The sequence below is a fragment of the Ruditapes philippinarum genome, unplaced genomic scaffold (assembly GCF_026571515.1).
Source record: "Ruditapes philippinarum isolate M1 unplaced genomic scaffold, ASM2657151v2 ctg6622_1_1_1_1, whole genome shotgun sequence".
Lineage (NCBI taxonomy): Eukaryota > Metazoa > Mollusca > Bivalvia > Venerida > Veneridae > Ruditapes > Ruditapes philippinarum.
In genome coordinates, this window is record NW_026860237.1 from 7,816 (window position 1) to 79,904 (window position 72,089).

The 72,089-nt window shown below is 30.8% G+C and overlaps 4 protein-coding genes and 1 long non-coding RNA gene across 9 annotated transcripts in view; 1 reads left to right on the forward strand and 4 right to left on the reverse strand.

The window, feature by feature from the left end:
- Window positions 1-24,767: 24,767 nt before the first annotated feature.
- LOC132759336 (universal stress protein in QAH/OAS sulfhydrylase 3'region-like) lies at window positions 24,768-32,735 on the forward strand. The gene is made up of 4 exons (XM_060751091.1): window positions 24,768-25,276; window positions 26,218-26,298; window positions 29,236-29,342; window positions 30,844-32,735. The coding sequence occupies exons 1-4, from the start codon at window positions 25,204-25,206 to the stop codon at window positions 31,066-31,068; spliced, it is 486 nt and encodes a 161-aa protein (XP_060607074.1). The 5' UTR covers window positions 24,768-25,203; the 3' UTR covers window positions 31,069-32,735.
- Window positions 32,736-34,496: 1,761 nt separating this feature from the next.
- Window positions 34,497-37,914, reverse strand: LOC132759329 (universal stress protein in QAH/OAS sulfhydrylase 3'region-like). The gene is made up of 5 exons (XM_060751088.1): window positions 37,426-37,914; window positions 36,274-36,347; window positions 35,937-36,017; window positions 35,136-35,242; window positions 34,497-34,924 (listed from the first exon to the last, which is right to left on the reverse strand). Exons 2-5 carry the CDS (start codon window positions 36,338-36,340, stop codon window positions 34,682-34,684), a joined length of 498 nt encoding a protein of 165 aa, XP_060607071.1. The 5' UTR covers window positions 36,341-36,347; window positions 37,426-37,914; the 3' UTR covers window positions 34,497-34,681.
- A 1,464-nt stretch (window positions 37,915-39,378) lies between these two features.
- On the reverse strand, window positions 39,379-54,511 carry LOC132759327 (uncharacterized). Of its 4 annotated transcripts, XM_060751087.1 has the most exons (5): window positions 44,202-44,383; window positions 43,377-43,467; window positions 41,964-42,044; window positions 41,364-41,470; window positions 39,379-40,836 (listed from the first exon to the last, which is right to left on the reverse strand). In XM_060751087.1, exons 2-5 carry the CDS (start codon window positions 43,441-43,443, stop codon window positions 40,591-40,593), a joined length of 501 nt encoding a protein of 166 aa, XP_060607070.1. In that variant the 5' UTR covers window positions 43,444-43,467; window positions 44,202-44,383; the 3' UTR covers window positions 39,379-40,590. The 4 variants fall into 4 exon arrangements, with proteins under 4 accessions (XP_060607070.1, XP_060607068.1, XP_060607067.1 ...); XM_060751085.1 differs by lacking the exons at window positions 43,377-43,467; window positions 44,202-44,383 and adding an exon at window positions 54,071-54,511; XM_060751084.1 differs by lacking the exon at window positions 44,202-44,383 and having other exon boundaries at window positions 43,377-43,951.
- Window positions 54,512-65,754: 11,243 nt separating this feature from the next.
- Window positions 65,755-68,543, reverse strand: LOC132759330 (uncharacterized). Its single transcript, XM_060751089.1, has 3 exons — window positions 68,374-68,543; window positions 67,862-67,992; window positions 65,755-67,308 (listed from the first exon to the last, which is right to left on the reverse strand). Exons 1-3 carry the CDS (start codon window positions 68,449-68,451, stop codon window positions 67,053-67,055), a joined length of 465 nt encoding a protein of 154 aa, XP_060607072.1. The 5' UTR covers window positions 68,452-68,543; the 3' UTR covers window positions 65,755-67,052.
- A 1,361-nt stretch (window positions 68,544-69,904) lies between these two features.
- The window catches only part of LOC132759331 (uncharacterized), an 8,604-nt gene continuing 6,419 nt past the window's right edge, over window positions 69,905-72,089 (reverse strand). Inside the window, exons 3-4 of one of the 2 annotated variants that reach the window (XR_009629696.1) lie at window positions 71,749-71,929; window positions 69,905-71,420 (exon numbers count right to left, since the gene is read on the reverse strand). This is a non-coding gene — a long non-coding RNA (uncharacterized LOC132759331). The remainder of the gene's footprint in view (window positions 71,421-71,748; window positions 71,930-72,089) is intronic. The other variant, XR_009629695.1, reaches the window with a different exon arrangement.

Genomic DNA, 72,089 nt, shown 5'->3' on the forward strand with positions numbered 1-72,089 from the left:
GTCTGAATGATTCAATTATAGCTATTTTTCCCCATAAAATGTCCCAATAATCCCAATGTCTGCAAAAACTTAGAGCAATAGGTAAGGCATTTCTATCTGTTTGAATATTTCCAATGACGTTAAAATATATCATTTTATCGCGCCTTGTAGTTATTTAACGAAAAACAATATGTAAATGATCTTCCAGTTAATTGTCGGTCATCTAAAAAGAGTTTTAAAAAATCTCCATCTACGTTAAATGTGCAAGTAATTGTATCCGCATTCGTTTACTTCACAATGGCTAATGAAACTAATAAAACTAAACATGTCATATCATATTTTAATCAGCAAATACTCCCTATCTTCAATATTACATAGGAAAACAATTATACGGATTCATTTAAATTGTGAATCTTTAACGCCATCAAATAATATCGCTTCCTCCTGTTCGTGCCACTGATCAACAAATGAAATCAATTGGCGTAACAATATAGTTCAATGTCAGTTCAGTATTAAAAATCATACTATACAATAAAAGTATACAGAATGACTTGACATCTAAGTAAATCTAAGTAAATCTAAATAAATCAATGATTCATACTTCCCGCAATGTCACCCGTGTCAATACATGTCTAAAACAAAGAACAAATGGATTATAATTGTATTTCTGTTGGTTCAAATCTTGTATGTGACGTTGATTTATGCTATGTTAGAAGGCTTTGTAGCTTTTTTAACGGAAAAATATATTTTATCACAAATCATTTAATTGCTCGTGCCTGGGAAAATGTATAGACGGACGTCTTTGGTTGCAGTAAAGCTTTTTTCGGTACATGTAGATTTTTTTTGATGGCAAGAAGAAGGAAATAGTGTCGTCTTGTAGGGAGGTCCACATGTTTAAAATCATTTATAACATTACTGTGTTCTTTCATTTTTTCATAATTAATACTCTTGAGTAATTTAAAAATAACATTGTATTGAATGATGTTGAAGGTTACACCATGATAGCAAAATATCAGAAACAAAATATGTGAGATTAAATATTTGCCAAATTACCTATGTAACTTTTTTATCACGCAGTTTTTGGTATTTTGCAAATCCGATGAGTGATTTCTCATCTACCATCTTTTTAAACACACACAGATATATTATGACAAAATGAACCTAATATCCATGTTTTTATTAGATTTTTTTCCATATTATGTTAAGTTTATTTCTTCTTCTTCATTATGAAGATTTGAATAGAATATGAGTATTAAAGTGCGACCTGTTGGGTGGATGTCATTTTATACATGCATTAATAAATTCACTTATGATGATAATTTTTTTTGGGGGGATAGGTGCATTTCTATATTTATATTCACTAATGCTGTCTCGGTAAGGTCAACATATATTTTTGTTTATACAATGTAGTAACTATGATTAGGCATTCTTTTCTGGCCAAAAAAATTGAAATCTTATTGCCAGGAACATGTTTGTATTTACCGCATTGACTAGACAGAACACATTTGTTCATGATACTTGAAAACAACAGCAAAACATATCACGGAAAGAAAAGCAGGTGCAAATATGTATCACAGTTTTTCTTTCACTATTGTCATTATCTGTTTACTTCTATCGTTTGTTTAACTGCACGCATATTTCTTTCGGTCATTAAAATTCATTGATTGTTGGGCGTAATGTTTTAGTATAGTAAGGAGAAAAGCATGCCTGATGTTGTAAAACTAATCTTATTAATAACAACATTACACGTTATATACATGATATAAGTATTTGAATCTCATGACAAAAATACATTTATGTCAATTGCCATTGACAGTTATTATTTCTCTCCATATCAGGAATGATTTTTCGCCTTGCCGGTTGTGTTACGAGATGCAAGCATGTACAAAACGTTCATTTGATCTTCTCCACACTCTCTTAGACTCATCAGTAAACAAAATAGGGGTTCACTTGCAGGATCTTTGATGCACGGTCACGAGCCCAACGCCAGGCGTGGGTTTTTTTCTTCCGTCATCCGCTTAAAATACAAAGTGTGGCATATATTCAGGTTATTTGAAATATCAAGATTTTGTTGAAAACTATCTCACTTTTATTAACTCTTCTGCAAAATAGATATTTGTTATTTTTTCCATTACAACAATGTCTGATTTTCCTTTTTCCTTTCATTTATCATGGAAACATATTCATTTCAGTCTCGTGTTGATGTTTTTCTGTTGCCCTATCCTGACATTGTGTCTGGCCTTTTAAAAGATAAAGAGGAAAAGATTCATAATCTTTAAGAAAAATACGCTGTGAAGATGAAAGAAAAAGAATAGCATGTAAGTTGATAAAAGACTTAAAAAATGTCTTATCTGCTACACAGACCTCTCTTGGATTGTCTCTTATTTTTTTTTTTGTTATAGAAAACAAAAATCATTAAACGATGGTAATGCATTTCAGTAAGTTTTGATATCGACAATCTTATTTCTTTCTTGTGGTATATGACAAGAAAAGCCAGAATGACATATTTTATTTATGTTAAATGCTTATACATGACATTGACAGAGAATGGTTTTAAATATTGAATTGATGGATACATAGAGAATCGAAGGTGTTTCATTAAACATTTTTCTTTATACTAAGTATATGAGCATATATGGCTTTAAATGAGTTCACATATATAAATTTTGCAATCTCACCATTTAGCAACAATTCTGCTAATTTATTCAATAAAGTAAATGCAAAATCGTAAAGGGTATAATAGTAATAAGTGAACAAAATTTAAAACTAAGCACAGCATCAAGTAGAAAAAAATAAAATGAAGGATTGTTTAAAAATACATTGTCAATTTTAACTTATTTCGCTATCATCGACAATTAACTGAAATAAACAAAAAATAAAATTAAACATTCTTAATCTTTAAAAAGAATCTTCTGTCTGTGGTCTGGAGTACTGATGCTTTTACCAGACAAGAACGTTATTCTTAGGAAATATAAAACATAACAAAGTAAAATCGTTAACAATTGTATAAATAAATGATGAACCATTTCATTTCTGGTATTTTACCATATTAAAACACTACCACCGGCAAAAGGATAACCTCAATGTGCTATTACAAAATCATTGTTATTAATCTAATGAATCCATCACTTTGTATTGAACGTAATCTTGATTATCAAATTACTTCGACATTGCAATTCATTCTGTAGTCCCAAAGCTGTATTACAAAATTGACAATTAGATGATGATCGAAAATGATTCACAAACGCAATAAAATTGTCAACGTCTGAAAATAAGCTGATTTCCTACATTCTATAAATGTGCGGATGCATAGAACTGACGTTTGCAGGTTTCTATTTAAATACGAGGAAGTAAAAATTGCACGACATAAGAATTCGACTAAATAGTTCCCACTCATTTCTACGACATAATATATATATAATAGAAACCTACATCTGTCACTTCTGGTGACGCCGTATATTACTAATGTATGTCTGAATAAATGAACTAATGCATTTATTGCAAACAAATAGTCAAGTAATGTAATTGTAAAAACAATACCATTTTCCTGAGCCAACCGTTTAAACACTATTTGTCTAATTCCAATGCGGATTCGATTTTGAACAAGCTTGACGGGTCTTCTGTGCACAATATAAGGCTCAAAGCCCAAACTCAAGAAACATGTCTCAGATATTTCAGCGTGGCATGGTCGTTCTTTGTTCCAACGATTTGTTCTTTCTGTTTCTGTATATAAAGTGTTTTAAACATATTCCTGAGCCAACCGTTTCAACACCATTTGTCTGATTCCAATGTGGATTCGATTTTGTACAAGTTTGGAGGGTCTTCTTTGCACAATATAAGGCTCAAAGCCCTAACCCAAGAAATATGTCCGGGAGATTTCCGCGTAGCATGGTCCTTGTTTTGGATCGGCTATTTGGTCTTTCTGTATATAAAAAATTTCGAAAATTCACCATATTACAGAGCCAAAAGTTTAAACACCATTTGTATGATTTCAATGCAGATTCGATTTGTACAAGTTTGGAAGAGTTTCTATGCACAATATAAGGCTCAAAGCCCAAACTCAAGAAATATGTTCGAGACATTTCCGCATGGTATGGCCATTCCCTTTGCTTGGACAGGCGATTTTTTCTTTCAATATATCAATGTATAAAATCACCATTCCCTGAGCAAACTGTTTAAATACCTTTTGTCTGATTCCAATGCAATTCAATTTTTACAAGTTTGAATGTTTTTCTGTGCACAATATAAGGCTCAAAGCCCTAACCCAAGAAATATGTCCTAGAGATTTCCGCATGGCATGGTCGTTTTTTGTTCCGGCGATTTGTTCTTTCTGTATATAAAGTGTATAAAAACACCATTTTCCTGAGCCAACCGTTTAAACACCATTTGTCTGATTCCAATGCGGATTCGATTTTGTACAAGTTTGGAGGGTTTTCTGTGCACAATATAAGGCTCAAAGCCCTAACCCAAGAAATATGTCCTAGAGATTTCCGCGTGGCATGGTCGTTTTTTGTTCCGGCGATTTGTTCTTTCTGTATATAAAGTGTATAAAAAACACCATTTTCCTGAGCCAACCGTTTAAACACCATTTGTTTGATTCCAATGCGGATTCAATCTTGTACAAGTTTGGAAAGTCTTCTTTGCACAATATTAGGCTCAGAGCCCTAACCCAAGAAATATGTCCGGGAGATCTTCGCATGGCATGGTGCTTGTTTTGGACCAACGATTTGTTCCTTCTGTATGTAAATTGTAAAAAATTTCGGAAAATACACCATATTCCAGAGCCAACCGTTTCAACACCATTTGTTTGATTTTAATCCGGATTTGAATTTGTACAAGTTTGGATGGGTTTCTTTGCACAATATAAGGCTCAACGCCCAAACTTAAGAAATATGTCTAGGACATTTCCGCATGGCATGGTCATTTTCTTTGTTTGGACCGGCGATTTGTTCTTTCTTTATATCAAATGTATAAACAACACTATAATCCTGAGCCAATAGTTTAAAAGCCATTTGTCTGTTTCCAATGCGAATATGATTTTGAACAAGGTTGAAGCGTCTTCAGAGCTTAATATAAGGCTCAAAGCCCTAACCCAAAAAATGTGTCCTTGAAATTACCCCGTGGCATGGTCGTTTTTGTTCCGGCGATTTTTTCTTTCTGTATATGAAGTGAATGAAAAACAAAATTTTCCTGAGCCAACCGTTTCAACACCATTTGTCTGATTCCAATGCGAATTCAATTTTGTACAAGTTTGGAGGGTCTTCTGTGATAAATATAAGGTTTCTCTCTAAAACCTTAAATCGACTGAAAAAGGAACATGTTTGAGACAACATCCTTCTAAAACTGAGATTTACATTATTTTTTTTTAATTTTTAAAAATGAAAGTCAGTTAATTGTCACAAGAAACACATTTCAAATAAATTATTGATAGTAATTGAGGTCTTGAACAGTTAGTTATTGTATATTGAACGCTACGTACGTTTACATTTTCGGAAAATATACCATTTTCTTTCCAGACCCAACCCTTTAAACACCATTTGTCTGATTCCAATGCAGATTCGTTTTTGTACAATTTGGAGGGGTTTCTATGCACAATATAAGGCTCAAAGCCGAAACTCAAGAAATATGTCCGGGACATTTCCGCATGGTATGGTCATTTTATTTTTAAATATATCAAATGTATAAACAACACCATTTCCTGAGCCAACTGTTTAAACACCATTTGTCTGATTCCAATGCGGATTCAATTTTGTACAAGTTTGAAGGTTTTTCTGTGCACAATATAAGGCTAAAAGCCCTTACCCAGGAAATATGTCCGGGAGATCTTCGCATGGCATGGTCTTTGTTTTGGACCGCCGATTTGTTCTTTCTGTATGTAAATTGTAAAAAATTTCGGAAAATACACCATATTCCAGAGCCAACCGTTTAAACAACATTTGTTTGATTTCAATGCGGATTTGAATTTGTACAAGTTTGGAGGGTTTTTGGAGGGTCAAATCCCAAACACAAGAAATATGTCCGGACATTTCTGCATGCCATGGTCATTTTCTTTGTTTAGACAGGCGATTTGTTCTGTCTGTATATCAAATGTATAAACAACACCATTTTCCTGAGCCAACCGTTTTAACACTATTTGTATGTTTCCAATGCGGATTGGATTTTGTACAAGTTTGAAGGGTCTTCTGTGCACAATGTAAGCTCAAAGCCCTAAACCAAGAAATATGTCCGAGAGATTTCCGTGTGGCATGGTCGTTTTTTTGTTCCCGCGATTTCTTATTTCTGTATATAAAGTGTTTGAAAAGCGCCATTTCGGAAAATACACCATATTCCTGAGCCAACCGTTTCAACACCATTAGTCTGATTAGTCTGATTCCAATGCGGATTCCATTTTGAACAAGCTTGGAGGGTCTTCTGTGCTTATGATAAGGCTCAAAGCCCTAACTTAAGAAATATGTCTTAGAGATTTTCGCGTGGCAGGGTCGTTTTTGTTCCGGCCGCTTGTTCTTTTGTATATAAAGTGTTTAATAAACAAACACCATTTCCCTGAGCCAACTGATTCAACACCATTTGTCTGCTTTCAATTCGGATTCTATTTTGTACAATTTTGGAAGGTCTTCTGTGCTAAATATAAGGCTCAAAGTCCTTACCCAAGAAATATGTCCTAGAGATTTTCGCGTGGCATGGTCTTTTTTTTTTTTGTTCCGGCGATTGGTTCATTCTGTATATAAAGTGTATAAAACAACATTTTCCTGAGCCAACTCTTTAAACTCCATTTGTCTGATACCAATGCGAATTCGATTTTGAACAAGTTTGGAGTGTCTGCTGTGCTCATTGCGCTAAACCAAAGAATATGTCCGAAAAATTTCAGCGTTGCATGGTCGGTTTTGAACCGTCGCATTGCATTTTGTCACTATAAAACATTTAATCGACTGAAAAAGCAACATGTTATAGACAACAATCTTCTAAAACTGAGATTTACATTATTTTGATACTTTATAAAAATGAAATCAGTTTATTAACGCAAAAACACACTTCAGATAAGTTTCTGATAGGAATTGAGTTCGTGCACAGTTAGTTATTGTATAACGAACGCTACGTACATACAAAAAGAATGTACTTATCCACTTGATTATATCAGTTTCGATAACATTCTCCACAGCAATATGAGGCCCAAAGCTCTACCGCTAGAAAGGTTATAACAAGAGATCCTAGTAAATGTGTCGCTCTTTGGATGGGCAATTTGTTCTTTATATATAGACATTGTATAAAGGTTTGGAAAATACACCATTTTCAAGTTCTGTTCGTGCATTTTTGAACACGATGTTGAATTGTCACATGCAGACACACATTGATGTTTTCGCACGAATAACATCCTCAAAACCAAAAATTAATACATGTACATATTAATGAACAAAATTCAAACCTACAAGAGTTTTACTCATTAGAACAATGGTTTGCTATTGACTGTGGTCGTATCTACGCGACCAATTTATTTTTGTTACATCAACAATAACACATGTATTTCCGCTTTATTAGTTACGTTTGATTGGCTTGTGTTTCCGTCGTCTAACACGCAAAAAATTGTGATAACTTTATAGATAAAAAACTATGTCATTGTGTTAATTATTTATACCAGATAACCCCTCTTCCCGGCCCGTTTATTGTCTCTACATTTGAACTTTTATCACAGTGACCGACATGTGTTTTAAAATTACATGAACGTGAGCAACATGTCATACGGCTTTTCTTTCAATTTTATATGATCGACTTTAGTTAAATTAATAAAAAGATATTATTTTCGATAGCGAAAATAATACGTGCAGGCCTTTGACAAAAGATAACGCTCGTAGGTCGTGTACCTAAAAATGAAAGGTCTTTCCCGATCAAAAACAGTCAATGTTGTTGAATATTATTCCAACTATTACCAATTATGATTTCTCTACTTAAATTACAAACGTTCAGATACCTGTGTAAATAATTATGCCGAGCAATGCTTTTACAAACGTGAATTACTGAAGATGTAAATAATGTTATGCACGACGTAATTACCGTATCATATCTGATAAGAATTAACCAAAATAATACTTTCTGGTGTTAATAGTCAATATCAATTCACATTAATGGATGAGTATGTTCGTTTATATTCATTACATCTAGGAGCTTCCGTAAATGTCTCATGTTGGAACTGATTTTTATGACCAAGTCATGTTTCATTGCCAATAGTACAATTTGCAGTGACATTTGTTCTTTAGATTGGGAATTCGTTGTCTATCAGCCTGATTAAATTACAATTATTTGAAATTGTATATGTTAAAATAAATTTAAAAGAACGAGATGTCTTCTTTTATTACTTGTGAGAAAAGTTATGGCAACATTATAAATTTACAAACGTACAAAGGCTTTTTAGCTTATGAATGTGCGTGTTTTTTTAGGTCACCAGAACCGAAGGTTCAAGGTGAGGCTATTGGTATCAAGGGAGGATGCTCCCGCGTCCGTAGTCCATCGTCTGTCGCCATGCGTTAACATTAATCTTCTTCTCTGAAACTGCAAACTTATGAAACTTCTCTGTAGCATTCTAAGCTAGTCTTTTGTCAATTTTGCTAATGTTAATTTGAATTGCCACCCTAGGCCTAAAATTTGATAAAACGTTTAACATCTTCCACTTAACTAATTTATTGATGATCTCCAAATTTTGTTTGTAGCATTCTTACGTAGTATTTTATCAAATTTGCTCATATTGATTTGATTGGCTCGTTTTAGGTGCCGCTAAAGCTAAAAATAGAATAAAACCTTTAAACACCTTCTTCTATTGAAGTAACTGATGGATGATCACCAAACTTTGTCTGTAGTATTCTTAGGGATTTTTTGTATCAAATTTGTCCATATTAATTTGATTTGCCCCTGTTAGGGGCAGCTAAAGCTAAAAATAGAAAAACCTTTAAACATCATTTTCTACTGAACTATTGATTGATGATCACCAAACTTTGTCTGTAATATTCCAAGGAAGTTTTTATCGAATTTAAAACAAATTACTATTGTTTGATGTACTTTAAGTGATATCCATTGACTTATCGTTAACACTATGATATAAGAACGTTTGTACGTATCAGCTTTTAGAAATAAGGTTTATCCCTCCGCTGAAAGACAGATTTTAATTAAAAAAAGACATGAAAATAGCATAGCAATTGAAACTGATTTTGTCATTGACAAAGCAGTTTAAAAATCAACCAGAACGTTATGCTGTAGCTAAATATATAGAATTATATTTCAATTTTACAAGAATCGATCGCGTGTAAATGAAAAGTGTATCATAAACAAAACATATGTATTTCTTGTTATAATCTTTTATATTTATTACACCTATCGTTTTTTAAATATCGTACTAAGACAGAATGTCTATCATTTGAATGTGGTCATTGACGTCTTAAACCCATAATATAGACATCTAAATAAATATTTTGTTAAAGTTAATTTGTAAACGTTCACCATTTAAATCAATCAATAAAAATTATTATTTCCCTTTAGCTTTCAATTTAAAAGCTCTTGTTTTGTGTAAGATTTGACACGACATAGATATTTAATTATAAGTGAATTATTTTCAACAAAACAGATTAAGCTATAACATCTATTAACTTACGTACAGGAGAGACTTCGTAACATTTTGCAATGTTGCAGAACTATTTTCTCTAGAACTCTGAAGGGCTAAAGAAAGATATAACACTCTCTGTCTATCAGAAATGCGTGTATCATTAGGTTGCTGATGATATAAAGAAAATACGAAATTATAATGATACACCTTCTGGACAACGAGTGATCTCTCTTTAGCAAAAGAACAGCAATACAAAAACGTAAACATGTGAAAATCGCAGATACGGTTTCATTGAGTATTTTTCATAGAATGCCAGTTACTCTCCATACAGTATTCGAGTGTTACAAGTATATGAATGAATTTTACTGAAGTTAACAGAACAATATGAGCAAAGGGCACTCAATATTTGATGTTAATAAAAAAATATGGAATAAGTGGGTATGTTAACAATAAATTGCATCATCAAAATGATTTATACTACACTCTTGTACGCAGATTACATTTGGAACAAAATAACCAGGTAATTATTCATTAAAGTTCCCTGTAGAATTTGGTAGGAAAAAGAAGTGATTATAATGATAGTATATTCATTAGGTCATATAATTTGCTATCCTAATATTTACAAAGTTCTTCTTATTGGACTTCGTCCAATAAGAATCAGCAGAACAATGGGATTTAAACATGCTGTTCAAATATATGCATTGATTCAGTCGAAAGATAAAAATAGTGTCCAGGTAATTGTTTGCAATTTCAGAACAAATGTATGTAAGATGTTATTTTAGAGACTATACCTTGATAGTAAAGAGTAAAACATGGGATTTAAAAATATACAAAATAAACATCATCTTTAACACTTGAACATCCGCTCAATTGCCATTGGTTACTATGATCTTAAGACAACAAATATTTTCCGGGACATTTTTCATGTTCAAGGTTTAACATTAACGTGAAAATATTCACACAGGTGTTTGGATTTAAACATATAATGTCTTGTTATTATGACCTGCTAATTATCATCTCTTAACATTTTTATGCCGTTTTCCTGTTGCCATTAAATATAAATATTGTTGAGCATTGAAAATGAGAATGTACTTGTTGCACCTTTTATACATTTTTTCATTATAGATATAAAATACTTCTACATATATCAAAATTCCTATATTTTGAATTCCATGTTACCGGTGAAGTCTTATACATAATTCTTTGGATATGAATGTTTTGTCGGGGATGAACATGCTAAACATTAAGATAGATCATCCTGTCTAAACAAATTAACATTAACAAAATAATCACAATAAATTGTGTAAATTTATACGACTATATTTTTCAAGTTAGGCAATAAAAAAGACCTCCGCAAATTAAACTTTCAAAACTCAAATTTGAAACAATATGTTCTTCATTAATTGACACTAATTGTGTTTAACTAATATGATATGCTATTTATGAAATGAAATTATTTGGATCATTTTCTTTCCTTTAACAATATACTGCAATGTACGTTAACAGCTTTTATCTAACATTTGGTTTAAAGTATTCATCATTTGAAGCAATGTTATGTAATTATTTAATGCATGGCAAACTTAACATTTACACTTTGCACTATGATATTTCACCGTACATTATCATAATCATATATCAATTAACGTCAATTTTAAAAAGTCGGTTAACCTTTGAATTTGAATGTCCTTTGTTCCTCGAGATTAATTACATCATTTTAATTATATTTTATTTAGTTGGAATGTCATAATCTAAATCATGAGAACGAGCAAGTACCTTGTGCGTCATGAAACAGACATGATAACGTCGCGGAACTGGAAAGAGTTTATGTTCCTGAAAATTAAATTTATTTAATTACTTACATATATTCAATTCAGATTTATCTTTTTGAAAGCCCAACTTTTTAACAAGTATATAGATAAAATGTCATGTTAAAGGTTGGACAATGCCATAATATTATTTTGCATTATATCTGTCAGAAAGAAAGTGTTATACACGTATTTACTGTATAATGTCTCTATCAATTTGAATAAGTATGATAAGTTTCTGATTAGAGCTTAGGGAAATGATATTTGCCGGTGCAAATAGTTAGCAAACGGTCAATATCAATTCACATTAATGAAAGACAATAAGCCTCTGTATCCATTACATCTAAGAGCTTCCTTTAACGTAACATGTTAGAACTCATTTTATAGGCCTAGTCATAATGCATTTGCCAACATTGTAATATGATGTGACATGTTTTTCTTTAGATAGGGAATTCGTTCTCAATAGGCATGATAATATGACATTTATTTGAAATCGCCTTTTTTTGTCAGCATACATTACTAAGAACTTAATATCTTGTTGCATTACTTTTATGTAAACGTATTGCAGCCTTATGAATGTATTGATTTAAATACATACAAAAAATATGGAAAATATATGTAAATATAAGCATTTTAGCTTCTTTTTTATTCTTTCTTTAAAGACGCAATTGTTAGTGAAAACTGGCTGAAAGTTTTTCACAGATGTCATAAAACTAATGTTTGCTGTATTAAACGACTCTCATTCTAAATCATATTAAATCACACACATATGTTAATGCTTATTAATTTTCTATTTCATTTTTAAAAAATTCTTTTAGGATCTTGACAGGTTTCCGATTTCATTTCTTCAAGTAACATTGTGACCTTAAAGGTTTATATGGGTGACTAGTGTATAATGCACATCAAGTTTTGTAGGTTAAGTGTACGGAAGTAGGAACCTTCATACGCATATCTTCTGCGCTGTCTGTTTTCCATCGATATTGTTATGACAAGGATCAAATGTTTACAATAATGTCTAAATTTTAAAAAATGCATTTCTCCCCACGCAATCCGGAACGAAACAGAATGCATTTTTCATAAATAAAAAAATATACATGTCAAGTAAATTGATTTTTAAACAAACTAGGTGTGCTTTTTGAATACTACGTATTGATTTAATCTGATATAACATTTATTTAACCACATTCAAAATATAATATTAACGAGCAAAACGTCAGCAAGGCCTGGAAAATGTTTATTTGTAAAGAGAATATTACTAGTGTTAAATATATTTGTGTGGTAAACAATGACTTAAAATAAACACTAAGGTAATTACCGGTGGTTCCTGATGTTGACATGTCAGCAATTTAATAACATAGCATTGATTCAGTTAAGTTAAAGAAATAACGTATAATCGGTATTCTTTGCCGAAGAAAAACTGCTTTTGCGTTTGTCTGGAAAAAGAAGTGATTGAAAAGATAGCATATTCATTAGTTCTTATAATTTGCTATCTTAATATTTACAAAGTTCTTCTAATTGGACTTCATCCAACAAGAATCAGCAGAACATTGGAATCTTAACATGCTGTTCGAATATTTCCATTTATTCAGTCGAAAGATAAACAAAGTGGCAAGGTAATTGTTTGCAATTTCAGGACAATCGTATGTAAGATGTTATTTTAGAGACTATACCGTAAAACATAGGATTTAAAAATGTACAAAATAAACATCATCTTTAAGACTTGAACATCCGCTCAGTTATCATTGCTCACAATTATCTTCAGACAACAAACATTTTTCGAGAACATATTTCATGTTCAATATTTCACATTAACGTGAAAATATTCACACAGGTGTTTGGGGTTTTACCTTATCATTTCTTGTTATCTTGACCTGCCTTCAAAATATGTAGTGTTATAAACTTAAATAATAACAAAAGTATTGTCAGTAGCTGCATCTATGAAAAGATACGGATTTTGCATAATTTATATCACTGTCAAAATTCTATCAGTTCCGTGACTCAAATAACATGTAAAACAATGTAATGGCACTGATACTATTTAAATAAATGTTTTTAACTAATTATTATCTATTTTCATATTATGCCAAGCGTTGTTCTTGTTTTGCAAGGTGAATATTTTGTGGGAATATTTTTGGTAGGCAGAAAGATATCTACAGGATTCACCAAAGTATGCCTTAAAGTCCTTATTTTGTTTCTATCTAAAGGCTTAGACCTATTTATGCTTTTCACATAGCAATTATTACTTCCCTGGTCGGCATTTTGGGTGTCATTCACAATATTTTACATACTTACTGTAAGATTAAATTTTCTCATAATTCTATCATCATCATAAAATTTTATACATATATGTGCTATAACATTGATAATTAAAGAAATGATAATTCAAGTGAATTAGCTGTTAATATTGTCAGGAAAGGGCCGGGTCAAGAAGCAGGAAATCGCTAAACTTTAGTATACGATATATAGACGGAATTAGATATATACGGAAGAACACGGTTTTTAACTTAAACTGGTGTTTATTTTTGATAAACAAATAAATAAATGCAGTGGAACTAACTTAATGTATATGCTTCAATTAATTGTTAATGTATGTTCGTAAGACTTTATCTGTATATGATACAAGGTGGGTTTTGTGTGTCCAAGAATCTGTAAAACTCAGTTCATTTCAGTTCAACGGTACAACTCAATTCATTTCAGTTCAGCGGATTTAAGTTCAACGGAATTCAAGTTCAACGGAATTCGCTCCAGCGGAATATTACAAAGTAATAACAAAATATCAGCGGATTTATATTTGTAACAATCAGAGATTCATTTCATCAGCGGAATATAACTCAATATAATGTTTTACCAAAGCAATATAATTATTTCAGCGGATTCCACTTGTTTAAAACATAACGAAAGGTTTTCCGCTCAGCGGTTGGGAAGCTGACATTGAATGTTCGCGCCTGTATTTATATACTTTGGCGCCTTGATAACAGCGGGTAAAAAGTACCAGTCCAAAACATTTGAATAAGGCGTCGACCAATGAAAACCCATAGCGGATTCCGTTAGCCAATCACAAGTATTCAGTCTCCAAATAACTCACTGTCTGTGTACGCCGCTTAAATAAAATAGCTCCGCTGTAATCCGTTGTTTAGAATTTACAATAGTTTCACAATGAATAGAAATATAAGAGACATTGTTTTAAATACAGCAGATAAATGTTGTTTATTGGTACTTTTCTGTAGTTAAAAACTTTCCGTTTATAATTTATCGTTTGGTTTTTGAACGGAACTTATCTCCGCTGGAAACTTCTTCATAAAAGTAAACAAAACATGTTTCGTCAAGGAATTCCAATTATGCGTGAAAAACTGTTGTTTAGAGGTTATAAATAACGTATAACTTCTTCAACAGTATAACTTGAATTAGTTAAACCAGCTCGTACCTCTAGCTGGATTCAGATATTGTTGTCAACGTAATTATTGTCACCAGTTTCCGCGAGTCAAAAGTTTGGGTAAGACAGAATTGTTAAAGAGTTATTTTTGATTTTATAGTACAATCTTATTCATATTTGATAATTTAACGGTGATAATTGTTCAAACACTTCAGTTTCATATAAGTGGACGACTTGATATATGATATATAACACTTCCCCCACCTTTGTATCAACTTATCCTCCTGGATAATGTTCAGTTAATGATTTAATTAATTTAGAATTTTATAAGAGAAGCATTTTCTTTGAAAAATCCTTAAACAATATAAAGAAACATTTGTTCCAATTAACTAGAATTAAATAACAACAATTATCACAACATGTGGTAAATATAGAACTCTTTATATAATAAACTATATAATCATTTAACTTTAGGTAAAAGTGTTTAAATTTAATACATCTCTCCTCATCACTGGTAGGTCAAGGTCACTTTTCAAAATTATTACAAGTCAATATTATAAATATTTCACAAATTCAACAGAAACACTTTAAACAGGAACAGTCTACAATAGTCAACTAAATGAAGTCTATTTCTTCAATATTATTAAATAATGTTCAATTTTCACAATGAACTCTAAAAGCGCCTCGACTTATTTACTCATATTAATAGCTCTGACGACAGTCCATTTAAAATATCAACATTATTCAGTTATTTTTTAAATATAATAAACTTCAAACTGAATAAATTTTCTCAAGCTAAATTCACTAAGTTCAAAACAGTTGAATCATAACTTAAAAACAAACGTATTTACACCTAAGTCATTTTCACTTAATACTTGTCACAATAACACATATATTTTATTAATTAAACTACAAGTCTTAGTGGTATTTCCAATACAGCCAATTGCCTCTGCAGCTCTCCTGTATTTTTTACTACCTCTAAAGTAATGATTTGTGATTTCTCGGCTTCAGATGGATTCTTTCCGTTTGCTATTTCGCTCAGCATTTGATACAAATAAAATCTCGCCCTGGCAGCCCCTTTTTCATTTTCTTCACGTTTAACTTTACCGGATCCTGGCAGCGCAAGAAAGTTATATTTGTCTAACAGAAAGCTTCTAGACATTGTTGGACTAAGAACTCCATTCTGCAAATATTCGAGTTGGAAAGCGGTGTGTTCCCAGGCCATTAGTCGACGGTCAGGGGTCATTTGTTGCCATTGTTGTGGAGGCCAAGTAAAATCGCAGCCATTTAGATGTATATGAAATTCATTATCCCCTTTCCAATCTCTTCTGCCCGGTGGCACCAGTGGCATCACTCCTACTTTCAACAACTCTGATGCTTTCTTACAAAAGTCATTTCCATCTGATTCACTGTCATTCTCTTTACTTTCTAGATCTACCTCCGTATTATTTTCTTCAAAATTAGATTCAGTTCTACCTATTTCCTTTTTAAACACCCTTCGCAACACTCCATCTTTTGACCTTTTCCATACCATCTCTCTCTTTGGCTTTCTTACTATTTCATCTAACTCTGTCAACTTCTGATCTTCTCTACTCATTTCATCTAGAATTAATTTCGTAGCGCGATATATTTCTTCATCTTTTTCCTTTTCTTCACCTAACATCTTTATTTTGTCATCAATTTCTTTTTCAACTTCATTCATCTTAACATCCTTTTTAACTTCATTATTCATCTCAACTTTTTCTTCTATCTTCTCTTCATTTATCTCATTTCCATCATCATTTTCATCTTTTATTTTACACACTTTCATTCTATTACCCATTACTTCATTCAATATACCATTGTCACATTTTCCTTCTCCATTAACACTTGAACACCTCTTATTTTCATTATCTTCACCTTCATTACTCATATCACTGACACTATTAACATCATCTTCAACTTTAAAATCATCATCATCATATTTCTTCTCATCACTTTCTTTTAAACACTTCTTTTCTTTATCACTTTCTTTTACACTATTATCATCACATTTCTTCTTCTCATTGACACTTAAACACTTCTTTTCTTTATCACTTTCTTTTACACTATTATCATCACATTTCTTCTTCTCATTGACACTTAAACACTTCTTTTCTTTATCACTTTCATTTACACTATTATCATCACATTTCTTCTTCAAACACTTCTTTTCTTTATTACATTTAACATCATTTAAACAAACATCACCATCTTTCCCCTTATCACTATTTTTCGAACACTTTTTCTTCTCATCACTGCTCTCGTGCGAAACCTTTCTAACTTTTACCACCTCTTTCTCACATAGCGCTTCAGCTTTTCTTTTCTCTTTATTCTTTTGATTCAATTCTGATTTATTTGACAGATCAAGCGGAACATTTTGTTCTTGTCCAACATTTGTTTCTTTCAATTTTTCTTGATTTGATTTTTGTTCTTTTGTTTCTTTCTTTCCTTTATTACATTTGTCAGTTTCTTTATACACTGATTGCACACTTTTCTTTGGACTTCGGTTTTCTTTATCTTCAGTATCTTGCTTTAAAGCTACCCTCCAGCCTCTCCTCCAATTGTCTCTTTTTACCTGACTATCTGGCTGACTCTCTAACATTCTTAAAATTAAGCGTCTTGCCTCATAGGCATTTGAGGAATTCCATTTTTCGGGCTGATGTATCTTGGCATAATCCTGCGGATGTATTGCGAAATAAAAGCAAGTTCTTGCTGTTAGGAATGACTTCGGCAGAGAATTACATTCAACAAAATGCCTGTTGGAACAATGCACTGAAAGATCTGACACTCTTGTGAAAGTCTTCCCATCACCACACCATGGACAAATAACACTTTGCCGTCTATGATCTCTTGATACAAGATGTGCGTTCAAATCAGATTTACTTGTAAAGGTTTTTGGGCAAAGCCAGCACTTCTCCATTTTCTGTAATTAAAGATTGATTGATTTATTCTATGAGTAAATATATTATTTTTCCTGGACACACATACCCGATTTGAAGATTTGGCTTTGTATCATGAATGATGAGCTGTTAAAGTTATTGTTAAAGCTATTTATTGTTATTTATATTATATATTTATATTAATGTTGTTGTTATTGTCTTTTTGGTTAGTTTTACTCATGTTTGTTGTTATATATTTTATATATAATTGTTGTTTTCTGTTTATATATTTGCTGTTATGTTTTTTTTAGACTCGCGTTTGATCCAAGCTGGTATATTTGTACCGGAATACGGCCATAACCTATCAATATGATAAGCTTTCGGTTTCTGTTTGGCTGACATTTTGACAATACAAATAAGATCGTCTAATACTTTTGTTACAAGGAATGGACCTTTCCATTTATGAACAAGCTTCGAACATATACCCTTTTTCTTTGTTGGATTGTGTAACCAAACTAGTTGACCTTTATTGTATTTCTTTAGCTTTGAATTCGAATCGTAATGTTTCTTTTGGTAAACCGCTGCTTTTCCAATGTTAAGTCGCGCGACTTCATGAGCTTGTTCTATTTTATCTCTTAGTAGATCAGTATATTCTTCGTATGATTCGTAATTTCTTTCAGCTTTCGGATGACCGACAACAGCATTCATTGGTAAAATTACTTCTTTGCCAAAAACCATTTTATTAGGTGAAACATTAGTTGTACTTTGAGGAGTACTACGGTATGCAAGCATTACAAGCGGAAGAAAAGAATCCCAATCAGATTGATTATTTTGGCAATAAGCGGAAAGCATAGAGGTGAGAGTCTTTATGAATCGCTCAACAAATCCGTTGGCCTGCGGTCTCATACTTGTCGTGTGAGTTTTCTCAATACCGAGAATAGCGCAAATTTCAGCTAGTAAACGCGATTCGAAATTACTACCTTGGTCGGTAAACAACTGTAGCGGAACACCAAATTTACATACAAAGTTGTTAACGAATGCTTCGGCCACTGTTTTAGCCTCTTGATTAGGTAAAGCTACTGATTCAGTCCACTTTGTAAAGTGATCACTTATTACTAAGACATATTTATTGCCTTTCTTGGAAAGAGGAAGTGGCCCTAAAATATCCATTGCGACACGCTCCATAGGTTCACCCACAATATATTTTCCAAGAGGAGCTTTATTTCTGGACCTATTTAAATTCTTTGCCGTACAAATGTCACAATGTTTACAATAAGCTTTAACACTGTCCGTCATTCCTGGCCAATAAAATGATGTCTGAATTCGTTCTAAGGTCTTGTCGTATCCGAGATGTCCTGAAGTCGGTATGTCATGGTGATAGTTCAAAACGTCATTTTGCTTTTTCTTTGGTACAATTAACTGTAGTTTAATATTATTTAGGCCATCATGAAACTGACGATATAATACGCCAGCTTTGACTTCTAGGCGATCCCACTGCCTCCAAAGTGTTTTTAAATGAGCATTTTCTTGAGATACCATTGGCCAATTTGGTCTCTCCAAATTAGCTAATTTTGCTGACAATAAGGGACCAATTACTGGATCTCCAAGTTGATTTTGTTGAATATCTGTATTGTTCCAGTCATCTAATAGGATGTCGTTATGTGTCAGTTCTTGTGTCTCTTCATCTCTTGTGTTACTCCGTGTAATAGCTCTTATTTCCTTGATTGTTTCAGTTTCATTGTTCTGTTCGTCGTCATATGTCATATCTATTTTTACCTCGGTATCTTTAACTTTATCATCATCTCTGATTTCAGTGTCATGTTTGGCTTTAATGTTGTCATTTTCTATTTGTTGCTGTCGTGAGCAGACACTGCATGGTCGTCTCGAAAGAGCATCTGCGTTATTATGGCTTTTTCCAGCTCTATGAATTACTTCAAGGTTATATGTGCTTACTTCTTGCAACCATCTAGCAACTTGTCCGGTTGGTGTTTTTAAACTTCTCAACCAACTAACCGCTAGATAGTTATTACTTTGTAATATTCCGCTGGAGCGAATTCCGTTGAACTTGGAATTCCTTTGATCTTAAATCCGCTGAACTGAAATGAATTGAGTTGTACCGTTGAACTGAAATGAACTGAGTTTTACAGATTCCTGGACACACAATTTCTTATATTTTGTCAATTACATTATATAGGATATTGATAATGTAATATTTTCATTCTATCTAAAAATAGTATGACTGTCTAATCTGTATACTGAAGTTTGGTTAAATGGCTTTATTTAAATTATATCTTTATACATATTAAAACTATAATAAATTTAATCGTTCAATTAGCCGAGAAGCAGGTCACGTTTATTTTGATTCGTTCTCTTTTCACAATTTGCAAAATCATTTTACATAAAACGAAAGGAATAGTTTCGATCACTCCAGGGACAATCCTTGTGTGTAGATATTGAAGAAAGGTTTTAGCACACACTTATGATTTAACAGTGTCAGATGAAATTCACATTCTGTTAAGTTGTCTTGTATAGCGTAAATACCTCTTATATTGAGCCAATTATGCCTCAGAAAAAATTTTGTTTTATTTCTCAATTTTTTTTTATTTTTGGTGCCTAGTTTCAAACAAAAAATACTCATTTGCCACAGAGATGAATTGTTTTCTGTCTTTGCTCTGTTGGCAGTAGGTGTAATTGAAGCGAATTAGTATTTTGTATGAAAGCCAAATACAATTTTGTTTTCATTTTGCTACTTTTATGACACGTTACTTTACGTTTTAGTTGCTGAGCGCTACATTCTCGAGTTATAAAACATCTTACATGCTCATCAATACGAAGCAGCATACTGATGCTTTGTATAAAATATCTAAATTCCTAAAATATATTTTGAATTCGATGTTAGTGGTTAAGATTTCTAGCTAATTCTTTTGATACGGAAGATATTTTAGGAATGAAAATGTCTTAATATTAAGACCCTAATGTCTTAAAAAATTAACACAATAATCTGAAGCTAGTGGAGAAAAGACGGGTTCATTAAAGTACGATCAAATTTCTAAACAATATTGTGTAGATTGATTATAGTAATCATTACAACACATCAATACTAATTTTTTTATTCAGCTAACCTTAGGGTCACGGAAGAAAATGGCCCACTCCTTCGCCTTGATAACTAAATTCAAACCTTCAAAACAGATATAAATTATGCTAACAAAAACGCTCTTCAAAATACCTTCTTTATTTTTGTCAGTGATTCAAATTTTCTCACGTGGCTTTCAACAATTTTGCGGGTATCACTTACATGATATGCAATTTATGTAATGAATTGATCAATTCTTTAACATTTATTCACTCGACATTTAACAATCCACTTTAGTCATTGTTATATGCGTTTACAGGTTTCATCTAACGTTTGGCTTTAAGCATTCATCTAGCACATGGTAATACATAAATGTAATGTTAATATTTAATACATGATAAACATAACAATTACACTGTTAACTATGATATTTTGCAGTACAGTATCACTAGCAGTAATCAATTACTCTCAGAGTTGAAAGGTACGTTAACCTTTAAATTTCTATACCATTTGTTCCTCGAGATAACTCACAGTATCTTCATAACGTTTTCCTGCAGTATGTTATTGTGATGATGTTATGCAAGAAGTTTATAAAAAAAAGCAGCCAAATTAATACATATTATAGTAGTAATGAATATATCAATAAAACATTTTTAAGATTGATAGGGGATGTTAATTAATAATTGAATAATTAATTATAACTAAAAAATTATTATTAATTAATAAGTTAATTGAGATAAGTGATTAAGATAGCTTGTGTTACAAAATAGAAAATTTAGACATTAATGATATATTTCTATCCGGACTATTTCAAATAAGCATTTGTCAAACTGTCTTTCCATTGAATTATTTAACCATTCACTAATCTAGTGTTAAGATTTCATATGATTAATAAAGAAAGAGAAATTAGTAAATATATATACTACAACAAAAGTAATTGAGTCTTGAAATGGTTTACATGATCTCCTTTACATACTAAAGTCTTGGAACCGATAATAGTTCATATTCCTCAAAATAAAACAAACTTTTGGAACATGTCTATCAATTATATCAATTAAATAATGAAATATTTCTACTTGCAGCACCAAACTTCTTCTAACTATAAAAATGTTATGATAATGCTTTCTATATATTTATTTACTTTTTATGCTTTTATTTACATTTTTGTTATGTTTTTTTTTTCATCATTTATTTACTGTATAATGTCTCGATCAATTAGTATAAGTATGATAGGTCTCTCATTAGAATAAAGAAAAACTGGTATTTGCTGGTATAAATAGCTTACAATCGGTCAATATCAATTCACATTAATGGAAGAGTATGTGAGTTTGTATTCATTACATCTAAAAGCTTCCGTTAACGTCTCATGTTGGAAGACATTATATAGGCATAGTCATAATGCATTTGCTAACATTGTAATATGATGTGACGTGTGTTTCTCTAGATGGGGATTTTGGTTGTCAATATGCTTGATAAAATGGCATTTATATTAAATCTGATATGACCTGAAATAGATGTAAAGGAACCTAATGTCTTGTTATTTCACTTTGCGTAAGCTTATTGCTACATGATTCACATACCTGTATAAAATATGCATTTAAAACTTTATGTTGCATGATATTTTGCAGTTCAAGATTTGGGAACACAAATGAATACGTGCAAACTGATAAAAAGAGTTTGTTTTTATGCATTAGGCGATCGATTCCTTTCAATATATGTTCGTATTTCTTCACATTTTACAAACCTATTTATACAAAATTTGATTTGGAAATATCATTGGTATTTACATTGCTTTTAATTCAATGTTGATATATCCACATTGCCATTTTCTAACACATAAAAAATGTTAAATTCAAGGCTAGTTTTTTCATCTTTTTTTCAAATGGCATTAGTTGATTAATGTTTTACTGCGACTAAAAGGCTTTCATCCGTTTTACCAAGTACTTGTTACAACTTGATAAGCTATACAGTTTTCTTAATATGTAACAATACAGGACTGAATTGTACGCATTTTGTCATCTGCTGCATAGTTTAAATTACACGATTTCGTTAAATTATATAAAAGATATGTTCAGCCTGATTCTGTTAAGAGTAATCCAAATAACCTTTGCGAACAAATTGGTAAACATCAGACTAGATGCATCTGCTCTGGTACCAAACGGTTTGGCAATCATTCTCTTAAAGTAAATAAATAAGCATGTTACACTTTAGCAGCCGACAGTCTTTTCAAGCATGCAACGGAAAATATCACATGCATTTAAAGACTTAAATTCAAATAAAATGTCTTGCATCATATTTTTTAGATGGATCATAGCCATATTGATATGCCTATAGCTTCTAAAAACCTCTTTGTATTAAATACCTGTATAAGAGAAGCAACTCCATTAGTTGCTCTGCAGCGAGCTTGTTTTCTGTTATCTTTCCTTCTGTTGGTATGAACGTTTAAAATCACTGTAGTGTTGCAATATCATAAACATCTTTACGCCGTATTACGTGTAAACATCAACTTGATCAAGATAAGATAGCAAGTCACTTCTTTGTTGTTGTTATTTGTTTTTTGTTGTTGTTTTGTTTTGGGGGGTTGCTGTGAAAATATTTCAATCCCGTAATTGAAAGGCATTCAAATATAACAACAGTGAATCAGTTGGAAAGTGGATATATGTTTTAATATTTAATATACATGATCTTATAAATTCTGCAATTTATTGGTCCAAACAGAAGTCGTCAGAACAAATTATAAATCAAACAATCTAGGTGAAGTATTTAAGTTCTGGTGGAAATTTATTTTGTTTTATCAAAAAGGATAACTCATTCGTAATAGATAAAAGCATTAATTAGAACTTTTACTCCTATGTTAGAGATTAAAATAGCCTAATAAGGAGTTTATAAGTCCTTTGTAGGATTTTACACTCCTACCCGTAAATGCCTTATTAGGACTTTGTTATTCCTACGTAGTTTATTAACCTCTAAGTAGGGCTCCTTAATCTACGACGTTATATACTCCTAATTAGTCTTAACTTTCTAGTACATAGGAGTTATTACACAAAAGAACAATATTGTTGATGACGTTACTTACATTTCTGTCTTCAAAACAACGCTTGTTGCCTCATTTACGGAACCAAAATTGGGAAGTGCAACGTAACTCTAATAGTAGTGTATCATACATATATTGCAGAATTATCTAGTCATTTGTGTTTTCTGCTAGGTGGTCTTGACTGGCTGGACGTTTGTGGAGGATTTGTTCCGTGAACAGCTCTCGTTGTTGATCTTAATATTAAACGTTTGTGTTATATTCTTCAGTTAATTCAAATCTATAACTTTGGGAGAAGATTTTTTTTTTTCAAAATGTTTAGAATCCTTTTCAAAAGGTTATCTTTTTTACCTACAACAGGTATCAGATCATTAAAGTATAATGAGTAGTTCCATTATTCAAACGCTGAAGTATTGGGCTTAAAACTTCTTTCAGATGTAGAAGAAGCTAAAAAATTCTATAGTTTGCACTCAACGGCAAGTCCATCTGCAACTTATTTGAATATTCTGACAATATGTATTTACTTCCGAATATATGCATGAAATTGAGCAAATCACCAAAGTTTGTATCTTTTGTAGGGCACTTAGGTTCTAAAAGTATTATATTTATGTAAATAAATGCTTTTAAGACTTGTCAGGGGTGTTAAACTTTGTAACTTGTTTCATTTCTAACTGGGTTGAAATTGACATTTATCTATCCGCGTTTCACTTATATGCATTCTGCTTGATGAATACTGACGCTTAAATCGACCACAGAGTAACATTCAACGCGTCTTAAAACCAGTCCTTGCAAACTCTGTTCTCTGTTTATGAATGAATTTATCAGGATCAAAAATGAAGAAGCCTAGTTTCTCGTTAATTCAAAGCCTTGTTCATAATTATGCTAATGAACGTAATATAGACAGATATTATCTTTTAAATTGGCTGGCATTCTCAGAAACACCGGCTATGAATCATCGTGGTTAGCATCTACAAATCGCTCTAAGTGGGTTAATTGAAAGACTTGGCAGGAAGAGTTCCTATATTAAAAACATATTAACGCCAACCTCTTCAACTGATATTGGTTTTTCAGCTCGCTGTTCAAATCATGAAACATGATATGGAAGAAATTTTGTTAGCTGATTCTTGATAATACTAGTTCAATATGTGCCTTATTATCTTATTGAGAGATAGTTTTTTTTCTGTGGGAAAAATCATGAAGAAATGACATTCATACTACTATAAAATTCTGTTAACAGAATAATTGATAAACAAGACTTAATGATCAATGGTCGGCATTCTTAACTCTCCTTGTATTCAGTAGAAACAGAGTCGAATATTGTAGTTGTTAGGGTTATATTTCCTAGGAAATGGCTAATAGAAATACTGGAATATAGTTAAAATATTTACTTTTAATTCGAGCGTTCAAGTAGTTGTGTATTCTAGGACATTAGCAGGCAAACAAAGCGGACAATATGTCTGCAACTAGTACAAGAACTGTTGTTATTGCTGTTGATAATAGTGAACATTCGGAATATGCATTTGATTGTAAGTAAATTGCTATTATTTTTCTTATAAAAAATCATATTTTAATAGTTAGTGATAACAATATATGGTGAATTCACATGCCGTGCTTTTTAGTTTATTTAAATGTGCACATACAAGCCAAATGACCAAATATTTATTTATAATTACAAGAAGGTGAAACAGATGTTAGGATATATGCAGTCACTCATTTTATGTATCGTTGTTACGAGAATCCGCTTTTATAATGGTGCTGTATAGGTATTAACCGAGTAGTTCGTGATAAAGGATAAAAATATAAATTATATTTAAAAAGGAGAGAGAGGGGGATTATTGCTCTTTTAAAAGAAACAGTTCTTGCAGTGCCGCTCGGGTTTAAATACTTAAAATGTGATAACCAATAAAAAGAAATAATTTGCAGTACGTAGTTATTCGTTTATATAGGCATTGTGGATTTTTTTACAAATAGAAAAATAAAAATCTTGGCATTCAAGAACAAAATAAAATCTGCAAAACGAGTAAGTTAATAAAATTTCGCGAATTTATTAAAAAATTAACCAATGCATAATCTTGAAATAGATGCTATATATAATATTGATGACATGTGAACCTGGTGTCATACTGCGTAGGAAGCAGTTCTCTTAAACTATTGAAGCTTTAGTAAGAAGAAGCGTCTTGAAAACGCCGGATTTATCAACTATTTTGTTTCGGTCTTAATTAACAAACATCATTTTAAGTAAGAGAGAATGCATCAAAATTGCCAATTGTTTTGACATTGTTTACATTAACAAACCTTTTATCTACGTCAACAATGTCGTAAATAAATCATTCATTTTGATAACACTAAAACTAGACGAAAGTCAGGTGGTTTGAAGACAGCAATTTAGCGACAAACATCACGATCATTTGTAATTAATATACTTATCGATTTATATGTCATTTTATTTCCCTATCTCTCTTTGCAGTTTACGTAGATAATGTCCACAAAGAAGGCGATCGTATTGTACTGGTCCATGTTCCAGAGTTCGGAGATCTTCTCAAAACACGTAATGATTTTCTCATGTATTTGAATAGGTCTAACCTGTAGATTATTCTATTTATATAATCATTCATAAAAAATAAGATATAACATGTCACATTAATGACAATATAATAGGATATGATAGGATATTTGGACAGAGTAAAGCATGTTTACATCCCCACTATTATTGCTCCTACTTAACTTCACATGATATTGATCTAGAAGTCTAGAATAAGACTCTTTACGATGTTATAATGGGAAAGTTATTCTAAATAATAGACCTCATTATTCAAATGCATTGTTTAAATTATAACAAATAGGTTTTTTGTAGTTCAATACGTTTATTTAGAAATGCAAAACATTTGAATAAAATTTTGGTTTTGAATTCATATTTATCATCATTAACTAGATAATGTATCAAATAATTTGCCTCTGTGTTCAAAGTGTAAACATGGTGTTGAATAATCTATAATGAGGATGGAATATAACTTGTTTTCGACATTTCTATAGTACATCTCAGATACAAAATACACACATGGACAATAAAGTCCGTCCGTGTCATAAAAGCTGGACCGTCGCCACATGGCGCACAATGTATTGTATACCGACAATAGGACGAAATACGTACATCATTACTGTTGACAAATCAAGGAAGCTGCGAGCTAAATAATTTATAAGCAATCAACATATGAGAGTGAAATAGTTTGTAATGAAACACTTTAACTCTCATTTGTTGTGGTTTAATATTACATTATACTAGAAAATTTCGTACAAAACACTTTACCCTATAATTGCACTGCGCATTTTAGAAATTGAAATGACTGGCTAATATTGAAATTGCTAAAACGTGCAGTAAAATCGATATGACCATACAACAATAAAGTGAGATAACAATGTAACAACCAAAGAAAAAAATGAAGTGTTACTTTAGTTTATAAAGAATTTGTTCTAGTTTGGTTGTGCACGGAGTTATCTATTAAGCATATAAAGTATACTTTCCGTTTCCGGAACCAACAAATTAGTTTAAAGAACATTTGTTATTTTGTATTGAAAATTGTAACGTTATATTTTCTCACTGTTAAATATAGGTTTAAATATATGTATTGTGAAGCTTATAAAGAGAGGAATTCACCTCTAATGCAAACAAATGGTATGATTACTGCCACTTTGAATGTGATAAATAGTATTACACCTTCTTATTTCTTCAGTATAACAAGATAAGATGATACACTGAGCTTTGTCTTACTAAAATACAATAATTGTTTTATTCATGTTTTATTCATGTTAGATATTCATTGAAAAAAATGTGTTGAACATTTTTGAAGAGTGAATTTCTGAGGTCAAGGATAATGTGTATATTTTCATACGATTACTGAAATATTAAGTGTTGCTATATTAAGGGAGGCAACACCTATCTGATCGTTTAGTTGTTTAATGTAGTGTTATTTTCTTCAATTTTCATTGATGCCAACAGTCGGACAAGGTAATTGATCAGTTGTTAAGCTTTAATGTATTGAAAGCTTGTTGTATATACGTGTATTTATCAGCTGTAAACACCCATTGTTGTGTATAAATGTACAGTTATTATGAACAAGTGATTTGTTGCAATTAACAAACAAGGTGGTGACATATAGCCCATCACTTCAGCATTTTGCTTACAGACACTTAACTTTCTAGAGATAAAATTCAAAATAGACTGCCAATTTCTCTTTCGACAGACAGTTTTAACGAAATAATAAATGTCTTCTTTCGACACTTAAGATTGATTAATATCAACAACATCGGTTTCTTTAGACTGTGGAAGAGAAAGATTCTAACAATCCTTAAATAAAAAGATCTCTGGGGGGCAATGAAAGCACAGTAAAATGGAGCAAATTGAATAATCGGTTGATTATATTTTGTTTAGAGCCAGTTTTAAACGGTGAATCCATCACACACTGTCAGAACATTATCAAGTTTTTTATTCTCTTCACATACCTGTTTTACCATATTAACAAAATTATACATACATTTTTTTAAAATGCATATGTGAAAGACTGCGTCACGCATAATTTAACCGAACGGCTTCAAACGTATGAAAACTATATTTAAGATACAACATTATTATGTCATAGTCTTTTATTGATGGATCCAAGCTCTGGCCTTTTATTTGAATAACAATAGATTTCACCACAAACATGAACCTGTGCTCTATTGTTAACAAATATCTTGTGGTGAAATTCTTATTGTGACCACTAATCTGATAATCAGAATTGGACAGGTCAGGGATCTATGCATTGACGTTCATTTTGTTCTATAAACTGGACGGATTTTCTATTTACTTCATTGCAAATATTCCCTGAAGAGAAATAAGCACTATTTTCAGTAATTTTATGATAAATACCTAAGGAATGATAAAAGCACAGTTTGTTATAGATTGCTGTATCTCAAGCTATGTAAAGTGATTTTATATACTAACAAGTTTGATGGATGGATTTATATCGAGCATGTCGGTGGGCTGCTTCTGGTTGATATGAAACAGATAAGCATGCATCCATGCTGTTAATTTGTGGATTTATGTTTGAATTAATGACTGATAAACGGTCGCTTAATCTATGTTTTGAAATACATACAACTTTTTAATCAAATCTTTATTGAAACGTTTTAATATTTTAGAGAAATAATTGAATTTGAATTATTTATATCTTATATTACTAACTGTATATATGATTGATATGCTTAACGTTATTTTATAACAAAAAGTGAGAACTACATTTGGCATGTTCCAGTAAAGTAAAACACGTTTCACATTTTATGAACGTTTACCATTATAATTATGAGGGCTACGATAATGTTGAAAATACTTTGAGCCAACCTTTTTATACATTGATATAAAAATGTATATGTAAATTGAATGCTTGTGTAAGATATACAATAAAAATACTGTAAAACTAATTAAAATAATGGATATTCTTGTTGACAGCCGCATTACTTACGGACCCGAACATTGTGCATGATCTGTTAAAGGAATGTGAGGAGAACACGAAGAAGCTGGTGGACAAGTACTCTGTCAAGATGAAAGCAAAAGATGTGAGTAAATAAGCTTCAGATATTAAAATGAAAATCATTATGTTAAAAGGATTGTTAAAGGAACACACAGAAAAAGGAATAAATTATGCAAGTTGGTGGATTTGTCCTTATTGGAAAGTATGCAATACCATAAATACATGTAATTATGTTGATAGAATTTAGTTTTATACGTGACAACACAATACGAACGAATTTAATATAGGTGTTATTGGTAAGTGTGGGATATATTATCGGAAATGCATATTTATATATAGCATGTATACCTGTATAAAAGAAATAAAGTGTTTTAAAATAAAGTATTATTATGTATGATAGAAATTCCATACAAAATCACTTACAATTACATCAACAATTTTTGTCTAAGAAACATTTTGTAAGAATATCAAAAAGATAAATTTTTATAGTTTTTTGCAATATTTGAAATACTCATACTGTATACCAAGCCATCAAATTTTTCAGCTATATGGCTTGTTATTACATTATTATCTTCAAAGTCATGTAATAAATGTTCTTATCCTTTGCAAATATTTTATATGACAAGCTTTGCTATTGATATCATAAAGTAACATGAATGACAACAATACAATAATTTGCAATATATTACCAACATGTACATCAAATGAAATAAAAACACAACAAAACAACATTGCACATAAAACATCATCGGAAATGTATTGTCAATATTTTGATGTATTATTTATATTCATGACTGAGAGTCAGATTGCTGTCTATACAGGGACTTGTAAACCTGCTTGTTTTATAGATGGATACTACTCTTTTCTCTAACAATATTTTATGACCGGAAAAAAATCAGCGAAAGCTTTCAACGCAGAGTCCATTAACAGTCGGAATAATGTATACACTAATGAGTGATCGATAAAAATAGATAATAAAACAATTTTATGATAAAAAATCATCATTTATTTTCTTACGCATTAGGTTTTTTTCGTCCAAGTTATTCCCAAGAGTGTACTCATGATTTTTGTTATTTATTTCATGTCGTCTTCTAAATGATTCTTCAAATATTGTACATAATTAGCTAAATTGGACTATCAATAATTTGTTCAATGTTTATTTCATCTCGATATAAACCAAAGCAAAGAAATATCTTAATTGAAATAATGACGTTTGTGAAATTCTGATAAAGCGGGCTCGTTGCGCATCGGCAAAATCATTGTAGGAACGTTGTATTGTTCTTATTTTATGCCGAATTCGTAATTTTCGTAGACTTATTTGACTCTTATTGTCATCAAACGTATTTTAAAAGTAATAACAATAAGCTGGGGTTGGTCCAAACCTATTTTTAGGCAAACCTTTTCCGAACCTATTCTCTCATACTGCTATGTTTGTTTACAAAATAAAGGTAATTCTGAGAAATGCTTTGCAAAACTATTTATAGATTATATAATAATAATAAATAAATGTCTATGTTATGTACAGATATGTAAAATTATTGTCTGTGCTATGTACAGAAGTTCTATGATATTTGTATTATTTAAAGCTTTCAGGTATCGTAAAACAGCAGTGTGGAAAAGCAGGGGAGGCAATTCTTGAGGTGACGAAAACAGAAGGTGCCGCATTGCTTGTTCTTGGATCACGTGGCATGGGTTATGTGAGGAGAACATTTCTAGGCAGTGTAAGCGACTTCTGCATTCATCACTGTAAAGTTCCTGTCATTGTGTGTAGAAATAAAAACCACCATGACTCATGTTTGCAAGAGACGTGACATCTTACTTATGATCAGAACTGATTTTCTTTTTGATAATGATATACTTTGATTTTCTATTACATTTTGACTCGTATTTACATCATATCATTTTACTTACAATTTACATAGTAAAGATGTTTGGTAAGAGATTTGCCTCCTGTTTGAGTGGACAAATATATATATCATCTTTAATTATGGAAATAATTATCCGATATCAACAAAATTATCTGCAAAATATGTTTATGAAAGGAAAATTTTAACCTCTCCGTTACGTTATAAATTTACATTGGTTTAGGAAATGAGATTTGAAATGTCAAATAACATCAGTAAGCCAAATGAAGTCAAGAAAAATGATACCTCTCTGCTAAATGTATGTCCGCCATTTTTCATTTAAAGATATTATCTTTCTGTATGCATATCTATATAAATATTATTATTTCTTCGCGCTGCCATAACAGTTCAGATACCTTCGTGTTTATATAAATGCGCGCATGAATTTAAACGTTGCAATATTATATATCAATAAATAAGTGATTTTATATTTGTCTGAGGGCAGTCGTATTGGCCCAAGGCTACATGTACTTATAATATTTCACATTTAATCCTTGGATATAAACACTACTAAATCATCACGCGAATGTTTAGAAACGGAGAATATTTTGTTTCATTTATGCAACCTGTCGGCGTCTACACATAGACCGAGTTTAAACAAACTGGCTGCCAGTTTCCCAGTTTCTTGCAGAAATCTATATCATTTTTGGTCCTGCCTTATTAGCCAATCAAATTACTTCAAATGCGGGCTTTATATCTATATTATTTTTCGGCCGAAAAAGTGATATACTCGTAGATATTGGCATTGTTTTAAGGCAGGCTATCATGTTATTGAACGTGGCAGGTGCTTTATTATAGGACTTATAATGTAAAGTTATAAATATATAACATAATAACATATAACATAATGTGTAAAAACGCATTTAAACTTCAAACTTTTATCTCTGCCTTTAACGTTAAAGTCAACAGAAAATAGTGTATGAGATTGTGGTATTTCTTTATTAATTAAAACAAATTAAGGAAAAGAATGCACATCATTAACAAATGATTGCGGTAACCTGTTTTTTTTCCAAAATCAAAACTATTTTTATTATATAAATATTTATCCACTCATAATAGATGTAAATGTCTAAATCAACATCTTTGGTGTTATAAATGTAAGTGAAATGAGGTAATTTTATGTCAAAATGTAAAACAATAACAAAAGAAAACAAAAAATATAATGATTATTAATCATTTATTTCTTGTGTTTATATATTGTAATTTTTGTAATAACCGTATTAATCATCAACATTATATCATAATAAAAGTAACATTTTGTCATACTTTATTAAAGACGCTAGCTTGACGAGTTTATTGGCCGGCGACAAATCTTATTTTACTTTTATCATTGATATCATTAAATAATGAAAAAGACTTAAACACCATGTACATATAAAACAGAATTATAAAATTGTTAAGTTACCAACACACTTAGCATAGACGGTTGACCTATGGCATTTACTTACTGTAGTAAAGAAATAAATTGTACTCACTACGTATACAAGATAATAAACAAATTATGTTAACAAATATAGATTGTAATTTGAAATGTGAGTAAATGAAATAATAATTTGAAATAATTTTGAACTTGAATAAAAGTTGTTGATTTGTTATTTAAAAGTCCATTATGCCTCTCAAATTATTTTATTTTTTAAAGTGATTAAGTATTTTGTATAGAAGTCAAAATACTACTTTTTATATTTTGCTACTTTTGTGAAGAATAAATCCACGTTTCGCGCGATTTTCGTCAGTTGATATGCATCTAATATGTTCTCTTAAAACCATTAACTGAACGTTACAACACTGATATTCCCCTTCTATTGGAAGGAAATTATTATTAGCTTTTGAGGCATAAGGATCAAGAGTATTCATTGGTGTAAACATCTATATTTTTACTCTATTGTGAGCTTTTATGAACCATTGCCGTGTCAGCTTCCTGGCACTAACTAGATCTGGTGTCATAAGACAACTCTTACTGGACTCAAACGTAGAATCCCTTGGTTGAATAACAAATCTATTAACTATTTGGGTACCGCTCACCATTATTTTTGATGTGACGATTGAAACTTATCATATTATATCAGAGCGGTCATCTGTGAACATCATCTATCAACAGTAAATATATGTACTTTTAATGCAACCGTAATATATAATGTATGTTGTATTTGATTTAGTTCAACTTTGATCCCGCTAAATATCTCAAATGGACCTGTCCGTATATCTGTCAGGGCATGACCATTTATCATTTTAGGAAGAAATTTAGAAATATATATTGACATTGACCGAGTAATAAACAGTGCAAACCATGATTGAAAAACTTGAAAAAGCCAAACACAAATTGAAAAGATAAGGGTAATAGATGACATTATAAAAAGGCAATTGAGTAAAACCTAGGAAATGGAAGGTGACATATACATTTGTACATGTATTTACAACATTGATTTACTTAATAAAGACGCATTGGAAGTATTATGAACCATACTCTAGGAAAGAACTTTGGCTTTTGGATAATAAAACTCGACAGTGATAGACGGCTAATTTCACTCGCATTGTCCAATGTATTGGGACGTAGTAACAAATGAGGATCTAAACAAGTTAAAAGATAAGGGTGAAAGGCAACAAAATGATGAAATAAAACAATAATTGATGAAAATTACGAATTAGAATGTGTCAAATATTTACAGCATCGATATACTTACTAAAGACGCAGCAGTATCCTAGTAAGTTTAATACAACTACATTCCTCGGGATATCAGGGAACTTTGGGTTTGGGATAATCAAATTCAAACGTGACAGACCGACGTTAATCGGGTTATTTTACCCAGATTGTCCAATGCCATGGAGCATAGTTACAGATGGGGTTGCAGCATAGTTACAAATGGGGACCTTAATCCTAACCATGCTGGCGGCAATTGTTATCAATGCGAACAGTGTTGACCAGACAATATAGTTGTGGCATAATGTCAGAAGTTATTTCTGTTGGGGATTTTGGAAATGTTTCCAAGAGATGGCTCTCAGTACTTATATATACTATGTATTTGGTTCGTATTTAAAAGACATCATGTATTTCTGGCATTCTTACATTAAATGAGAAAAGCATATTGGTGTTGAGGCTGGTTTACTACAAAAAAGATCAGTGCATATATCGGAAAGTCCCGGTACATTGCCTTTAAGTACCTTTTCATTTGTTTTTATTTGTCAAGGACACAACTCCAAATCTACTCAAAGAACTTTGCTGAATCTGTTAACCGTGATGGACATTTTGGAAATCTGCAACGTGTAAGAATTTTAACCATAGTTTTATCTTTTAATTATCTGTCTGAAATCATATGGTTTGTCGTGAATACAGCAAAAGAATCAATATAAGAGGATTTATGAAAAGTTAAAAGAAATGTTAAAGATAAATCGCTATGTACTTCCACGTGTGTGCATACAGTTGCCGTTTTTTGTCTATCCGTATATCTCCGACCGTCACGATAGTTGGGTGTAAAACAAAAATTTAACACGATTTGTATATTAACATTTTTTTATTTCTGTTTTAATTGATATTTTTATCTGGTTTAAAGTCTGCTCTTGAGTGTTTCTGAGCCTTGTGTGGACAAATTATAACAGGAACATTACAATGATGAAGACAATAATCACTGACACTCCCTAGAAATGTGCGTCGGATAAATCCTCGTCCCTTCGATCCTAGAATCAACAGATCTGCTTTCTCCTCATTAACAACCGCTATTATTGCTTCACTAGGAGTACCATAGTGTTGCTTCATTGACCCGTTGATCTGTAAAAACAGCAATAACTTTCTACAGCATAATTCTCTTGTTATTTAATGATATGCGTTGTTATTTTTTGCTCTCAAATGAATTTTCTTTATATAATTCATTTAATAGTCCGTCATAGCTATGTTTATTCAACGCGTGATTGCTTCTTTGTGGTTTTGCTTTTCTAATCAGTTAAAAGCCGTTACATAATTTAGTAATTTATTGACTTACCCGCAGCTCGTTCATTTTCAGAATATAATCTGCTTCTAGCTTTCGTGTTTTCTCCTCTGTCACCTTCATTAGCTCCGCCAGGATTTGTGTGTCTGTTAGCAATGACGCTGTTAACAAAACAACGCTATATCATATTATTGCAAGATCTATCACTAGTTTCAAGCATAAACACTGCTTAAACTTTTCCAGTTTTATTAAAGTTGTTTAACATTTTTCAAATATATTAGAAATTATCAAAGATCTTAAAGAATCATTAAAACATCTTAGCATAAAGTGTGCTGCAAGTTCTATATTTTGTAATGAACAGCACTGGCAAATTCTATTGGCAATAGATATATTTCGATAACGTCCGGTTTCTATTTCTGCTTTAGGAGCACTTTAAAACTAGACGATCTTACTGTAAGAGCTTTAATAACATCCAAATTAAGTTTTAATTTTGAATAAGTACTTAATTTTCAATGTTTCTAAATACCATATATAATTACCGTTAACATGTGAAACTAAAAAGTACCTGTTCATGTATCTTATGTATTGTGTTAATAATTAAGGATATTTTTATATCCTAAGAATAACCGACTTTTCCAGAACTTATTTAAGACTTGTTATTTTAAGTTGAGAAGTATTTCTTTCATAAAATAAATGAAAAACAAAGCTAGTTTCATACAAAATTAATTTTTACATTGCTGATGTGATTTTAAAGTATATTTAACTAAATATATTTACATGTTCGGTTTCAGTGTAAATATAAGAAAAATAATAAAAATGATATTACATGTAGTACCAGTAAGTATTTGCACTTACAATCAGTTATAACGTTACTGTATTCTGGAACATGCACAAGAATGACACGGTCGCCAACTTTGTTAACGTTGTCAACGTAAACTAAAATGGAGATAAATACCAACAACATATGAATTATAACTTTTTTATGAATAATGTTATCACTATCGATTCTTATCGAATATCTTTTTTTTAGATATAATGAAGTTATTATAGTGGAATTATTTCAGAAACACGAGAACTGTTACAAGGTAATGTTATTCAAAAGATGGCACATATACTTGAAAAACAAGATACATTAAATTGATTGTTTAATTACAATTACAAAATAAAAGCAGATTGATTGAAATGTACTTACAGTTAAAGGCATTCAGCGACTGTTCACTGTCGTCTATGGCAATCACAATTGTCCGTGAGTTTGACATGTCTCAGCTAGAAATAAAAGATAAAATTATATTTATTGAAACATTTAAGAGGAATAAGAATATATATATATATACATATCTTGACTCGCGTGTTTGAGTTTTCTCTTGTTGGAAATTAATTAAGAGCTTAAAGATAATGTCAATAATTCGGAAAGACGTTTAAAAACCTTTCTTAAATCTTATCACAATTTTATGTTTGCATGCAATGCTGAACTTCTGGCGATATTAATCCAACCGTATCAGAATTTGGCGGAGGTGTTGAAATTAAGGAAGTCTTACATTGTCTCTTGAACAGATACGCGCGTGTATGTAAGCCAGCAAAAGTGCATATACCAACAATAATGAAGGTATTTTGAATAATTTGAGCATTTTTATTAATTATATTTCTAAATCTTCTATCGTTTTAGTAAACATCCCAGTGTCTATGTTGAAATTATTGCCTGTTTATTATCTGTTAAATTGCTCAGCCAGTTTTAAATATAATATCATCAATAATAATCATTTCTATGACCTTTTCATAAGCACACCGTGCTTATATACATATGGTTTTCAAATAAATAGCTTACATTACCATCGGTTTGTGCCAATAAGTGAAGTTTGAAAATATATTTAATATGCAAGAATTAAATAAGACAAAGTAAGGAAAATACTTTTGAAGAAAAGTTTCCTTGTTGTTAGTTTTTAATTCAGCATTGTTTTCAACCTCTCATTTCTATCGCTCTTTCCTTACAAATATACTTTTAAAGTTATAGCTATGTTATTCTTAAAATATATCACAAAATCAATTCAATCATAAGTGTATAATTCTTTTTGTATTAAATCAAGAATAGATAGAAAAATACCTGGAAAATACGGAATACAAAATTGCCAGTAAAACGTATGCCCTCGAAATAACTGTTCTCATTTTTATATGTTGTTGCCAATTTGTTTTTATCATTATCATGGCAAATTATCCTATAAATTGGCATTGTGTTTTACAGAAAAAGCAAAACCGTAACAAAATTATTAAAATGTCTAAGATTTTCATAAATTTAAGATAGTTTCAAAATACTATAAACATTTATAAAGATTCAAAAATAACTTACTAAACGAATCTTCTTGGTCCAAAATAACTTGTCTATTATGATCACAATGTTACCTCCGAATGTTTTCTTTTTCATTTTAAATACCTATCACATATACAAAATATTTCTATTCCCATAATTCCCTTGTTGTACTCTCCTGTTATAACTATGAAATTGTTTAATCTATTTATCAACGTGAGATACATACAAACACAGCATGATGAGTTAAACAGTTCCTGGAACATTTGCTTTAAGTAATGTCAATTATCAAGAGACTTAAATGGAATTCTCTGAAGTGTGATACCTGTCAATAAAGTAACATTTTTCTTAGATAAAACAGGTTGTAGTTCAATTGCGCTGTTGAATACAAACTCACAACATTAACCTCATTCCTGTTTTATTACTTGGCAATACGAGCGTAATGTCTGCCGCAAACAGAAGAACAACGAACGTGTTTATTTCAAACAATATAGATAAACATTAACATGCAAGATTGAACATGTAATAAAAAGAGGCGAAATGCATTACGAAATTATAAAATGGATAAAAAAATTGTTTTTGAGCAAGAATAATAACGATTATTGTATAATCTACAATGGAAATTGAGACAAAGATGTTTGATAATCAAACACAGAAATAACCGCCAAATACAGGTACTTCTACTTCTATAAGATATAAGTGCATTCTGAGATATTGTTTAATTTATAAATCCTTAGACTCAATGTGTAAGTGTGCTAAAGCAAATTTTGGAAATAGAAGTGTAAAATGGCAAACATACATTATTGAAAAAAGGATATTGTGTCAATCAAAAAGTGGTGCCTAGTATAAAAAAAAAACGTTTTGCAGAAAGTCAATAAAATTATGAAATATTTATTAAAGGCCCTCAAACTGGTTGATTCAATCATTTTATGTCATACTGGTCGAACGACAACAACGCTGCATTTTTAGAATATGAGAACGAATCTTTAATAGCTTTCATATTTGAAACATAATCATGGAATTACAATTCAAGCTGTTTGAAGCAATAACCATTATTTTGTAGTAAAACTGTAATATCCAACTATTAGAAATCATCTGAAACTAAAACTGAATTTATTACTTCTGTTTTGTTTTGTCCCAAGAGTGATTAAATTACTTCTGTTTTAATGACTTCTTTATATGACGTAAAACAACATTAGGCAGTTATAAGACTAGTCACCATAATGTCTGCCTGAAGATACGTAATGCATTTTTTGAGAACTGTTCAACATCTTTGTAATCCTGGTAATGTAAAAGCTCCCTATAAAACCATTATCTTTAAACTAATTTACGTCGTTTGTGCTTATTTTAGTCCAGCTGCTAAAGAAACTATGTCTAGAATTTCAGTGTGAAATGTCTTTTTAAACATAACAATAAAGTATAATAAATGTAGATTATATAAATGAAATAGGTCCTCTGAATCATATAATTTCATAATAAAAAATAACCCTATAAAAGCATATGTATCTATAAATGGCAATACAACTACAAACATATTTTTATTTGAAATTGGAAGAGTTAAGGAACAAGGTAATTGTTGTACGTTAATTGTTCTACAAGTGTTTGCCATTAAAGAAAATGTAATCCATTACAAAAAAAAATGTTATATAATATGCGCATTGTGAGACACGATCACCACTAATTAACATTAAAGACTTTATTGTATTGAAACGCAATAAATCTCAATAATATCTCAAATGAATGATTTAAAAGGGAAAAAATCCTAAAAGAAAGTCCACAACGGTAAAAACTGAAAATGTTGCAGGCCCGGTTTGATTGAGCCCGTTCAAGGAAGTACAGGAAAGTGAAAGGTACTATTCACGCCCCCAGTACCGACTTAAATTCAACATTTAAACATAAATAACACAGTATTGTGTATACATGGAATAATTGTTAATCTGTTCTGGTATCCGTTTATGTGTAGTATTGTTGCTGATTAAAAACTGGACATAAATATCGAACGTATTTAGAGAACGCACGCCCTCAAATCCATTTACATATTCATAACAATATAAAATGTTATATAAATTAGCGGCATTGTGAGACAGACACAATCACCACTAATTAACATTAATAATTGCATGTAAACACAAAATGTTATAAATCAAATTGATATCTGAAATGAATCTCAAATGAATTGTTTTGAAGGAGAGAAAAAGAATCCCTAAAGGAAGTACAAGACAGCAAAATGAAAATGTTGCAGGCTCAGTTTGATTGAGCCTGTTCATGAAAGTGTTGTTAGTGCAAGCTACTGTCCACGCTCCCTTAAACAGGCTTAAGCAGAAAATAACATTAAATCATAAAACAACAATGAATTGTGTATATATTGAATAATTGTTAATCTGTTCTGGTATTCTTTAATGTCTAGTACTGTTGCTGTTTTAAAAAAAAAGAACTTTACAATCGGCAAAGCTTAAATAACGCACACAAAAGTCCATTTGCACAGTCATTGATTAGTAATACAAGACAATGACGGTCGTTGTATGAGTGACAAATGAATAATGACTTTATCAAAATGGTTTAAACAATTTAGTATATTAAGAACAAGACTATGTTCATATTGGCAGCGAAGGAAATTCAAAAGATATCTATATTTCAGATGAGAGCTTTGTATTCTTTTGACTAAAACACCATTATATATTAACTAACTTAAAAGATAAAACGTCACCATTTTAAGATATCATATAACTTGTAATATTTAAAAGCTACACACACAACTGGGAGTAGAAATAAAATAACACAATATTTAAATCTGCTATTCAATACTTCAGATATATATCATCTAGCAGTCTGTTCGAATCAAATTACAGTGCAATTTATTAGACCACAGGGAATCCGCCGTCTGTCAGCACTTGTAATTACGAATGTCTGTTTTAAGTAACATATTGTAAGAGCAAGTTTATGTGTTTGTCTTGTATCAGCTTAAATGTTTTAAGGACGTCTATATGACTTAAATTGTTAAAAAGATATCTTATGTATGATTATATTACATTAAGACACAATTACTATTTACTATTTTTAATACGTCACCTACATTTGATCGAAACCTTTCTGTTTATGAAAGGAACAAACTAGATTTGAAATTAGTTAAAATTCTTAGCATAAAGGCGTTGTAAATTTTTTTCAATCAGATGGGTTCTATAAGTGATCGAATGTTGGGATGTATATTTACTTCCTTTTAGTTTGTCGATTTTCAGTGTCCTTTGAAGAAATGTTTGTCTTTTGATGTTTACATATTATAACAGGAATTCTGCAATGGTGAAGACAATAGTCACTAACACTCCCTAACAACGTCCTGCAAATAAGTCCATGCCCTCGACATCCAAGAATTAGCAAATCAGCCTTTTCTTCTTGAACGGCCTCTAGTATAGCTTCACTAGGAGTTCCAGTTTGTTGTTTTATTGCACCTTGTAGCTACTCGACAAACAGAAAAATATAGAGATAGAACAACTTACGTGGAAAGGAATCATGGAATCATGTCATTATTCAAAGACGATGAAAAAATTAAAGATAATTGAGGTTTCGTCGACTGCTTAACATCAGATAACTGGAATGATAAACTTTTGTTTGTTTGTTTGTTTTGGGTTTTACGTCACATCGACACAGTATAGGTCATATCGCGACGTTCCAGCTTTACTGGTGGAGGAAGACCTCAGGTGCCCTTCCGTGTAATTTCATTTCATTTATTTCAGGCACGAACGGGTACCTGAGTAGAACCACCGACGTTCCGTAAGCTAGCTGGTTAGCTTCCTCACATGAAAGAATCCAAAGTCCCTGTCGGGATTCGAACCCACAGAGGTGAGGGGGATAAACTATCTACTCTTTAAGATTTTCGAAAGCAAAAGATAGTAACATTTTTTTTCTCAAAATGTTTTAATTTGTAACGATATTCCATGAAGTCTTTGTTTATTTTTCAAAACAGTTGACCAAAAACTGTATACCTGCAAGTCTTTCATTTTTTGAGCGTATGTATTGACTAGCTCTTGAGATTTTTCCTCTGTTATTTTTAGGAACTCAATAAGGATTTGTGTATCTGTAAGCACTGAAGCTGCAATAAAATAAGTATTTATAAATAAAATAAGTATTTATATTTTAGAGCTTTGTCCACTGAATCAATACAGATATGTTGTTGCTGTTCTTGTTGTTGTTGTTATTTTGTTATTGTTTTTGTTTTGGTTGTTGTTGTTGTTTGGTGAGGATATTTTTTTATCTTATTTATCTACCTGTATTTGTTAATTTGTTTTTATTAATTTACTTTTTTGGATTATTTTTAGCCAACAATTATTTACCCGAATTATTAAGAAAATATACGCTCATATCATTATTTTACCGACGTAAGCAAGCTAATTAAATTGATATGTATACATTATGATCACAATCTAATTATAAGTTTCAATTAGTGTAATTATTTTACCATGGAACTTGTCTTTTGGTTATCATAAAGGCAAATTTACAACAATATAATAATTATTAATCTATCAACATAAATATGACAGTATTGTATCCAACTAAGGAAAATAGAATCAACAAAATGTACTTACAATCTGAAATAACATTACTGTATTCAGGGACGTGAATGAGGACAACCTTGTCATTCTTCTTATGGACATGGTCGATATAGACTAAAAACAAAAAAGAAATGCGTCTTATTTCTAAAGTTATACTACGCTTGCATATTGCGTATGAAGATATAGTGGATATTTGTTTGTTTGTGTGTAAGATGAAATTTTATTTCATCGAGTGGGCTTTAAAAACAGTATTCTCACGAGTGGCGTAGCCACGAGTGAGAATACTGTTTTTTTAAGTTCACGAGATGAAATAAAATTACATCTTACACAACAAACAAACAAATTTTCTTTTTATTTTATGCTTAAAAACAAGTTAAAACGAAATTTACGTTAATATTAAAATCTTTTTTCCCCATTTAGAGCCTCAAAAAAATCGAATTTCTCATTAAATACAAGAAGTCATGGGTTGAAAAATAAGTTCCACAATCAACGTTAAATGGTGGTGATATGTTCATCTTATTAAAAAATATGTCTTATCGCTTGTTTAAATAATAAAAACAAACAATTCTAGTAGGAGAAAAAGTCCAACCATCCATCCATCCATATTTCTGTTACTGACTGCGAATTTATACTAGTCCTGGCTATGTTAAATGTAAGCGGCCGCCATTTTCAAAGTTGTGTATTTCACTGGATGAAAATAATTGTGTTTGATTCAGAGGGATATCATTTGGATTTGTTAGTCATACACCTTTTTAAAAGAAAGAAAACTTATTTGAGGATTGTAACAGACAATAAATAAGTGTTGACAGATGTGTAAACATTCAAAAATGTGGATAGGAAATTGGAAAACTTGGAAGCCTTACAAACGCTGGGTTGTTTTACATATTCTTCGACTGAAAGCTGCCATTGCTTTTTAATGTTTTCATAAGGCATACGTCAGTTTTTGCTCGTAGGATACTTAAATATTCCCAAATGTTGTCAAGAGCAGTTTTGCATGTGGAAGGAATGTATTTTTGAGACTGTAAATATGAAACAAAAAAATTAAAGAGACGATATTTGGTGATTGGAAATTTGAATGAATAGCATTTCATTACTTTTTACATAGAAGTTATTTATCAATTTCAGGTTTGCTTTTCTTTAAACAGCCTGACATTGTCGGAATAGTCACCAAAAATAAAATTGAGATACCACATGGGGAAAATCTTAAAAAGTAGTTTTGTCATTGAAAAGTGTGAAATTATATTTTGATAATTTTCACTGTGAAATTATCAAATAAAATTTTCACGGATAAATCAGTAATCCACTGAAAAGCATAAAATAATACAGTATACATATATTTTCTAGTACCAAAATATATGACTGAGTAAATAAAATTAGAATCCAAATTATTTTAATAGTGCCATGTAACAAATAACCGAAAAAAACGAAAATAAATTATTTACTTACAGTTAAACGCATACATGGAATGTTCGCTGTCTTCAATGGCTATTGCGACAGTTCTTGAACCCGACATGATTGATATAAATATTTCCGATTCCTGAAATAATGTAATGATACACTTAAAATTCATTACAAAACATAATTTCATCTCAAACACATTCCAATTAATTCATATTAAATTATATGTGTAGCTTAACAGTCATTTCATTTACATCCATTGAAATCGTATCTTCAGCTCTCGAAATCCTCCAATAAAATATATAAAAAGATATTCGTTATACACGCTTAATCCAACAAGCCATTTTTAGAAACAGAAGTCCAATTCCTCTTGTAAAGCAAGATGACGGATATTGAAATCTAAAACATTGCTCTTGACTTGTTTTCCATTAAAATGACAATAATATAACCAGACCAAGTTTGCCGTTGACAGATTTATGAAACAATGAGAAACACTGATGAGAATAATTATGTGTTAAATTGCTTCTGGCATAAAATCTGCCAGACTATTTCTTGTTCGATATAGTTATTAAAAGTGTCATTTTTACTGTTTTGGTAATCTTATATTTACCATACATCTAATAAAAAAATGAAAGGTTTTTTAAACAAATTTCTATTGCTTTCCAAATGATCAAAACAGAAATTAAATCAGTGAAGCCTTCTTATAAAACGCTGTTAACTCTTCCCCGAGTAAAATCAAAGATAGCAACGCTGACCACTCGGAATCGGCCAAATTACAACATAGCATCTATTTATAATATCTATATAATTATTGATGTTTCTTAAAAAAAGATAAATTTGAACTCTTTATAAAAGAAAGAATGAAATACCTACCTATATGTTGATTTTAAGCAATAATCCTGCTCGATAAATCAGAAAAGTTTGCTTAATAATTAAGATACCAATGACTTAAGAATAGGAATTCCTTTTTAGATTTTCAGTTAAACATATTTCCGTAAAAATAACTTCTGAATAAATACAAGTTTGTTTTAAAAAGTGTAAACAATCTTTTAATTACATATGCAATGACGTCATCTTAAACCAAGAGGCCGCCAACAAAATCTAGACACTAGGATATTAGATAATACAAGTATCCAATGAGTTTAATTTTGTAGTTGAACAATATAAATATTTATGTAACTGTTTTCATTCTTCACGGCGACAGACAGGGTTTTCTCGAAGTGAATGATATCAATGAAAAACATCATCTAAACATTATTAGAGCATCTGTGATCTGAATATTTCACGCTAATGTTTCCTGTAAATACTTGTTAAACTGATAAATGAAACAAAAGTCTGATTGTACACGATCGAAAAAAGGGGTTTTTCGGTAATAAATCATAATTTAGGGATTTTTGATGAATCTTATCGGAAATTCTAGAAGTCCTGGTGTACATTTTAACAAACTTTTTTTGAAAAGATATTTCAATCAACCAGACGTAAACATTTTAAATTTCAGATATGGTCGCTCCAATGTAAAGCATAATATGTCTACCAAACAGGGGAAAACAAAACAAGACCATCAATAAAAACATATTTACTTTCTGATTATTTCATCTTTACATTCCTATTAAAGCAGCATGCCTCCAGATTCATGCTAATTTTCATGAACTAAAATGATAATTTACACATTGCAAACGACATGTACAATTCAAGTAAGTCACCAGAAATAACTCAAAATATGCAAATATAGTCCTTACTGCGAAAGTCAGGAGTTATAGGATGAAAAATACTCAAAAATCATAAAATCGTTAAAAATTCTAACGTTCAGTAAAAGGCAATAGATGTTATTCATGTCTTACATAGCAGACTATTTACGTAATTTGTTATTTATCTACATTTTTCTTTTATTTTATTATTAAGTGATTAGAATGTCTTTTAGATTTTCTCAAATTCCCTTAATAAGACCTTTTGACTGAATACAAGTTTGTTTAAAAAAAAGGTTTAAGCAATCATTTATCTAAGTCTGCGCTGTAAATCAATAAACCTAAGCAATTTGTCCGTATGTTACATTAGCAGACACGTTTATTACAGGGAACGCCATCAGATCCCGTGTGAATCGATGAATATGGTATATGTAGTTTACTTTAAACATTTGCCAAGACTATATGTATGCTGGGGAACACGTTATACCAAAAATCTTCTGAACTTACCAACAATAAGGACCAAGTACAACGACCCTGTAGCGGCGCATTTTTACACAAACTGGCACACAGTCAGTTTTAGGATTATTAGGATGGAAACTAATACGGGACTGACCAATACAGAGAAACAAATGAAATCTGTGAAAAAAAGTTATGAAATGTACTGACCTTACGGAGAAACACTAAGGAATAACGAAATAGACGGCAAACATCGCCACGACGATCGTCGCTCAATAAAAAGATTAGTATACTCACTAAAGACGCATCAGCGGTATTTATAAACTAAGTTTAATTACCCGAACTCCCGGAAATAACTGGATACATTGAATTCTAGGTAATCAAACTCAGCAGAGACAGACGGAACAGACATTATTCGGCTTACTTGTATTTGATCCGCATTAAAGATATTGAAACCTAGTTACAAATCAGGCCTGTTGTCCCCTTAATGATACCCATGCGGCCATTGAATACCATGACCATACAGTAAGTGCATATAGTCATCAAAATTTGGTATCTTTGCTTTTCCAAAAATGTGCTTTTACTCCAAAGATGACTTCGGATACTTTTTATAAAAATTATAAGATTATATATTAGAATATATTTGGCTCGTTTTTACATTAAGCATATCATGCATTTTTGGCATATTGATACTCAAATGAGAAAAGATTGGTGTTGAGTCGGGATAACTACAAACTATATCGTTGAATATATAAGTTGAACGTCCCGGTACATTGTTACATTGTTTTATTTAGGATACTTATTTCCTTGGATGCCTTTTCATTATGTTTTCATTTGTCCTCCAAATTTATTCAAAGAATTTTGAGGAATTGTTCACCGTAATTGATATTACGGGGATCTACAGCGTACAAGAACTTTAACCATTGTTTTATTTTTGAATTAACTCCCTTAAATTATCTTTCTTTGTCATAAATACAGCTCCAAAACAAATGTAGGACAATTTGTTGAAAGTAAAGAAAATGTCAAAATGGAATTGCAATGTACTTCATTGTATGAATAAAGTTGCCGTTTTGTCTGTCCGTTCATTTCTGACGGTCACGAAAGTTGGATTTAAGAAAAATAAATTAACCCGATTTATAAAAAAAACTATTCCTTTATTTGTATTTCTATTAATTAATGTTTTCATCTGATTTAAAGTATTCTCTCGAGTGTTTCTGAACCTTGTGTGGACATATTATAACAGGCACATTGCAATGATGAAGACAATAATCACTGACACACCCTAGAAATGTGCGTCACATAATTCCTCGTCTCTTCGATCCTAGAATCAACAGATCTGCTTTCTCCTCATTAACAGCCCCTATAATTGCTTCACTAGGAGTACCATAGTGTTGATTCATCGACCCGTTGATCTACAAAAACAAAAAAACTTTCTACAGCATAATTCAGTTGTTATCTAATGATATGCGTTGTTTTTATTTGCTCTAATGAATTTTCTGCGTATAATTCATTTTCTGGTCCGTCATAGCTATGTTTATTCAACGCGTGATTGTTTGTGTATGGTATTCTTTGTTTAATCAGTTGAAAGGCTTTACATTATTTGGTAATTTATTGACTTACCCGCAGCTCGTTCATTTTCAGAATATAATCTGCTTCTAGTTGTCGTGTTTTCTCTTCTGTCACCTTCATTAGCTCCGCCAGGATTTGTGTGTCTGTTAGCAATGACGCTGTTAACAAAACAACGCAATTTCATATTATTGCAAGATCCATTACTAGTTTCAACCTTACACACCAATCAAACTTTTTTAGTTTTTTATGATAAAGAATGATAAAAAAACATCACAACATAATGTGTTCTACAATTTTATATCTTGTTATGAACAGCATTGGCAATTCTGTTTGTAAAAGACATATTTCGATACCGTACATTTTCTATTTCTGCTTTAGGAGCACTAACTCAAAACTAAGTGAGAGACGACCTAACTATAGCATCTTTAATAACATTAAAATGTGCTGTGTAGAGACTGTTAAAAGTCAACCCGTACATTCAATCATGGATGTTATATTTCCGATCCTTGAAGATCTTTCAGCACGACATTATTGTCGTGTTTGTTGTACTTTTTAGTTATTTCTTTTCGGCATTTTTTAATTGGTTGGTTCCATTATTCCTTCTTGAATAATGTTGAATCACCCTTAAGATATGTTGCCTGCTTTTTAAATTTGTTTTTTTGACGTCTTATCTGTGATAAACGCTGATCCCCTTTCAAAATTCCATTTTGTTTAGTTCCGCCCCTTGTTTTCTCGTTTAGGGCACACACTTTCTATTACTTGGGGACAATACGCCGCTTTTGATGGAATAGCATAAAAGTGTCACATTGAAGGTTCCATGATAATCGCCGTATGAACACATCTGCAGATGTTTCAAAATTCAAATATTACTATTTCATGTTAAAATGTTGAATTCTGCTTAAGCCGGTGCTGGGGATGCGCGGACGGTAGTTTGCACTTGACAGTACCGTTCATGAACAGGCTCAATCAAACCGAGCCTGCAACATTCTCAATTTTGTTGTGTTGTGCTTTCTTTAGGGATTCATATTTTCTCTATTTCAAACATGAAACATTATTTCTAATTATGAATAAGTTGTTAATTTTCTTTACTTATAGTAGATTTAACTAAATACATTTACATGTTTGATTCAGGGTACATTCAGAATATTAACAAAAAGGATTATACATGTTTATTAGTACTTACAGTTAGTTATAACATTGCTGTATTCAGGAACATGCACAAGAATAACGCAGTCGCCAATTTTGTGAATGTTGTCAACGTAAACTAAAATGGAAAGAAATACTAACAACATATGCAATAAAACTTTTTAAACATAATGTTTTTTTTTCACTATCAGTTTTAATGTAACCTGGTTTTTCCTACAGATAGAGTAAAGAAGTTATAGTAAAATTACTTCAGAAACATGAGAACTGTAATAAATTAAAAGGTGAGGTAATTCAAAGATGGCGTAGATACTTGAAAACTAGATTCGTTAAATCAAATAATTACAAAATAAAAGCAGATTGATTGAAATGTACTTACAATTAAAGACATTAAGCGAATGTTCACTGTCGTCTATGGCAATCACAATTGTTCGTGTGTTGAACATGGTTTATCTAGAAAGAAGAGATTAAATATCGATATTTGAAACTTTTTGTGTTTGAGGAGAATGCGAAAGTATATATATACATCTTAGATTGTGTGTTTGAGTTTTCCTTTGATGGAAATAATTGTATTGCTTAAAGATTATGCTTCAATTATTCGGAAAGATATTCCGTTTTAAAAGTTTACTTAAATCATATCACAATTTATGTTTGCATGCAATGTATATCTGGGCGATGTTTATCTTATGTATAAGAATTTGGCCACGGTTCTTGAGTTAAGGAAGTCTTACATTGCCACTTGAACAGATACGCGCCTGTGTAATCCCTGAAAAGTGCATAGAACAAATATAATGAAGATAATTTCAATAATTTGAGCATTTTTGTTGAATAATTTCTGAAAAATTATATAGTTATAGGAAACAACCAAGTGGCAAGGTATTTTTGTACAACAGTTTTCTATATATATGATTTTATTATTGTTATCATAAGAAGTATTTTGGGTTGTTGTTGTTGTTGTTGTTGTTGTTGTTTTCTTTCTTTCTTTCTGTTTAATTGTTGTGCAAATTTGAGTATGATAATTATCATCAATAATCTACAATACTTTCATAAGCACACCATACTTATGTACTTCTGGTTTTCAAATAAATAGCTTGCATAATCATTGGTATTTGCCAGAAAGTTGGCATTTATATTTATTGAAAGAAATAAGACACAGTCAGGAAAGAACTTTTGAAAAGTATCCATGTCGTTAGTTTGTTATTCAGCATCCAGTGCCTCTCTTTTAATTTATCACACTCTTTTCTGACAAAGATACTTTTATAAGATATAGGTAATATGTCACAAAATCAATTAGTCTTAAGTGTATAATTGTTTGTTAATAAGCAAAAATACCCAGCAAATAATATATAAAAAAAGCGGTACAATATGCGTTTGAAATAACTTTTGTAAGTTGTATTTGTTGCTTATAGGTTTTTTATCATTATCACGGCAAATTATAAATTGGCATTGTGTTTTACAGAAAAAGCAAAACCTTAGAAAAAATTGTAAAATTGCAAGATTATCATATATAGAAAATAACTGTTAGATTTAAGATCGTTTCGATATGTTATAAACAATATTATAATCAAAACAAAACTTACCATCGAATCGAAAAATGTATCCTCTTGATCCAAGAGGTAATTGATGATCCAAAATTTCTTTTTCTTTTTCAATAACGATCACATATACAAACTATTTCCATTCCTTAAATTCCCTTGTGGTACTTTTTTAGTATAGCTAGTTATATAACGACGTTAGAGATATATATAAACACATCACGATGTGTTAATCAGTTCCTAGAACATTTGCTTTAAGTAATTTCAATTATCAAGAGACCTAAATGGAATTCCCTGTCAATAAAGAAACATTTTTCTGAGATAATGCAGGATGTAGTTCAATTGCGCTGATGAATACAAACATGCAACAGTAATCTTTTTCCTTTTTATTTTCGATTACGAGACAAAACGAGCGTAATGTCTGCCGCAAACAGGCGAACAGAGATGAACACAAGAGTGAACATACAAAGAGGCAATCTGCATCTCATCCTTAAAGATATTATGAAATACAGACAAAATATACTTTTTGAACAAGACGTATAACGATAATTATATAATAAACAATGGATATTAAGACAATGATAGTTGATGATAAAAAAACAGAAGACACCTAATACAAAGAAAGTAGATTTACGATATGTTTTACGGGTAATTATGCTTCTATAAGATATAAGTATATTCTGAGATAATGTTTTATTCATAAATTCTATTTAAAATCACAAATTTATTGTGAAAGTAGTGTGCTATAGCAAATATCTGGAATTAGAATTGTAAATGTGCGAACATAAATTATATTTCAAAAGGGATATTGTGTAAATCAACAACAGGTGCGTAGTAAGTATTATTACAGAAAAGACAAAGAAAATGTCTTAAAATAATGCATTATCTATTAACATTCCTCAAACCGGTTGATAAAATCATGTCATAATGATCGAATGTCTTCCATATTTAAAACATAATCAAGGCGTTGCGATCTAAGATGTTTTGAAGCAATAACCATAATTTAGTAGTAAACTGTAATATTCAACAATTAGAAATCATGTGAATGATCTATTCAAACTAAAGAGGAAGTTATAACTTTTGTAACACTGTTTTCTGTCCCAAGAGTGATTAAATTACTTCTTTATTAATGGCTTCTTAATTTGTCGTAAAATGATATTAGGCAGTTATGAGACAAGTCACAATAATGTCTGCGTGAAGATGCGTAATTCATTTTAGAGAATTATTCAACATCTTTGTAATCCTTGTATGCCGTTAATTCTTTTTTTTTTTTTTTTTTTTTTTTTTTTTTTTTGCTTTAAAAACTATGTCAAGAATTGCAGTTTGAAACGACGTTTTATGCATAACAATAAAGTGTAATAAATGTAGATTATATATGTGTGCCTTTATGAATCAAATAATTCTATCATACAAATTTAAACCCTATAAAATCATTTGTATCTATAAATGGGTAAACAAACTACAAAAATGTTTTTTATCTGAAATTGAAAGACTCTTTGGTAAAGAACAAGGTAGTTAATGTACATTAACTGTTCTACAAGTGTTTTCCATGAAAGAAAATGTATGCAATTACAATATAAAATATATATATATGTGTGTGCAGCAGTGTCAGACACTATCACCACTAATTAACATTAATGACGTTTTGAAATAAAACGCAATGAATCTCATTGATTTCTCAATTGAACGATTTTGAAAGGGAAAAAAAAGAATCCCAACAGAAAGTCCAAAACGGCAAAAAAAATTGTAGCAGGCTTGGTTTGATGGAGCCTCTTCATGGACAGTACAGGAAAGTGCACGCCCTAACCGACTTACGCAGAAGAACATTTAAACATAGCATAACAAAATATTGTGTTTCTACTGAATAATTGTTAATCTGTTCCGTCCTTCTTTAATGTCTAGTATTGTTGCTGTTTAAAAATAAACGTAAAGGTTTAAAGAATGCACGCCCTCAAACCATTCTACACAGTCATCTAAAAGCAACATAACACAAAGGTACGGTACACAGACCCGTTACTGTTGATTATATACAATGAACTGCCAACGTTAAAAAATTACGCTAATACTTTCTGTTCACTTACGAATAAATGCACATGTTGATACTTTTAGTTTAGCAATTCAGCAGTTGTCCTTTAGGTAGTTCAGTATCTAATTGTGGATGTAACAAATCTAAGTGAGTCTTAGATTTTCATAAAGTATCTTAAATTTATAAATCTTTAGATATATTAGAGGATTATGAAGTGCTCAAAAATGAAATGATAAGTAAAAGCAGACAATGTCCACCGTTGTATGTCACATATGTGAGACCAATGAACAATGACTTTATTAAAATGTTTTAAACAATTTAGTTTATTAAGATAATGAATTTCAGCGAAGGAAATTCCAAAGATATTTATATTTCAGATGAAAGTTTTGCATCATTTATCTTTTTTCTAAAACACCTTTATATATTTGAACTACAAAATGGTAAAACTTCGCTATTTTTACATATTCTCAAAGTTGTATTAACAGAACTGATAGTAAAAATGAAATAACCAAATCATTAAATCTGCTGTTCATTACTCCAGATATATTCTCTGGCAGTCTGTTCGAATCAAATTACAGTGCAATTTATTAGACCAAAGGGAATCCGCCGTCTATCAGCACTTGTTATCACAAATGTCTGTTTAAGTAACATATTGTATGAACAAGTTTATGTATTTGCTTTTGTATCAGCTTCAACTGTTTTAAGAAAGTCTATACGACTTATAATGTTGAACAGGTATCTTATGTATGATGTGATCTTATAAAGAAACAATTACTATTTAATATCTTTAATAAATCACGTACATTTGCTCGAAACCTTTTTGTTCATGAAAGGGATAAGTAACATTTGAATTCAGTTAAAAATTCTTAGCATAAAGGTGTTGTAAATTCTTTTCATTAGTGATTAATATCAGATAGGTTCTGAAAAGATCGACTGTTTGGTGTTTATTTACTTTCTTTTAGTTTGTCGTTTTTCGGTGTCCTTTAAACAGTTTGTCTTTTGATGTTTACATATTATAACAGGAATTCTGCAATGGTGAAGACAATAGTCACTAACACTCCCTAACAAAGTCCTGCAAATAAGTCCTTGCCCTCGACATCCAAGAATTAGCAAATTGGCCTTCTCGTCATTGACGGCCTCTAGTATAGCTTCACCAGGAGTTCCAGTTTGTTGTTTTATTGCACCTTGTAGCTACACGACAAAGGAAAACATTGAACAAATTATGTAGCAAGAAATCACATCATTTTTGAAAGAAGTAATGTTGAAAGGGTAAATGATAATTAGTGTTGAAAGGATATAAGATAACTAAGATAACAACTTATAACAACATAAGAGTAGCTATTTAAAATGATACACTTTCTGCTGTGCTATGTAAGGTTTGAAAAAGGTACATCTCTTATATTCTGATCAGCGTTAAATTTTCTAAACATTTTCTACGAATTCGTTGTATAATTTTTAATATCACCAGAGTAATTTATTGTAAGCCGTATACCTGCAATTCTTTCATTTTTTGGGCGTATGTATCGATCAGCTCTTGAGATTTTTCCTCTGTTATTTTTAGCAACTCTATAAGGATATGCGTATCTGTAAGCACTGAAGCTGCAATAAGTATTAATGTTTTAGTGCTTCGTTAGTTGAATAAATGTGAATATAATTCTGTTTTTACTGTTGTTTGTTTGAGGTATTTTCTTATTTTAGTCATCTTCTTCTTTATGTTGTTTTTATTTATTCACTTTTTGGGTTATTTTTAGCTAACAACTATTTAGTCGAATCATCAAGATGATGATAAAAGCTCTTAACATTATTTCATCGACGTCAGAAAGCTAGTAAAAATAAGATGAGTACACTACGATCACAATCTAATCATAAAGTTATGCTTTTTATTTATTCATGGAATTTAATGTCTTTTGGTTATTACAAATACAACAATATACTTTAAAATGGTAAGATGATAACAAAAATTACAATAATTATTACTTAATCAACATGAATATGACAGTATTGTATTAAACTTAGGAAAATAGAATCAACAAAATGTACTCACAATCTGAAATAACATTACTGTATTCAGGGACGTGAATGAGGACAACTTTGTCATTTTTCTTATGGACATGGTCAATATAGACTGAAAAAAAAATATCTAAAAAATATATAACTACACTTGCATATGTCATATAAGGGTCAGGGAAACGTGTATTTTCTAGTAACAAAAAATATTTACTTAACTAATGCACGTAAATTCCTAATGTCTGTGTAAATAAAATTAAAATGCAAATAATTTATGAAGTACCATTTTAGAAAAAAACGAAAACTAAAGTATTCACTTACAATTGAACGCATACAAGGAATGTTCGCTGTCTTCAATGGCTATTGCGACAGTTCTTGAACCCGACATCATTTGTTGAAGATATCCTTGTTCTGAAATAGTTTAATAATACATGTAAATGCACAAAATAACTTCCTTTTATCTGAAACACATTCCAATTTCAGACTGAAAAGTATTGTATTTTTATAGCATAACCGTATGAATCGTTTTCTTAAATTGAAGTCGTACACTTCAGCATTCGAATTCCTCAATAAAATATACATAAAGATAATAGACATTCAATATTCACGCTAAATCCAGCAAGCCGTTTTTAGAAACAGAAGTCCAATTCCTCTTGTAAAGCAAGATGATGGATATTGAAATCTAAAACATTTCTCTTTGCTTTCCATTAAAATGACAATAATATAATCAGACCAAGTTTAGCGTTGGCAGATTTATGAAACAATGAGGAAGAATGATGAGAATAATTATGTGTTACATTGCTTCTAGCAGAAAATATGCCAGACTGTTTCTTGTTCAATATTATTATTAAAAATGTCATTTTTGGAAATCTGGTAGTTTTCTTACTTTTAACAAGTGCTTTCAAAAGTCAAAAACTCTGATAATGAGAACATTTATCATTTGCTTTTAAACAATGTATCTTTGTATCATGTCAAAACAGAATTTAAATCAGTGAAGCCTTCTGATAAAATGATGTTAACACTTCCGCAAGTGTAATCAAAGGCAGCAACCATGGCCACTCGGGATCTGCCTACTCCATGTAATCTATAACATAGTATATATTTATAATATCTATCTAATTATAATTGAGGTTTCTGAAAAAGAAGATTAAAGTTGAACTGTATATCAAAAAGAGAATAAAGTACGCACCTTTTATGTTGTTTTAAAACAATAATCCGTTTCGGTAAATCAAAAAAGATGACTTTAGTATGTTGCTCCAGTGATTCTTTTAGATTTCCAGTCAAACATATCTCCGTAACAACAACTTCTAACTGAAAATAAGTTTGTTTAAAAAGTTGAAGCATTCTTTTAATTGTGTATGCAATGACGTCATCTTAAACCAAGAGGCCGTCAGGAAAATCTAGACAGTAGGATGTTAGAAAATACTAGTATCCAATGAGTTTAATTTTATAATCGAACAATATAAATATTTATGTAACTGTTTTCATTCTCCGAGCGACAGACAGGGTTTTCTCGAAGTGAATGATATCAATGAAAAACATCATCTAAACATTATTAGAGCATCTGTTATCTGAATATTTCACGCTAATGTTTCCTGTAAATACTTGTTAAAGTGATAAATGAAACAAAAGTCTGATTGTACACGATCGGAAAAAAATGGGAAGAGTGGAATTTTTAACACCGCAGAATAAATTTGATTATGTAAAATTCAAGAAATTCTATTGTTCACTCTTTGTCAGATTTTTTGCACGAATATTTTCATTTCATTTTCATTTATTCATAATTGATATTTTCCAGGGCAATCTGTTCCAATCAAATTAGATTGTAATTTAATAGACCAAAGGAAGTATATCGTGTATCAGCACTTGTGATCATAAATTTCTGTTTTTAACAGATTAAAACTCCGTTGTCTAAACAAAATAACTGTTATATGTGCCATTGATTCATTTCCTTTAGAGTGAAAAAAACATTGTTTACCAAATTTTGACTTTGAATCTTTGATATCTGAACATTGACCCACAAATGATTGACGGTTGATTTTTTTTATTTACCGAATATTCATGGAAAGTGTGACTTATGCGATTTATATATCAGGGTATTTTGTTTTCTAACAGTTAATCATGAGATGGGCATTGCATAGGGTGAATGCAATCGACAGTACAAATATAAATAAACATTTGAATAAGCACCCAATTTTCGATAGAGCTATAAATAGACTTGGGATTTTGGGGAGTCAATGCTTATAAAAATCAAAGTAAAAAATCCTCAAATTTCTTTTTAATATTGTATTAATTATTCCAATCAAACGCAACATTTCTAAATGTCTTGAACTAAAATTATTTTAATATTGTCAATACGAATTACACTTTCAAATGCATACTTTATTTTGGATAAGTAAACAGTAAGACTATTACTTCATATCCAATATATTGTTATCACATTTTCTATTACAAAAAAAGGAAAATTATCTATGAAATAAGACAAAAACTGTTCATCGCAGAAAATGTCGTAAATTCTCTTTTAGTAATCAATATTAGATGAGAGAAAGAAAAGAATCTAGTAGAAAATGTTTAACTTCCAGTTTGTTTACTTATTTTTAGTGTCCTCCGAAAGGTTTGTCTTTCCATGTTAACATATTATTACCGGAAATTTACAATGGTGAAGACAATAGTCACTAACACTCCCTAACAAAGTCCTGCAAATACGTCCTTGCCCCTGTGACCCAAGAATCAGCAAAGCGGCCTTTTAGTCACGGACAGCTTCTAGTATAGCTTCACCAGGAGTTCCAATTTGCTTCTTTATTGCACCTTGTAGCTACTCGACAAACAGAAAAGGTAAATATATTACAAAGAAAAGAAATTCTAAGGGAAATACTCATAGAGAAACCGACGACAACTTGAACTTAATAACACAAATGTCGAACTTCGAAGTTTAGTTTTCCCATTCTAGAATTTATATCGAAATATTTTTTAAAACATATTTGACCATAGAAAGAAGAAAAATGTGTTTTCTTCATACTCTTTAAATGTTTTTTATACTGACGACTTTTAAGTTTTTCATGTTGGGCAAATGTGATCATGCTTGTGCACGGAAGCGTTAAACCATTGACTTCATTTAGTGAACTCTCATTGGCTTCCCACATCAAAATAATTGGCATTTAACTAATGCTGATGTTAAGGCTGTTTGGCAAGTTGAACAAGAAAATATCCAACGTGCTTCTGAAAAACCCAAAATTATATGTATAAATATAGTTGTATTATATACTTTTAGTTAACATTTTAACAACATGATAGTATATCTTTATAAGACGAAAAAAGAGCGTTTGAATATTTGACAGGCCATTTTTAACACTAAAAATAGTCCAGACCGTTCGCCTGCAATTCTTTTATTTTACGGCGTACGAATCGACAAAATGAGATTTCTCTTCAGTTATTTTTAGCAACTCTTCAAAGATATGCGTATCTGTAAGCACTGAAGCTGTAATTAGAAAGTTATTTGTATTTAAAATCAATATTCGGACAACAGAATTCGAATAACTTTGCTTCATTAAATTGAATTAAATAGTTTCTAAATATCAAGGTGTGACATTCATTGGAGAAAATATTTCCATTTTAGTTATATTTTCATTTAAGAAATGTATATACGTTACTTAAATATCTCATAACAAGATTAAAAGTAGCGTTTTTATACTATCTATGTTACCTAATAGAGTTTTAAATTTCGATTTGAATCATTTTATGAAGGCAACCAGATCACTAAATTCTAGTAACTTGATAAAAAAAAAGATTTCTTAGTGTTTGTCATTAATATGATTGTATTGTATTTTAACATAAACAATGTCAAAAACAAAATGCACGTACAATCTGAAATAACATTACTGTATTCAGGGACATGAATGAGGACAACTTTGTCATTTTTCTTATGTACATGGTCGGTATAGACCTGAAAAATACATACAATCTAATAATATAATACAACGCTTGCAATTGGCAAATGACTGTCATAACTTACATGTTTTTATCGAGTAACGAAATAGATTAACTTAATTTAATAAATTAATTTCATTATCGCTGTGTTAATTAGATTTAATTAGAAACAGTTTCGTAGTAAGAAATAACAAAACTAAATACAAATGAACGCATTTAAGGAATGTTCTTTAAGGAATGTTCGCAGTCTTCAATGGCTATTGTGACAGTTCTTGAGCCCGACATGATTTCTTGAACATATCCAAGTTCTGAAATATAGTTTTATAATACATTTAAAATACATAGCAAAACATTATTTCTTTTCAAACATATTTCAATTAATTCAGATTAAATAGCATCGTAGATTTTATAGCATAACCGTATATTCCAAATTCCTAAATAAATATAAAAAGAAAGATAAAAAAATATTCAATTTACACGCTAAATTCAGCACGCCGTTTTTAGAAACAGGAGTCCAATTCTTCTGGTAAACTAGATTATGGATATTGAAATATTAAATATGTCTCTTGGCTTGTCTTCCATTAAAATTCCAGTAATAATGCAGACCATGTTTGGCGTTGACATATTTATGAAACAATGAGAAACAATAATTATGTGTTAAATTGCTCCTGAAAGAAAATCTGCCAGAATGTGTTTTGTTCGATTTAGTGATTAAAAGTGACATCTTTTATTTCTTTGAAAGTCTTTTGGTTACTATAATTTTGGATCCTCTCAACTGTCAATAATTCTGGAAAGAAAAATCATAAATGATGCTGGAGAGTTAACTTTGATGGGCCTGACAATCCCATTTTAGTTGAAAACAGAAAGATGCAAATGCATCAGGAAGGATCCCACCCTGCACCGCATATGCGACCATCCGCTTTTATAGAAAGTAACAAAGCTCTATACGAGTCTAGTCAAAGAATCGGTAAACTGATGCATATGCCAAAAAATATTTTTACGGAGGTAGGTTTGCACTCGTTAGTTACAACTGCCATGAACATATATCGAAGACATCAGTTGGCGGAACAAAATCCAGCTATTCTTTTTTTAAACTATGTACAAGATCAAAACGCGAGTCTTCTGATCACTTGATATTTATTCCTACGCAAGTTCAAGCTGACTCAGAAATGCTGACCAGCCGGGATCCGCCTTCACCATGTAAACTCCTCGGCATATATATAGCTATGTATAATAACAATATTTTTACATTGATGTTTCTGTGAAAAAATAAGGTTGAATTTTATATCAAAGACAGAATGAAATACTCACCTCTGTGTTCATGTTAGACAGTAATACTTAGACTATAGTTCCAATGATTAAGTGATTAGAATGTATTTTAGATTTCCAGGTACTCATCTTCTGTAACAACAACTTCTGATTGAATACAAGTGTATTTAAAAAATGTTGAATCAATGTAATTTGATACGTGAAGTATGTAAGCAATGACATCAAGGTTTTTGTTTTGGTTCTGAAACGTTAAGATATCTAAATAAATATTAATAATCAATTAATAAAAACATTATTTCACATTATATAGCATATGTTATTTGAAATTTACACGCTAATATTTCCTGCAAATACTTGTTGGAGTGATAAATGAAACAAAAGTCTGGGTGTATACAATTGAAATAATCTGATCTTATATGAAATCGTTAAATTATTCCTGTCTTTATTAACAGGGATAAAATGTAAAAAAGAAATGAATGAAATAAAATGATTTTACTGCGAATTAATATAATAATGGTATAAATTACAAATTCAATACAGGTATAATTGTAACAAATATGCTCATGTAAGGTGAAATAAATTAAATTTTTTTTAAGCATAATATTTTACATTTAAAGATATTTGTATCTATGCCACAATTTTCACAAAATTTCCAAATCTTATCGATAACGTCTTAAATGTCATCTTTGTTGTTGTTTTTTATCATTCAAACTATATTTTCTTCTTGTGATATGCTGTGTCAAATTGATAAAGTGAAAACGCGAAACTCACGCGCATAATAATCAATTATACATGTTGCTAAGCATATTTTAAAAAATTGTTAAACAACTGAATATTAATGGGACATACACCGGGCGCACTCAAGCTCATGTACGTACATGCACATAGCATTCCGCTATTGAAAGTTATTTTAAACCATTTGCTATCACGGCATGGGTGACCCGGTTAAAATTGCACATTCTTACATGTGATATAACTGTCAATGGAAAAATCTTGGAATGAAGGAGACAAATTATGGTCCTATAATTGTCCTACAGTTGTTTGCCATTAAGGATAGTGTATATCACTACAATAAAATATATAAACATGTGACTGAGACAGGAAAACCACTAATTAATAGCTATGTCTTTTTGTAATGATAAGGCCTAATGAAGCATAGTGAAATTCTAATGAATTTTAACGAAAATTCTAGAATATATGACGTTACATTATTACATATTTTTTGTGCAAAACAAATGATCTTACTACATTTAAGGCGTACTCTGTTTAAATATTAAAGTGAAAATAAACATTATTCGAAGGTTAATTATTTATCAAGTGCATGATATTTAAGACCATTGAATCTTTATTAGCAAACATATCTGTGTTATAAACAGAAAGTATCAAAGGGTAAATGTGGTAAAAATTATCAATTATATTTGCCTGATGACAAAAAATCGTTCAACCAACTAGAATATGAAAGTATTTCGAATATTTGAAACATAAGAAATATTCTCTTCAATGTACAGTAGAATATGTTCAACCTAGCTTTAAATTATTTCCTTTTTAATCTTTGAATTAAATTGGGTAAAACCAAGTTTATAAGAACAGTTTTCTTTTAAAATGACCACATACTCTTATTAACTAATATATTATTGTTTTGTTGTTTGTTTGTTGTTTGTTGTTTGTTGTTGTTGTTGTTGTTGTTGTTGTTGTTGTTATGTACTTATACATTTAAAATGTTCTTTGTTATATTAAATGTAATGTGTATCGGCTCCAATCACAACTAGCTATAACATGAAAACAACGCTTTATCTTTTGGCTTAGTTTAGTTTTCCATATATCAGATATTTTCCAACGCTGTCTGTTCGAATGAAATCACAATATAAGTTATTAAACCATAGGGAATACACCGTCTATCAGCACTTATGTTCATAAATGTCTGTTTTAAGTTACATTTTGTAACACTAAATGTATGTATTTGTTTTATCACGTTCAAATAGTTTAAGAGAATAGAATTTGAGTCAGTCTGTCAAAATTATCTACAATGTCAAATGAATATGTTTTGATAGGTAAACTGATGGTGCATATAAAGTACTTTTCTGTGTATCAAACGGTTCACTTTCATTCGTTTGAAGTGACGGTAGTGTATTCAATTGGCATACCGATAAAATAAAAACAATTAAATTATGATTACTTTGCAAAATCTTCAATTAGATTAACAATTATATTACTCATTTTTACAAATTTAACCCTCTAAAATTAACTGATTTTCTACAAGTTATTAATGAAATTACTAATCAAAACACAACATCTATTATATATCAAGAACTTAGTTTTATTATTTACATTTTACAAAAAAATGTAAGAGGAGCATTATATAACTACAGTCAAAGACCTGTAAATATCAATAACTTAAAGTGTAAAACTAAATATTTAATTTATATGTTTATGAATGTGTTATCTACTATATATAAAAGACTATTTCAAGTGGACATTGCATCTGATCATGATTTATAATTTAAAGGTGTTGTCAGACAGTCTGCACCAATATAGTCTGAAGGTATTTCAAGCTATTCTTAAAAATGTCTCTACTAAACCTGACGTCGCTAGGCATGCTTAAATACCTTTAGGGTAATTTAAAAATTACTAACTAAATGTCTTTCATTTCAAGACATGGCTTATTTCAAGCACCTTTTAAAATTTGTGTCTTATTTAGAGATTGAATTATTGCGCTTCCTGCTAGGTGTTGTGGGAAGACAACTAAGAAACTCGGACGTTTTGCGACTTTTTGTTTGAGGTGAACAGCTCACAAACACGGTATCATCAAAACGAGCTACCTCAGATAACGTATGGAACTAAAGTTCTCTTCTTTTCCGCTACCACAGGATCATCGTACCAGAAAAAACTTTAATAATGAACTATAATGAAAACGTCATTCTCGTACTGAATGGGTCTTTTTCCACAGAGTCATACAAAGTTTGTTTGCAAACTTGCAATTGTATGTATTGGAATGAGAAGTGGTGGACAAACGAAGTCCAAAAGTTGCAGGTATAGCCACTCACTTACAATTTGCCAAATTAAATTAGTTCTATTGCTTTTGCACACAGTTGAAGTTTCATCCACAGATCACTGACCAGCTTCCATGAGAGGTTATAGTTCATAGTTGTAGTTACATTTATCTGTTGCACTCGTTGACATTATGTTTAGAATTGATAATTGTCAGTTGGATATTATAATGAGTGTCATTTGCAGGAAACAGTCCTCCATAATATCTGATGTATTTACAGCTAATCTATGATTCTTGTGTTTAAGTAATTTATACTATGCTTTCTTTTTCAAATGATACAAAAATCATGTTTATAATCAACTGATAAAGAATTTTATTTACAAGAAAATACTGTTATGTTGAAGCATTTAAAATCGGATTAGAAACAAAGTATTTCTAGAGGATATAATTTGGGAGGATTTAAATAGAAAATTGTGAAGTTTTTGCTTATCGATTCAATTTATTGAACATATTGCATTATATATTGACCAACTATCGTCACCAGAAGATTCAGTGGCTCTCTGTCATATCCAGGTTGTGCCCTACTTGATGCATAATCACTCTCAATTGTGGTAATTGTATTCACGATGTACAAAAAAGCATTTTAGCAGGAAACATAGCAACTCAAAGAAACATTGACATAAGGACTAAAATTACCTCAAAATCATTGGAAAAACATTTTTAAGATGTTCGATATAATATTATACGCTTAAATCAGCTTACACGTTTTAGAGACAGAGGTGATTGACATTAATATTGTAATCAAAACATATCCCCAGGCTTCTTTTCCATTGAAATGGTAATAATAAAACAAAGTAATTACGTGCAAATTTGCAAGACTGTTGCTCCATCAATCCGACATGTAGTAATTTTTTGTCGAAAAAAAGTTTGATTTACATTATTGCTTCAATTAAGTCGAATGCTTTTTAGGTTAAAAATTGAATATCTTTGCAATAAATTCTAACTGATTTGTTTAGATAGAAATAACACTTTTTGTTTAATTTTACAATTTTAGTTTGTTTGTTTCTTTTGTTTTTTTTTTTTTTTTGCTATTTCTATTTTTATTTTATTTTTTTTTTTTTTTTTTTTTTCGTTGTTTTTTTTTTTTTTTTTTTTTTTTTTTTTTTTTCTTTTTTTTGTTTATATATATCATTTTTATGATAAAGCTATCTATCAACACACAATGTGAACAAAAATGTGAACAAAAATGAACATTATCAATCTAAAAGACCTAAATCAACTACCATGGTAATTTCTGAAAATATTACTTTTTTCCTTACATAAGTTCCATATTAGAAAAGGTCTTTTTGAAATAAATGCTTTATAATATTCAATGTATTATTACTTCCATTGTTACTTTAATTTTTATCATATCAACCTACTGAAATTGATCGTTTAACTGTTGTATTTTAAAACAGATTAACAATCAAAATGTGTAAAGTTTATTATATTATTAATATCATTTTATAATGCACCTGATACATTATTGTTAAGGCACTAAGTCAGGGCTATCAATAAACCATTGTAGGTCTGTAGCATTGTGTAGGAAATTATTAAAGTCATTGACAACGAGTAGTTATGTCTTGCCGGTCATAAATACCATAATAATGAAGCCATATCGGCTCATCAACTTCAATGACAGAGTTACAAGATTAAATCGAAAAGGTGCTGAATTCGGTTGAAATTTAATATTTCACTATTATTAAATGCACTGTTAATAAAGTTAAGTCATTTTAATATTCCAAAACAAAAATGATTTCGGCGTGAATTGTTATGCACCTGGTGGACCGTCCGTCCATCCGTCTGTTAGCAATTTCATATCTGCTGTGTAATGTTTTAATCGATAGAAAGAAATTGAAACAACTTGGCAGAAATGTTAATCATTAGGAGAAGATAAGCAAAGCAGGTTTGTCATTCCTAGGGTGAAGGTCAATGTAACACTTAGTCATAATGAATGAAGTTCAAACTTTCGTCTCCGCTCTGACTTTTTGGCAGAAATGTTAGAACGGGAAAATGTGCATGTTTGGCCTTCCCGAATCAAAATTATAATTTGATTTATATATATAGGAAAAACAGTTTCGTCTTTAAAAGTGCATAACTACAATGCTCAGGGCTTAGATGTTTAGCATGTGAACTTGTACAAAATTATATTAACCTTTTCCCTTATATGAGCGTGTTTCGACGGCTTTTTGCCCTCCCTTTTTTGAGGCCTCAAACAGTGAAAAAATGCCCTATTTAGGCCCCAAACACTGTTTTTCGTTTGAGAAATGTTGTTAAAAAAGTGACCACTTTTTCGGCGCCGTCCCCCATCCAAATATAACATCAGGGGTTTGTCATAAGGGGGATGTGCCCCCTTCTATTTTGGGGGGTTAGAAGGGGGGCGGAGTCCCCTCATCGTCAAGAAAATTTTGGACATGTGACAGGCTAAAAGTGGCCTCAAGTCGATCTTAGGGTAACTAGTAACCGACGCTGAAAAGCCTTTTACTCTATCTCAATTCATTGAGAAGTTGCAGCACTTTGAAATCAGTTTTGATGGAAAAAAACAATGCAAAATAGTGATTTTTGGCAATTTTGAGACGTCCCCCCGTTGCCATGGTAACAGGAAATTTACCATTGAGCATGCTGTTACAGAGGCTATGGTGTAGTCAATATTTGTGCCAAGTTTCATTAGTATTGAAGCATTTTTCATAGTTTCAAACCAGTTTGAATTTGGTACAGGAGGCTTTTCAATAAAAACGGCCATTTTTCGCAATATGCTCATGGGGTAAAAGGTTAATCATGCCCCTTTGGTCAATATTAGCTCTGACCAAGGGGTTACTTTATTTATGTAGACTTATATAGGAAAACACATTTATTGTAATCACAAAATACAAAATACATAGCTTAGAAATTTTTACATGTAACATTGCCTTGTAAACCTTTGCTAAACTGATATTAAGCATAGGCCTGGCCCTGGATAACTTAAGTTATATAAACTTTAGTAGGAAAATATACTTATAAGTCTAATTGTGTGAACTACAATGCTCAGAGCTTATGTATTTGGCATGTAGCATTGACTATAAGACCTCTACAAAAGACTGACAAACCATGCACCTATGGAAAAAATGCTTCCATTATGGCGGTGATTTAGTGTCATTTAGAAGGTTAAGATAACATGATTTTGGAAAAGTTTATGATGGTCTCTTCCCTAATTTGAAGATTATTTTTTATTACTAAACAAAGCTGTGTTATGGCGTTTATTGATCTGCCTTTCAGGTTTTCTTGTTTCTAAATTTAAGGGTGCTTTAAGTGGTTTGTGAACCAAGCATTTTACAATTAACTATCACATCTACAGCTAAGAAATTTAATTTCAGATTTAAGTTACTTAATATACAATACTATTAATCTGGAATGATTTCCATGAACTGCATCGTTCCTGTTATGTTCATGCAATTTAATACATATAGATCTTAATCTTTTTTATTCAAATAATGATTGCAAACACACTGAAATCGTCTCTCTGACTTGAAAGCAACAGTATTACTATTAAAACCACTTAAATATAAAAATGGAACAATAAATCTGCTAAACAGAGCATGGTATGTTCAATTTATAGAGTGGTTAACGCGTCGGACTAGTAATCTAAGGATTGCTGACCGCGCGGGTTCAAACCCTGTCAGGGGCAAGCCGTTGTTTCCTTAGGCAAGAAACTTTACATTTATTGCTAAGTACTGGTTGGTTCCAGGAACGGATTCAAGAGTTTTTCAATAAGCTTATAGCTTCCAATAAAATCGCACTAAAATAAATTTGTATAAACTAATTTTATTTTCTTTTAAAATAAACTTCCAGCTCTTTTAATGACACAATACATGTATATTGATATTGTGTCAACCTATACTATATAGGGTATAAAACATGATATATTTACATGGGAATAATTCAAACCATGTTTATTTTATACATACAAAGAGACTGCGTAGCAATTATCAATATTTTTGAATTACAAATTTCAGCATGGTAGATCTATATATTTGAAAAAAAAGTAAATTCGTAAAATCTTTTCTGAATGTAAAATTAACAACACAAATTTAGGTATAAAAGCCATGACATCATATATGTATATTTGCATATCTTTTCTTCTAATTACAATTTGTAGTTTTGTTATTTGTGCAGACGGTTATCTGCAAAGCCCGCTTTTAAAGTGAATTGGTCTATAATGGACTATCTGTTATAATATAAATAATTATGTTGATTATATTTAGTATCAGACATAACAACTAACCACAAAAGAATGATATGAGCCGCGTCACGACAAAACCAACATAATGGGTTTGCGACCAGCATGGATCCAGACCAGCCTGCGCATTCGCGCAGTCTGATCAGGATTATCAGTTTCTCTACTTGTAATAGAGTTGGTAAGCGAACAGCATGGATCCTGATCAGACTGGTCTGGATCCATGATGGTCGCAAACCCATTATGTTGGTTTTGTCATGGCACGGCTCATATATGATTATTGTTTGCAAGTTTGAGATACATGAACTGATATTACAAATATTCATATAGCAGGTAATAAATCGATCTAGAAAAAGAATAATATTATTCATCTTATTTAAATGTTCATACTACTTCACTTAGGAATTTATCAACAATTTTTAACAGCAATATTATATGAAAAAAATATCTATATGATACACTCCTATTGTTTTTATCAATATTTGAAATACCCGTAGAAAATGTATCCATTCAAGACAAATCAACTTCAAATGGAAAGCATCAATTTTAGTTAAGAATTTCTTTCAAAACATTAAAATAATTAAAAACATATTTATTCCTAGAAAAAAAGCTTTAATATAAGCTATCCGCTTTGTTTATCTTACAAAACAAAATTGAAAAATATACTATTGTATCACAAATATTCTACCCTGTGATATTTGAGAGTTTTATTTTTGTTTGTCATTGATGTTGAGTACGTCAGGTAGAATTCTTGTATGATTTGTAAATATTTTACTCATTATTACAATTTCTTAATCAACACAAACATATACTCACACATTTGAAGGTATGTTCTTTAAAACGTGTAGACATTCGTGAAAAATGTTTTATGTTCTTGTCGTATAATAAAAAAAGTAATAATTTGTTTCATTAGGACTGCCTTTACATTGCACCCTTGGCGTCTCAACGGCGTTATCCCAGGGCAGACTTACTGTTTCCAACTGTACGTTGTTGCTACATCCCACACTTTGTAGACTGCACTTATTTCTAAGACAGGTATACGCTTTGCAGCAAAGTTTTGTCTTTTTAAAAAAGCCGATATGATATGATATTCTAGCGTCCGGTCTTCCAGATACTGAGGCCCTAAATTGACATGAATAACATGTTTTATATCATATCGAACAAGTCTTATATTTTTGCATATTTGAGAAACATTGTGCTTGATCACGAATTATTGGATTAATCTTTTGAGGTTATTGAATAAATGAAATGTTTTCACCACCTAATTAAACAATATGTTTGGTACGTTAAAACAAAGTAATCAATATAATGCTAAACAAAATAAACTACTTATAAAGGCATTTCATAATTGCAAAAAAAATAAACCTTTCAATTAAATTCATATATCCGGAATTATTACACTGTACGTTTGTAACGTCGTTTTTAATTGGATAATCGTGACATTTATGTAATCTATATACACATATAATATATATAAACGGCTGCTGCCAGTCTATGAATAAATTTTATTTCTTTTTTTCTTCTTAAATATAAGTTTACACACATGTATGTTCTTGACAGTTTATATGATCGTTTGCAATAAAGCCCTCGACCTAGCGACTCGGGTTATATTTGAAAACAACTGTATATGATAGGGTCATATAACGTGTCAAAATCTTTATAATTTAAAATTTACCTGCATTCTGGTCCATAAAAAAATGCTCGCGCTTTACAACCAGAATTACCACCACCTGATCCCAACATCTCTGGCAAACAAAACGCAACCAGGAAAAGAACAATTATAACGAGCTTGTTTGACTTCATTTCCTGTAAAAATTAGACCGTTTAAAATAGAGTATATGAATTTTTAAATAAGGTAAGATGAAAGATAAAACGCACAACCAAGAAAACCGGTAGACTCATTCAGTTTTCCTGTATTATGATGTTTATTTGAAACATAATTAAAATGTTTTATTGTCAGTACTAAACAAATTGTTGTTCTAAGCATTTTAAAAGATATTTAAGAAATGATAGCAAGTGTATTAATATTAAACAAAGAATACGAATATCTAATACACATATGCCATAGAAATCAGCATAAATTTTTATTTTTTTAAAAAAGTCTACAATTTAGTTATATCCTAAGTAAACATCATAAATAGACGTTTATTAAATCATAATCAAATTATCAAATTAAATTAAACTTACCGTAATGTTGATGATATTAGATCTATCGACGATTATTTTCCTTTGCCAACAATGCTTTGTTATAGTTTCATGTCTCATATGTATTAATCGTAACTATATATTCGCGCTTTCGTCTTCTTGTAAACATAAGTTTGCAGATGTTTTTTTTTCTTGTGGTAACATTCAATATCATTCACAATGCAATCTTTTGTAATGCATAAATGGTTGTTGTTAATTAAGCATGATTTAATATTGTTTTGTATATGTAAAATGACTGTTGTTTTCGTATATAACAGGATGTTGTTAACCGCAAACCCCCCAACAATGTTTTGTTTTCGTTTAAACTTAACTGTTAAATCATGTTAACCAATGTATGAATTACATAATTTAAAACTTTCTGTTGTTAAAGCTTTAAAAGAATATTCGAAAGTATTTCCCCCTTGTTTGTTTGTTTGTTTACACTCCATCAATCTTCCAGTATAATATTTGGATTAACCTTGATAGAAGCATAGAATTCTGATTTAAACATATAATTACATGATATATCAAAACAATTAAAGTAAATAAATGAAATGAATAAAATAAAATGTTGCATAAATATGAAAATGTTTGTAGCATAAAACATGCTAAAACATTTTTATACTCTAAAGTTAGTATCCCCTTCTTTTGTCATATTGATAACGTCCATAAGTAGATTTTTACATCATCAGATTTTGGTAAATGGTGCATTTTGCAAAACCTGGATTGTTTTCTTTCTAGCAAAAAACACTAAACTAAGTTGGGTTTTTTTGTAAATTAGAAGAGATTGAATGCATATGTGTAATTAGCTGTTTAATGAATTTCTGGAAAAGCCATTCATTATGTTTTTGAAAGCGGGTGTAATAACCTTTGGACTTTCGAAAAAGTAAGTATCTAACTAACAGGTATTGGTATGGGCTATTTATTCGAAACATGCGGTAACGCTTCAAGTTAAAAACGTCAGTCTTGAATGGTTCTTATTAAATAGCGTTAGTGTAAATCACATGTTTTCCTATTCTTGTTGTTTGTTTGTTTGTTTGTTTGTTTGTTTGTTTGTTTGTTTGATTGATTGGGCTTTATGTCACAAAGTATAGGTCATATGGCGATGTTCCAGCTTTACTGGTTGAGGAACCCTCGGGTGCCCTTCCGTGCATTATTTCAGGCACGGACGGGTATCTGATTAGAACTACCGACGTTCCGTAAGCTAGCTGGATATCTTTTTCACATGAAAGGAATATTCTTGTTGTTGATCTGTTCGAACATGCTGTTTGGATCAGTGTTTACATTTCACATTTCAGTTATGAATAATCTACCTATTTTGGTGAAATTCCACCTGATTTACTGGTGTTAAATATATATATTTTCGTTTTTTGTTTTTTGGTTTTTTTTTTTGTTGTTTTTTTTTTTGGTTTTTTTTTGTTTTTTTGTTTTTTGGTTTTTTTTTTGTTTTTTTTTTTTTTTTTTTTGGCTGAAAACTATGGAAACAACCATGAACAACAAACAAACAATAAATATAAAAAAACATCCGACCCGATTAAATCTTATATAAATTTTTATTTCAGTTACATGACTTACATACACTTTATCAACTTGACAGAAAAGCAGTAACTAATGAAATGTCATGAATATTGCAGTAAAAAATATATATATATATTTGTGAGTGTGTAACCCTTAGCCTACTGGTGCCAAATGAATGTACCCATGCAACCATTGCAGACCAATGTCAGCCGGTACAGCCGCGCAGTCTTGTCATGGTCTGCACTTCCGCTATTCGTTATTCAGGCAACCGCTACATAATTTGAAATTGTCTTTAAATTGTCTTGTTTGAACAATGGAAAAGTCAATATGAGAAATTTGTCGTGGCACTTGGTTAAGGAAATGTAAATGGTACGAATAAATTATACATTAAACCTTTTTGTGATTTCTGAAGATACGACTCGGAAAAGTTTCTGATTATATAATTTATTATTTCAGACTTAGAAATTGAGTGTGCATCATGAAATGTAAACTAGAAGGGTTAATATCACAAAAGCATATGTCTCCCAGTCCCTCATGTGAAGTTTCATTGAACTCCTACCATAAGCTTGACCTGTGAAAGCCGGAAAAGAGTTTTTCTTTTTATAGCTCTGATGGCCATTTTGTGCAGCAAAGCGGAACGTGCCGGTGTTGTGCACAACTAGGGATGTTACTGATCACTCTTGTAACGTTCAGTAGAAATCCCACTAGTAGTTTGACCTGAGAAGGCCGCACAAGAATTTTCTATTTTAGCCCTGGCGGCCATTTTGTGCAGCAAACCGGATCGTGCCGTAAATATGCACAACTAAGGATGGTACTGATCACTCCTGTAAAGTTTGGTTGAAATCCCACCAGTAGCTTGACCTGTGTAGGCCGGACAATAATTTTCTATTTTTATCTCTCTCTGGTGGCCATTTTGTGCAGTGAAGCGGAACGTACCGGTGATGTGCACAACTAAGGATGGTACTCAGGACTAAGGACGGACAACCTGACGGACGGACAGACAGACGGACGGACAGACAGACGGCGAATGCAAAAAAAACAATATGTCTCCCAAAAATTTTGGGAGATATAATTAAATAAAGTTACAAACAAGAACAAGATATAATATTTTCAACATAATTATGTTTATAAGATCTAGACCGTCATATACATATTTAACAATATCAAAGATTAACTAAAATGGTTACATGATATCTTCAATGGGATAGGAACAACACTTCAAAAACATTCCATTGGTCTTCAGTTCAAATGTTTATGTATTTGGTTTTGTCTGGTGATCATAATGTTATTCATAACGTCGAAATTTATGATATAAAATGCAAATTGTACTATGCAATTAAATCTGTGTATAATCATAAAAAAAAATCTAAAAAATGAAACGCTAGCAGACGAGACATTATTGTATATATGCACTGATTAAACTGTGATGAATGAAAGATTAATAAATGTCAAAATTAATTGAAAAGAATCCGGTAGAGATATAAAAAAGTTAAATAGTAATTGATTGACTGGTATTTCATACAAGCCATCCCCTGAAATAAAGAGAGAAAAAAAGAAAACTTTGTGACAGTTGTTTCTCCCTCAAAATGAACAAACTGATGCTTTTATGATTTATATGTTATATTTTACCATTTTGAAACAAAACGTCAAGAAAACTCAAGAAATTGCATTGCCGATGAGTTAAATTTAAATTAAAAAAAAACATAAATCAATCATATTAATGACAAGCCTTTGTCAATGTTATAGAAAAATGGAAAATAAAATTACCAAAAATTCTTATATGGCTAATTGTCATTTTTCGTAACATATACCTTCGGATGAGTGAAGAAATATTTAATTGTCAAAATGCAAAACACTCACTCACACAGTGCTTGATAATACAAAGTTTACTTTTTCTTCTTTTTCCCTACCATCACATCGCCCACTTTCTTGATTCCTCTGAATGGACCAGCTATAATATTGGCACCAACAATAAATGGCGAGGCTGCTATACCAGCTAAAGGGCCATTCTTCTTCCCGAAGTCGTTTGCAGCATCGAGGCCTGAAGCGAGGAACTTTTTGTAATAAAGAACCTTCAAAAATAAATATCTACATGTATCAGTAGTTTATAAAGTCTTCTTTCTAACGTGTTTCGTACATCTTTTTCATTGTTATTTCAACAATAAAGACGTATATACGCGTGCGGTTTTGAGAGCATTGCG

Coding starts and splice junctions, on each gene's coding strand:
- LOC132759336 (XM_060751091.1), top strand. CDS start 25,204: ATGTCTGCAACTAGTACAAGAACTGTTGTTATTGCTGTTGATAATAGT. Junction 25,277..26,217: donor TTCGGAATATGCATTTGATT/GTAAGTAAATTG, acceptor CTCTCTTTGCAG/TTTACGTAGATAATGTCCAC. Junction 29,343..30,843: donor TCAAGATGAAAGCAAAAGAT/GTGAGTAAATAA, acceptor TATTATTTAAAG/CTTTCAGGTATCGTAAAACA.
- LOC132759329 (XM_060751088.1), bottom strand. CDS start 36,340: ATGTCAAACTCACGGACAATTGTGATTGCCATAGACGACAGTGAACAG. Junction 36,018..36,273: donor GTCGCTGAATGCCTTTAACT/GTAAGTACATTT, acceptor TCTCCATTTTAG/TTTACGTTGACAACGTTAAC. Junction 35,243..35,936: donor CAGTAACGTTATAACTGATT/GTAAGTGCAAAT, acceptor TTTTGTTAACAG/CGTCATTGCTAACAGACACA.
- LOC132759327 (XM_060751084.1), bottom strand. CDS start 43,518: ATGAAATTATGTTTTGTAATGAATTTTAAGTGTATCATTACATTATTT. Junction 41,471..41,963: donor CAGTAATGTTATTTCAGATT/GTAAGTACATTT, acceptor ATTTTATTGCAG/CTTCAGTGCTTACAGATACA. Junction 40,837..41,363: donor AAAAAATGAAAGACTTGCAG/GTATACAGTTTT, acceptor TTTGTCGAGTAG/CTACAAGGTGCAATAAAACA.
- LOC132759330 (XM_060751089.1), bottom strand. CDS start 68,451: ATGAGACATGAAACTATAACAAAGCATTGTTGGCAAAGGAAAATAATC. Junction 67,993..68,373: donor CTAATATCATCAACATTACG/GTAAGTTTAATT, acceptor TAATTTTTACAG/GAAATGAAGTCAAACAAGCT. Junction 67,309..67,861: donor TTTTATGGACCAGAATGCAG/GTAAATTTTAAA, acceptor ATGTCAATTTAG/GGCCTCAGTATCTGGAAGAC.